Source organism: Glycine soja, chromosome 2 (assembly GCF_004193775.1).
Source record: "Glycine soja cultivar W05 chromosome 2, ASM419377v2, whole genome shotgun sequence".
Taxonomy (NCBI): domain Eukaryota; kingdom Viridiplantae; phylum Streptophyta; class Magnoliopsida; order Fabales; family Fabaceae; genus Glycine; species Glycine soja.
The window spans coordinates 30777217-30849305 of record NC_041003.1 but is presented as its reverse complement, the minus strand read 5'-3'; the positions used below and the strand labels follow the sequence as shown (position 1 = coordinate 30849305).

At 34.7% G+C, this 72089-nt stretch overlaps 1 protein-coding gene across 4 annotated transcripts; it reads left to right on the top strand.

Annotated features, from left to right (window-relative positions):
• The first annotated feature begins 48365 nt into the window (after positions 1-48365).
• LOC114392417 (bZIP transcription factor TGA10-like) lies at positions 48366-57044 on the top strand. Of its 4 annotated transcripts, none has more exons than XM_028353567.1 (11): positions 48366-48970; positions 49161-49261; positions 49936-50009; positions 50189-50314; positions 50645-50713; positions 50826-50885; positions 51045-51122; positions 51475-51553; positions 51883-52154; positions 53272-53511; positions 56744-57031. In XM_028353567.1, exons 1-11 carry the CDS (start codon positions 48783-48785, stop codon positions 56894-56896), a joined length of 1440 nt encoding a protein of 479 aa, XP_028209368.1. In that variant the 5' UTR covers positions 48366-48782; the 3' UTR covers positions 56897-57031. The 4 variants fall into 4 exon arrangements, with proteins under 4 accessions (XP_028209368.1, XP_028209361.1, XP_028209355.1 ...); XM_028353560.1 differs by having other exon boundaries at positions 49921-50009; positions 50189-50308; XM_028353554.1 differs by having other exon boundaries at positions 48783-48970; positions 49921-50009; positions 56744-57044.
• The last annotated feature ends 15045 nt before the right edge of the window (positions 57045-72089 follow it).

Below are 72089 nucleotides of genomic sequence, written 5' to 3'. Positions count from 1 at the left end.
ATCCATGAGCCGCTGAAGCAATTCTTCCACCGCGGGACAGGTTTCCATGTCATGCGACTCCCCGAGGTGAAACAAACATTCATCCCTTTCGTCTCCACCTCGGGAGACCATGCACGCCGCTTGCAGTGATTGATAGATGAAGCGTCTAGAAGTAACCACCTCTCCTAACCTCTTTGCCCGCGATGGCCCGTCCTCTTTGACGGCGTTCACGCTAGCCCCTCCATGACTAGCTAGCGGGTTGGTTTTAACATTTGGGGCTTGCTCCTGAAACGCTAGCCAGCCGGCACTAATCAGGTGCTGCACTTTATACTTGAACGGGATACATGAGTCAATATTGTGTCCGGGAGCTCCACTATGGTACACACACTTGGCACCCGGGTCGTACCACTTGGGGTAGGGTGGCTGGAAGACCTTCCCGGGTATGGCCACCACCAAATGATTCTCCAATAATGAAGGCCATAACTCGGAGTATGCCATTGGAATAGGGGAGAAGTTATCTTTCGGGGACGGGTGCTGTGCATATTTATAGCTTGCGCCAGGGGCTGTATTATTAATTGGACGGGGAGTGGCTGGAGCTGTGCGTTGGGCCGGCGCTCTTTCTGCTGCGGGTGGTCCTTTTACTTGAGTCGGGAGAGAATTCCCGGCTCGGATTAAAAAATTTGGGGGATTGGGATGTTATGAGCTTTGGATATTTTGGGGTGCTTTTATCCACGTCGGGGCGGTGGTGACTGCGTGGGCGTCTCCTTCTTTTTTCCTCGCGCCCACTACTGGGGCTCTTCTATTGTTGTGGGAAGCATATTCGAACTTGCCTTTCCGTAATCCAAATTCAATCCTTTCTCCGGCGAAGACGAGATCCGCAAAGTTAGCTGGCATGTAGCCTATCAGCTTTTCATAGTAGAACGCGGGTAACGTATCTACCATAATTGTGATCATCTCCCTTTCCGTCATGGGCGGTACGACTTGGGCTGCGAGATCTCTCCATCTTTGGGCATATTCCTTATTGGACTCGTGCTCTCGCTTAGTCATACTCTGAAGCTGGTTCCGATCGGGAGCCATGCCCGTATTGTACTGGTACTGCCTAATGAAGGCAGTTGCCAAGTCCTTCCATGATCGGATCTGGGAAGCTTCCAGATTGGTATACCATGCTACAGCTACTCCGGCCAAGCTGTCTTGAAAGAAATGGACCAACAATTTCTCGTCCGCAGAATACGCCCCCATCTTTCGGCAATACATCCGAAGATGCCCCTTCGGACATGTCGTCCCTTTGTACTTATCAAAGTCCGGTACTTTGAACTTGGGAGGAATGACGATATTGGGCACGAGACATAAATCCGCTAAATCCGAGAATGGGTAATTGCCAAGGCCCTCGACTGCTCTTAATCTCTCTTCGAGCGCCTCAATCTTTCCCTTATCTTCCGCGAAGGGAACAGATTCTTTTACGGGTGTGGGTGAGGCCGGGATACGGCGGACTATGTTCGGTTCGGGTAGTTCATGCGGGGACGGATCTTTGAGGTGGAGCAGGGGGCCGAGATGGGTATCTCCTTCCTCATCGTCTTGCCAGGGATAGTCGTCATAAGGCGGGAGTTGCCCCTCAAAAGTAGGGGCTTGGCTTAAATCTTCCGGAGTGGCACGGGGAGTGAAGTCCGGAGGCAAGCCATAAGGATAAGCTTGCGGACTATACCTTCAACCAAACACGGCCGTGTTTCTGTCTCGGCCCGGATTTAAAGCGGGTTGCAGCACCGGCTCCGCTTCCCTAACCGTACTGGAGGCGGTTGCCGTGGCTTTGTCCTCTATGGTTTTCTGGAGTTTTAACATGACCTCCGAGATGGAAGCCATTTGATCTTTTAAGGCCGATAGATCGGCCTTCATCTGTTCCTGCACGCCCTCTTCATTATCCATTTTTCTGGATCGAGTGTTATAGGGGTGCCTTGGTGTTTTCTTAGTTATGATGAAATTCCTAAAGAAATAAACAATGGTGAGTATGCCACCAAAACATGAGTATGCAAATGGATGATCGGAGCACTTGGATCCACCCCAAGGTTTTTAGATAACGTAATGAGTCCATAACTTCTCATTTTATAAAAAGAACAAAGCTTTCATCTAGCCAAGACTATACAAAGGTGTTACAAGAGAACCTAACGATTCCTAATTATATGGGCCATCAAATCTATCATGTGTTGACAGTAATTGATTAGCCCATGAATCTCCTCGGGGGCTGTACACACTTTGGCCATGGCTTTTGCTTTGGCTAATAGACGCGGGAGGTCTTGACTTCCATTCAAGGTCAAGGCGAACCTATCTGTAACGACCTGCCTCGTCGCTACGGTATCCACACTCTAATATTCGATAATTTCAATTTTTATAAAAAGAACTCCCTTAATTTTTTGATTATGAAAATAGAAGTGATTTTGTCACAACATAAATTCATCCAACAACACGCCATTACTTAAGTGAATATGCATAATTACATAGAAACAATAATTCAGTACATGTCATACACATAACGAAAATTAAATATGTTCATATATATATAATTAAAATTCCAGTTTTACATCTTTAACTCAACAAAATAAAACTTAAAAGCCAACTACAGAGGAGTTGATTACAAAACACAACTCTCTCCCAAAATAACGCCAACGTCATCACGTCGGCTCGGCGGCTTCTCACCAGAATCTTACTCCCTACACCCTGCCACTGTCATTCTGCTCCCACGAACAAGGTTCGTGATCATCACAAGTATCAACCACACGATACAAAATTGCAAGGGTGAGTTTATTATAAAAGAACCAATACCAATTCCAAATAACCACAATTAGCAAGGAACATAGGCAAACATGATAAGCATACACAACAATCATTATTCAACACTCATATCCAACAAATATTCATCATTCACATACAACAATTACTCATCAACCATCCATGGACCCAATCAAGACTGCACAGAATGATGCATGCACCTAACTCAACACTCAGATGCAATGTGGTACGTACCAACAACAACCAAATATCAGGAAATAGCCTAAGCGTGTCCACACGACACTCTCACTTAGGGAACTGTGCTGAGTTTGTCGAGACCACCCGGTTGTGCACGTAACAGCCCCCCTCCCATAGGTGATCAGCCTGGGAGCCCAAAGGTGTTCCCTACCAGGTGACAGCCCCCTAGTACAAAGTACACTTGGCCACAATTACTCTATTTCCTGTGTCGTATGAGCTATGATCACGGCCAAAAGTAAATGCCAAAGACCATGGACCAATTAAAGCACCTAAGCATCCCCTCAGGAATGCTTAGATTCTCTAACCACGCTAGTTACCCACGTCTGGGCCATCCGACAAGGTCAGTGCACTCTACCCCCCCATGACATACACTTCATACGACGTATGATCGTGGCCAAAAGCTAGTGCCAAAGACCTTGGAAGGTCAGTGCACAGTGCCCCCCACGATCATACACAACATCCAACGTATGAACGTGGCCAAAAGCTAGTGCCAAAGACCCTGAAAGGTCAGTGCACAGTGCCCCCCACGTACATACACAACATGCACATGCCAATGCATTTCCAACATCAATCAACAAATCGTATTTCCATATCATTCACAACATAAATATCATCTCATCTCAATGACGTTATCAACAACAACAACAACCTCATTTCATATTCACATATTCATCAATAATAACAATCCATGTTGACATGGTCTTTATTAACAATGTCATCTCAAATCAATATCATCATAATTATCATTATCATCACATATCAATTAAAATCCTCAATAGCAACATCAACAACAATTCAAACAAACACAACAATATCATTTCCACACGCACGGTCTTCAAACAACCAAAACAATATCATTCATCACAATACATATACATATATATATATATATATATCGCATCCCATTAGTTAAAACGTAATTTTCTTTGCAGCATGCAACAGGGACAGACAGATATCCTCATAGCTAGGTTCCCTGACCCTAACTATGGTGTTAAAACGGTAAGTTTTATAATAAACTCCCCTTACCTATAGTGAGCTACCCCACGGATTCCTCGTCGCGTCACTTGAAGATTCCTTTTTGTCCTTGCTTGTCGATTCCACACAAGCCTCTCGAAAGAAAACGAAAGATCAGATTAGGGTTTTCGTTCTCTACCGAAACCGCAAGCCAAGTTGGAAATTCTGCTTCGGTTGAAGGGTAAAATCCTCAATAGCAACATCAACAACAATTCAAACAAACACAACAATATCATTTCCACACGCACGGTCTTCAAACAACACATTTCAAACAACCAAAACAATATCATTCATCACAATACATATATATATATATATATATATCGCATCCCATTAGTTAAAACGTAATTTTCTTTGAAGAAAAATCAGCATGCAACAGGGACAGACATATATCCTCATAGCTAGGTTCCTTGACCCTAACTATGGTGTTAAAACGGTAAGTTTTATAATAAACTCCCCTTACCTATAGTGAGCTACCCCACGGATTCCTCGTCGCGTCACTTGAAGATTCCTTTTTTTCCTTGCTTGTCGATTCCACACAAGCCTCTCGAAAGAAAACGAAAGATCAGATTAGGGTTTTCGTTCTCTACCGAAACCGCAAGCCAAGTTGGAAATTCTGCTTCGGTTGAAGGGTTCCTCTCGGTGTGGGTTTTCAATGGAGAAAAATGATGGTTTGTGGTGGCTAATGGTCGATGTGGGTGATGGAGAAAGTACTTGGAACTTTAGAAATGGATTTGGAAGAAAGAAAGAATAAGAAATGGCATTTTTCCTAAGCTACAAGAAAGCAAAGGCTGAAATGCTTAAATAAGAGATGCTCTCGGGAACGGAAGCTTCTAGCACACTCCAGATATTTTATCAAAGATCCCAACGGTTAAATCATGGTAAAGTGTCTTGTGAAGTTGAAAACCAAATTTCGAGAAGATCCAACGGTTAACGAAGGCTGGGCAGCGTTTCTACCGAGGCAGCTTCATTTAGTTTTCTCTAGAAGCTTCATTAAGAGGCTTCCTCCAGAAGCTTCATTAAGAGGCTTCTAGCACACTCCAGACATCTTCTCAAAGATCCCAACGGTCAGATAATGGAAAAGTGTCTTGTGGATTTGCAGACCAAATTTTGAGAAGATCCAACGGTTAACAAACGCTGGGCATCGTTTTTACCGAGGCAGCTCCATGTAGCTTTCTCTAGAAGCTTCATTAAGAGGCTTCCTCGTGGCTTCTTTGAGAAGATTTCTCAACAAGCTTCTTTGAGAAGCTAGATCCTTATCTATCCACACCCCTCTATTAACTAAATTAACTTCCTTAAAAATAATTATGGATGAAAATAACGCAACAAATAATCAAACATCAAACATAATTACTAATAATATATAGATATATATATCAGGGTGTTACACTATCCATCCACATAGTCGCTTCTTGATGCAATGCATCAATCACCCTCCCTCTTGCTTCTTTTTCGGCGTACACTTGTGCAAAATCCTCCACTAGCTTTTGTTCATGGGCCACAGACTGGTTCAACTCTTCTTTGTATTGCCCTATGATAGCTAGCATGCTTTGCTCCGTGGCTTCCAAGTGTTGAGCCAAACCCCTTTTGGACCTCGCGCAAGCAACTAACTCCTCTTTTAAGATCATGCCATGCACCCGTGACCGATCTCTCTCCTCTCTTCGAAGCTTGAGCTCATTGTTGCTACCCCACAATGCTCCTCGGAATTTCTCTCGGCCATATTCCTCCTTGCGGGCCCTTTTGGTTTCTTGTTCAAGGGCTTTTGCAGTGGCCGCGTTTTCCTCTTGTAACTCGGTGCACTCCTTCCAGATGTGTGTAGCAGCTGATTTGAACTTCTCCTTGGCGAGTCTTGCCTTCCCTAACTCTAATTTTAGAGCTCGGACTTCTTCATCTTCCTCCTGAGCTTTGAAGTCCTCCTCATCGATAACTTTCAACTTGGAGAGCCAATCTAACCCCCGTGTGTGAATTCTTAGCCATCCATGATAACCTCCGATGATGCCATTTCGGATGCCCCTAAGCTCCTTGTCTTTCTTCAATGGACTTCTCCACGCCTTGTGGACTCTTTGTATCGCCTTGAGACTTTGTGCGCCTAGATTCCTCACAAGGAAAGGCGAAAGACTTTCTTCGATTGGTGCTCCCCTCATGGGGTACCCTAGTTGTCTTATGGCGAGTGCGGGATTATAATTAATACACCCCCTAGTCCCTATCAATGGAATATTAGGGTAGTCCCCACACGAGAAAAGAACTCCTTCCTTGCCTTCCTTCCAACGAGGAAACCAATTGATCGCGTTGCCCCCTATCCCAGCCAAATGTTGGTCCCAATCGACTCTTCCTTTTTCGGCGCATGAGCGATAGCTTTGAAGCGGACACGGGTGTCTCGTGTCTTGTTGGAATAGGTGTGAAATCAACCACACACAGAGAGTGGGTAAACAACAGACAATCCGTGCACTGTTTTTCTCACACCTCCGATCAAAGGTGTCAAACAAATCTGCCAAGATAGCCACCACTGGACTTTCCTTGCTATGGTGATATGCGAGGAAAGCATCAATGGCGGCTAAGTCTACCAAACCGTCGACGTTCGGGAAGAGGACAACCCCAAAAATCAGCAAAGCTAAAATATCTGCAAACGGGCCCCACTTCTCTTGGCTCGCCATATCCCTTGCCTTACCTTCCAAGTATTTCCGAGGCAAGCCCACTACGCCGTTCCGAGTTTTCTTAGTGCGATCCAACTCCTTTACTGAATCACCAACCACAGCCGCAATCTTGCTCAAGGAAGGAAGAAAGCCGGAGAAAAGATACGGTTTTCTCCCCCCAAGAGGGCATCCTAATATTTCCTCAAGCTCTTCAATAGTTGGTACCATTTGGAAATCCCCAAACATGAAACACCTCAACGGCTGGTCATAATATTGGGCGAGGGATACGACAGCTTCCGTAAATACCTCCGCTGCAGCCAAATCTAGAATCTTCCCGTATACTTTGCGGAAGGCTTGCCTTTGGAGAGGTCCCATCAATCGTCCTAATTCCTTGAGGCTAGTGACATCTAGACTTTTAACCTTGACTTGATAAAACCTTTTTCCGTTTTGATTTGTCCCCATCATTTACCTAAAAAAGGGGTGGATCAAGACTCCGACATGAATGATGCAATGCGTATGCATGAAACGGAAAGAAAACAAGAAAAAGGGGTAATTCATACATACGAGACTGCAGAGACCCAATTTTAATGCTACGTTTTGGGCATGATGGCGCCTCAACGTAGCATTAAAAAGGTTTACGTATTACTCTAAAGAAACCAAGCATTACTAGCAAAAACTATAAACCAAAAATACATGAGAAATAATGGCACAGGAGCGTGTTTGCTCTTTGCCCCTATTTGGGAACCTATAGGACAATATCTAGGGGTCTCTAATAATTACTTCCCAACAATTTGTAACTCACACGACCGTTCTCTAGAGGTATTATCACTCAAGATAATAATATTGTGGCGGTATGGAATACCAGCGACAACACATTATAAAGAGAGAAAGCTCTAGACGAGGTTTCACTATTATCAAGCAAGTCGGAGACCTAGCATGATGATAGATTCACCTCCACTCCTTAAATTCCCATGAACCCGGGTGTAAGGCCCCCTTTTTTTTACTCAAACCCGTGGGTGCTTAGAATGCAGTGTAAAGAATGCGAAATATACAACAATTATTTACATTTTACACAGTTCAACAAATGCACACACGAGGTTTCACAAATCCACAATTCCTTAGAATAGGCCTAACTCACAAAAATAGTCCCCAGTGGAGTCGCCAACTGTCGCAACGTGCCCTTTTGCGGACGAGCGAAGGCGAGGCTCACGGGTGCGCTTTCCAAAGGAGGAAAGATGGCGGAGTCGCCACCAACGTTTATTTGTGGGAAACGTCGGAAAAACCGAAGGAAACCGGTCAAAATGAAAATTCTAAGTTCGGGAGTTGTATTTACGCTTGAGGAAGGTATTAGCACCTCTCACGTTTGTCTCAAAGGACAACAGCCTATTTTTTAGAATTGTGGAAATTGTGTTGCCTTAACTTTTATTTCTTTTTATTTTTTGAGGTCGACAAAAGCGGGGCTTTTGCTCCTACGTACCCTCCATCAAAGAGGAAATCAGACCTACGTAGTTCTTTCTTATGCGTGAATCAAGTGATTCTTTTACTTTGAAAGGTGATCATTTTAAGGCGTTGGACCTTAAAAATGATCCATTTTACTTGGTAAGAAACTGAAATGATAAACTTTCAAAATCCTATTTTTTGTGGACGAGCTTGACTAGGCGAGTTGATTTTAGCCTTAGTTTCACTTTAGTTTATTAATCAATTCAATTAAGAATGAGAAATCCCAAAGAGAAAACGCCCGATTGATTTTTTTCGCTTTATTTTACTAAAAGGTATTTTTTGATTATTATATTATTATTTTAACTCTGTTTTGATTTCCAACTTGGTTACGGCACGACCGAACGGTCGGAATTCATTTTAACCAAAATTAACGGATGATACAATTCAAATGATCGGTGGAAATTTATTTTATTTTTAGATTAAGCGAGAAATGACTTAAATAAATGGCTTAAGCACGTCAAAAGGGGGTATAAAAAGCAAATGAAAATGAGAATAAAAATACATGAAAACAAAATGTGGACCACCACGGGTACATAGAATGAATTGAAAAGCTCGGTTTGAGGTACTTACCCGTTGAAGACTGAAGAAAACGAAGAACGAACGATGAATGTTGAAGAACGGTCGAGAATCTTCGCATAATTACTCACGGAAACGTTACGAAAACGTTACGGAAGCGCCTCAGCTTGGATTTTCTTCACGGAAATAATTTTCCTCAGCAGTTTCGAGAGAGGGAGAAGTGCCAAGAAGGCTGAACCCTTTTCTTCTTCACTCCTCCCCCTATTTATAGCAAAATAGGGGAGGAGCTTGCCACCCAGCTCGCCCAGGCGAGCAAGGTTGCTTCCTCCAGAAGCAATAGCCTTCTGGAGGAAGGATCTGGAAGGCCCAAGTGGGCCAGATTGCTATTTGTACCCCCTTTTTACTAAATGCACCCCTTCTATTTTTTTTGGTAATTCTTTTTCCGTAACGTTACGAAACTTTACAAATTTCGTAACGATACTTATTTCCCTTCTGCAAGGTTACGAATCCTTACGGATTATGTATTTACTCTTTTTTAGCTTTCGAAGAAGTTACGGAAACTCACGGATTGCGCAAAACACCTCTTTTCGATTTCCGTCACATTACGGAATTTTTACGAATTGCGTAAGCCTGCTTCCTTTTGATTCTCGGCACGTCTCGGGACTTCACATATTGTGCAACAAAGGGCGCCAAGTATCTCGAAGCGGCCAATCAAAGGTTGTATATCATCAAATAATAATCCCCGGACGAAATTAGGGTATGACACACTCAAAACCAAGAACTTAGTTTCAAGGGTAGACAATAATACATACTTGCAGGAGAGTGCATCAGCGACCACATTATTCTTACCTTTCTTGTGCCTGATCACATAGGAGAATTGTTCAAGATATTCCACCCACTTGGCATGCCTCTTGTTCAACTTTCCTTGTCCTTTCAAGTATTTCAAAGACTGATGATCACTGTGAATAAGAAATTCCTTGGGCAAGAGATAATGCTGCCAAGTCTACAAAGCTCTAATTAAGGCATACAATTCCTTATCATATGTAGAATAGCTAAGAGCAGCCCATTCAGTTTCTCACTAAAATATGCAATGGGATGCCCCTCTTGCATCAACACAGCCCCTATGCCTACCCCAGATGCATCACATTCAAGCTCAAAGGATTTAGCAAAATTAGGCAAAGCAAGAATAGAAGCATTAGTTAACTTTTCTTTCAAAGCAATAAAAGCCTTCTCTTGTTGGTCCCCCCATTCAAAAACAACATTTTTCTTAACAATTTCATTTAGAGGTGTAGCCAAAGTGCTAAAATCTCTAACAAACCTCCTATAGAAACTTGCTAGGCCATGAAAGCTCCTTACCTCACTTATATTTTTAGGGGTTGGCCAATCTTGAATGGCTTTCACCTTCTCTAAATCAACTTGCACTCCTTGTGAGCTAACAATAAATCCAAGAAAAACAACATGGTCCATACAAAACACATTTTTCCATGTTAGCATACAATTTCTCACACCTAAGTGCTTCCAAAACACACCTCAAATGCACAACATGGTCATCATAAGATTTTCTATAAATAAGAATATCGTCAAAATAGACCACAACAAACTTTCCTATAAATTTCCTCAACACACGATTCATTAATCTCATGAAGGTACTAGGAGTATTAGTTAACCTGAAGGGCATAACCAGCCATTCATAAAACCCATATTTATTTTTAAAGGTTGTTTTCCACTCATCTCCTTCTCTAATTCTAATTTGATGATATCAACTTTTCAAGTCAATTTTGGAGAAGACACAAGCACCATACAATACATCCAACAAGTCATCTAACCTAGGAATGGGATGTCTACACTTTACTGTTATGTTATTGAAGACTCTACAATCTGTGCACATCCTCCAAGTTCCATCTTTCTTAGGGACTAGAATGACTGGAACTGCACATGGACTCAAGGTTTCTTTAACCCACCCCTTTTGCATCAAGTCTTGAACTTGCTTTTGAATCTCCTTGGTTTCTTAGGGATTGCTCCGATAGGGTGGCCTATTAGGCAATGAAGGTCCTAGAATAAGATCAATTTGATGCTCAATGCCTCTTAGAGGGAGTAGACCTTGAGGCACTTCTTTGGACAAGACATCTTCAAAATCTTGCAACAAAGAAGAAACCTCTTTTGGAAGAGAGTTAGTAGGACATGGACCCTTTGAATTACACTTTTTTCTCAAAATTAAGAGTATTGGCTTTCTCAGTTGCATATCTCTTTTCATTTTTTAAAATAGATTTGATTCTTTTCTCTCTTTCTCTTTTCCACCTTCTTTTTCCTTTTTATTTTCACTCTATTTTTCTTTTCTCTTTTCTCTCTCTTTTTCTTTTCTCTCTGCTTTTCTTTTCTTTCTCATTTTTAATTGAACCTCACTAACTTTTCTTAGAGCCAATGGTGCAAGAGTAGTTTTGTGATCTTTATGCACAAAAGTGAACTTATTGGTGAAACCATCATACATGACTCTCCTATCATACTACCAAGCCTCCCAAGAAGCAAATGACAAGCCTCCACAGGCACCACATCACACAAAACAGAATCTTCATATTTCCCTATGGAGAAGCCCACTTCAACTTGCCTATTCATAATCATCTCACCATCTTCACTAAGTCATTGAAGTTTGTACGGTCGCGGGTGTGGCTTAGTCTCCAAATTTTTTTTGAAACCAACCTTGCACTAGCCACATTAGTGCAACTCCCACTATCAATGATCAAAGAGCATAACTTCCCTTGGATGAGGCACCTCACATGAAAATATTTTTTCTTTGACAGTCATCCAATTCAAATTCTTGACTATCCAAGATCCTTCTAATCATGAACAAATCTCTTTCTGACTCTCTTTCCTCTTCATACTCCTCTTCATCACTAGATGGGGCAGATTCTGAAGAAGATTCACTAATTATTTCTCCATCCTCCTTAAGTAACATAGTCTTCTTAGTTGGAGATTGAGAAGCTATGTGACCTCTTCCCAAACACTTGAAGCACTTAATCTCACTACTCCTTGATTTCTTATGTGCCTAATCAGACTTAGTTTGAGTTCTTTGAGCTGAAACATTGGGATTGCTTGTTGATGACCCTCCCTCCTTCTTATTTCAATCCTTCCAACCAAGAGAGTGAAAATTAGATGAACTCCTCCTCATGACACTCTTTCTTTTCAATTGTTGTTCTACCTTAGAAGCTTGATGTACTAAGTCTTCCAACTCCACATAATTTTTCAACTCCACAACATCCCTTATATGACTATGTTGCCCATGTAGGAAATAAGCCATAGTAGCCTCTCAATCCTCCATAACATTAGCTCTAATCATGGAAACCTCCATCTCCTTGTAATACTCATCAACACTTCTACTATCTTGTGTGAGTCTTTGTAGCTTGTTATGAAGGTCTCTTTGATAATGAGAAGGAAAAAATCTTCTTCTCATCAACCTCTTCATTTCTTCCCAACTATCCACCAAGGGTTCTTCATATCTTGCCCTTTTTCTTTGTAATTGGTTCCACCAGATGAGAGCATACTCAATGAATTCCATGGCTGCCATCTTCATCTTTTTATCCTCGGTGTAATTATGGCATGCAAATAGTTGCTTAATTTTCATTTCCCACTCCAAATATGCTTTTTGATCACTCTTTCCTTGAAAAGGGGTATGTTCAACTTTACTCCTTCAATTGTATCCTCTCTAGCATCACCCTCAGTATTTCTCCATCTTCTCCTTCTACCTCCACCATCATCACCATTTCCTTGATTTTCTAGTTGTTCAATTCTCCCATACAGCTTCTCGGTATGTTCTGTCAACATTCTTTGCATTTGGGCTGTAATGACATCAATCAACAATCTATTGTCTCCCCCTAGAGGAGGAGTACCATCACCACTTGTACCTGCCATATTGAGCCAGAAACGTATTTTAACTTTTTTTCATTTTCCTTGCTTCAATTTCGATAAATTCTTGGATGAAGTTTGCACACCAATTAAGCCAGGAATGTATTTTAACTTTTATTCGTTTCTCAGCCTACAAAACTCAAATTGGCATGATTCCAAATTGAGATGAAAAAGGACATTCTGAAATGCAATTTAGGCACAAAAAACATCAAAAAAGGTTAAGTAAAATGAGAGATATGCAAATAAGAAATTTGAATAGAATTACAGAATTAGCATTGTGGAAATTAACAAGGATGCAGAAAATGCAAAAGGAAGAACAAGATAGGCACCACAAACAATGATGTCTGATAAGCCTTGAGGATCACCACAAGAATTGAGCAATTCTTGATAAGATCAAATGGTTCAAGGAAGAACCCTAGCAGAGACAATTCTCACGCTTCAATGATAAACCAGCCAAAAGTCCCTTTCCATTCACTTTACAATTGATTTATACAAATCAGTTCTTGTGTACTTGATAGAAAATAAAAGAAACATAAAATCTCAACATTGTAAGCATAACTAAAATGCTTTAGTGGTTAAGTAAGGCATAAATAAGCCTGAGGTCCAAGTCTCAAAACTAGCTACAAGCACTTTATTATTATTATTATTTTTATTAAATGCATTAGTCAATAATTGTCTTCTATTCTTACTTCAAGCAAGCAATACATGTAACTAGCAACCCACGCATCCAGGTAGTCCAGTGGTCGAGAAAAACCGGTATAACTTCCTATGTCTTATCTTGTTTTTCTTTTCTCTCTTTTGTGCTTTAAGTTGACTTAGAACTTGAATTTTATTTTTGCTTTTGAAAATCTCTATTTCATAAAATTTGAGGCCATCGTCTGAACCATTTTGTGAAAATATGATCTCTGTTCTATTAGTTTTTATTATCAGACCATAACATTGTTGTTTTAGGAAAAAAACTTTTAAAATTTCTAAAAATCACAATTCAATCCCCCTACTTTTGATATTTGCCTTTACAAATATATGAGTTATTTTTCATCATTACTCGGTTAATTAAGTGTGCTTATCATTAAGGGGATCGTTTGAGTCTTTTTTTTTTGCGAACTAAGGTATCCCTTGGGCAAAAGTCAAGGAATAATCCTCGAGGTAATAAGATCCATTTAAGGGGTTGACCTCTCCCAACAAATATTTTTCCTTGCACATGAGCCAGGGATCGAACCCATGACCACATGCTTAAGGGACAAGGTTATCTACCAATCACATTGCACTATGTTGTTTGAGTCTAATAAATAGGTTAGGTAAATTAAGGTTCAAATTCTTATCGACAAAAACACTCATATTTTGTACCACAGTATGCCAAATAAGATTTTCATCAAAAGAGGATACATATGGAAAAAAACCTAGTAGTATTTATTAACTTAATTTAATGAGTTTCTTTAGCATCCTAACAAATATGGTTTTTTTTTTATTCAGATGGTTTTTAACCAATAGTTATTAAGTTACATTGTCATAAAATTATTTTAATGTTTAGTAATAAACTTATTGTATATTTCTCTTTAGTCTATCGTTGTTTAATTAAAATATTACTTCTATTAAATGAACTTTTTAACATAAAAAATAAAGCCTAAACAAACATACTAAATTGTTTTATCCCTCTTTCTTCCAAAATCCTACACTACAAGAAAATAGGTTAATCGGGACTACTAAATCAATCACTATCTGAAACAATGACCAATTTGACGACTAACCTTGCTTAGTCGCTATAACCTTGGTCGTATGTTATTCCTAAGAGAATGATTTGGTGACCAATAATCAGTGACTGATTCGGTGACCGGTAATTAGCGATTGATTTGGTGATTGGTCCAAAATGATTGATTTCGTGGCTGATCCACAACGACTAAGCAACAACGACTGATTCTAACCGATTTTCATTAATTTAATAGCATGATTCAATGACTGACTCAATACCCTAGTTGCAAAATCAGCCACTAATTTTAGTTTCTTATTTTTTTTAAAATTCATTTTAACAAAAGAGTTACTATATAAAATTGCAAATTATATATCAATACATTGTATTTATCAATACAAATCGATTTGCCTGTGAACATCAAGTCTAATTTATAAAATTTATTAAGACTCATCCTAACAATACATTTGTTTTATAGAATTTGTCACAACAAGTATCAAGAGTCATCCAAACTAACTATCAAAACTTTTACAAAAGTACACAAAATGGTAGTCTCAGGCTCCAAAAGCAAAGAAAACTTAACATATAAGCCTCGGGCGATAATCTTTCAAAGAGGAACAATTGAGATGGTTTCTAGTGGACATACAATTGCATAAAAATATGACAAAGGATTAGGAAACCTAAAAATGACAACAAAAGAAAGAGCTACATTTGGACAATGGAGAGAAACCAAAAATTCAAAAGACAACAAACTCACTTCTCAATAGTTTAAATAAAATTGAGATTTTTGTGCTTTTTTCCATATCAACAATAAAATAATCAAATAAATGAAAACCAAACCATGGGAATTCTGTAAAAACCAAAATATACATTTAAATCATAAGGAAGAAAAGGCTTAAATCATCAGACAAATAAGGATAAATAATTTAACTATGATAATATTAGTAAGGATAGTTTCTGATGATAAAATAGTTGTCACCTCTATCTAGGGGTGTGCAAAAACTAGTTTGGTAAAAAACCTGAACCGAACTGGTATTGAACTATTTTAAGTAGTTCGGCTTTATATCCATATAGTCAAATTGATTTAGAAACTGGTTTAAAACCAAACTAGTTTTAAAAAACTAGTTTTGAACTAAACTAGTTTTTAACCAGTTTTAAATTGGTTTTAAGAGCCAAACCAATTTAGAACTGGTTTTTGAACTATTTTTTCAAATAAAAAAAATTTGAATGAAAACCAATTCAGTTAACCAAACTAGTTTTGTAGAAATAATTCGGGTAACCGAATTGGTTTATAAAATAGTGCACTTATTTTTTCTTGAACTAGTTTAGGAAAAAACCAATTCGGTTTAGGTTCGGTTACAATCCGATTCAATCCAAACCGGTGTTTTTGCACACCCCTACCTCTATCATGATACTATCTTGATCCTCAATTTGAATTTAGGTAATAAAAAAAATTTATTATCAAGAGTACTTTTTAAAAAGTAATTGAATGCTAAGCACCAATTACTTTTTTTATTGTGTTTTGGCATATCTGAGTACCATAATGTTGTGAGTATGTCGAAACCCCAAATGTTGTCGTGATTGTGTAAAAACCCAAAATGTTATTGTGATTGTGTTGCACTCCTTAAGATGGGAATTGAAATTCGGGGTTTTGAAACAATCTTTATTTGGGGTTTTGCGAAAAGGAGAAAAAGACAATTTGATATGGTTTGAAAATTTCAATCTTGGCGTTGAAGGCTTTGAATGGAATGGCACAAAAGGAGTGTACAAATGAGAGTTTTGTGAGGTTAAAAAGTTTGAAATATTTTGATTAAATATGGACTAGATTGAAGTATATTATAAATTTATTACTAAATATCAAAATAATGACATGACAATATAACTTAATAAATATTGGTTAAAAAATCAACAACACCAAAACCTTCTGATGGGACATTTTAACGTAAAAATTTTCAAATTCTAAAAAAAAATTAAAAAATTGAATATCTCACTTGAAATGGTATATCCAAATACACTATAATTTAATTTATTGATAGTGAGGAATAAAATTTCTATAAACTATGCGTGTAGAATGAGGAATGCTTTTTTTTTTAGCAAAAACTCAAATGTAACATAAGTTATCCTTGTATTAATCTCTTGAATAATTTTTTGAGTTGTAAAATTATTTATCAAAATTTATTATAAAATAATTCTAACATTTAAATCTCAATAGTTAAGATGATTGGTTCATTTCTTTTTATAACGCAGAGACAAAGTTACAAGGAAATAGCCACGGGATAAGAATCCCCAACAAAGTCTGCCCACAATAGATTCATACAACCCACATGAGGCATTTGGTAGAACCTCAACAAATCAGTTACCTTATAAGCCACATCAATAAACCAATTGGCTACTGTATTACCTTCACGATGAGTGTGAGAAAACTTAACATTCCAGATCCTCTTCATAAGGGATTTCCCATATCACATGAGACCTGCATAAGGATGATTTGCTAAAAAAACCTTTAGTAAAGAAATTATAAGCAACAAGGGAATTTGTTTCAATCCAAATCCTGGAGGGGTGGGGGGAAGAAGAAAAAACTATATTCTTTGAAGCACAAAATCTTATCTTTTGCTTGGAGGGTATGTTTTGTAAAATTGATGCTCAACTTTTTACCTCTCTTTTTTTAATCATTTTTTAAGTTGCCAAAAGGTGTCACTAATAAGTGGATAGCTATTGAGAGGAAATTTCTTTGGGGGAGTGGCGAGGGTAATAATAAGATTGCTTGATTGAGTTGGGATAAAATGTTTTGCCCTAGGTCTCATGGAGGATTGTGCATAAAAAATATCAGTTTCTTTAACGAGTCTCTTATTGCAAAATGGAGGTGGGAGATGTTTTATAAAAAATGAGTGTTGTGGAAAAAAGGTATTACAATCCAAATATGGTGGGGTGAGTGGCTTGGTGAGTGGTTAAAGGAGTGGGGGGTATTCTATTTGGTGGAGATCTTAGAAGGGTGTGTAGGTGTGATAATGTAGATAAATGGTTTGATAAGTCTATGAGGTGGAAAGTGGGGGATGGACATTCTACTTTTTTTGGAAAGATAAATGATGCGGGGATCAAAATTTAGTGGAGTTGTTTCCTAGAATTCATTTAAATTTGGAATAAAAGGAGGAAGTGGTTGGTAACATGGACTTGTGGCAAAATTATATTTAGAAGTGGGATCTCAAGTGGAGAAGGTGTTGGTTTGAGTGGGAAGTGCCGATGGTTGAAGAGTTTCAAAGTGCTATTTCCAGGAATCCATTGTCAAAGGTGGAGGGATTCGTAGGTTTGGTCAGAAGATGGAAGTGAGTTTTTTTCAGTGCAGTCGACCTATAGTGATATTTATTCTTTGAAGTGGGGCTCTCAAGTCATTGACCTTTTTATTTAGTCATAAGATGAATTAAGACCCTCAATAATTTTTATTAGATGCAAATAATTACAGAGTTTACAAGTTGCATCTTATATGCCATCAAATGAATTCATTGTATTTGCATCTGATAGATCAAACGGAAGCAAACAAATACTAAGTTCTGATAAGCATTTAAGATTGAATTGATGTTGTGTATGAGATTTGTTGTGCATAGAATGTTCGAACATCCTCCTAGGATTTGTTGAAGCCAAAGTACAAGAACAATCATAGATCAACATGTCTCTTCTTCTCAAAATACACGCCAACTGATGTACCTGTTGTGGACATACATGCTCAACACTAAAGTCAATTTGACCTCTAAAGCCCGTTGTTGGAGTGTGGCTCAAGGAAGATAAGCAGAGGGCGTATCATCATGGATTGTCCATGCATTTAATTTACAAACGGGAATCTTCTTCAGACGTGAGATTAGACAGAAAGAGAAGACAATGACTACTTGCTGAAGAAGTCTATAAATGCAAGAAGCTTTGAGGAGTTGAAGTTACAAGAACTTGAATTCAAACTTCTTATTCTCTCATCGTCAAGCTCTTTCTGTAATATTCTAAGTTAGCAAAATGCTCTCAAAACATCTTGTATATGCTGAGAGTAAAAGACAATATGCTTAAATTAGATATTTGTCTGTAAGATGATAACCTTGTTTATGTGAAAACAAACACTTCAACAAATCTATTGATTTTTTTAGAGTCAGAATTGACTCGGTAGATAAAGAATACTTGGGTTGTAAAAGCTTAGGAAAAACTTGTTGTAGATCTAGAAGTGGCAGTGAAATATACATGTAACTTTGTGATAAGTTAGTGGAAACATGGTGGATTGACAAGAACTGGACGTAGCCTTAGTGGTAGAGACGATCCAATATAAATCTCTTTGTGTCTTATGTTTATCTCTTATCTATTTAACTAACTAAGGGTTTTAATTTGATTTTATTTTTGAAAAACATTTATGAAATCTGTTAAGTATCATCTGACTTGGTATGTTTGTGAAAACCTTGTTTTTTTTTCTTAAAGCTTTATTAGACAATAACTTTCATTGATAAAAAGGCTTGTGAAAATTTTCAAATCATAATTCAACACTCTTCTTATATTTTCCTTTACAGTTTGATATTAGAGCTTAACCTCCAAGAGTTGAGCACCTAACAATGACTAAAGGAAAGTATCTTAATGCAAACCATGACAGTTAGTTCATTCTAGAGGGAGCTTCCGTTACAAGGCCCCTAGCCTTCATAGGAGATGATTATCCATATTAGAAGGGTCATATGGAGATGTACATCAAGCCATTTAATACTGGTTATGGACAATCATCGTGGATGGAGATATACCTGTTGAGAGACCAGAAACTGAATGGACCCAATATGGCTTCAACATCACAGAACTCATCACAAAAGCAAGATACACTCTAACATGTGCTCTATCAAGGAATGAGTACAACAAAGTTTGTAGGATGAAAACAACCAAGGAAATTTGGGACTTGCTATGCATCAACTATGAAGGAACATAAGACGGTTTCCCCAAGGTGTGGAAACCAAAAACAACAGCCATCCAAGAAGCTAGAAACATGAAAAACTTTATCTTGGTATGAGTTTTTGGGTGTTCTTTGTGTTCACGAGGTTCACCTCCAGAACAGAGACCATCTACCTTGCAAATATTTCGCTACTCTTAAGTCTTTTGAGACAAGCTTTAGGAAAGAAGAAAAAAAGAGCTCCTCTAAAGCTCTTAAAGTTCATATGGTTGAGTCTGAAGCATCAGATGCTAGTTCTGGAAGATCTAGAGATGATGAAATGGCCCTTATGTCCAAAATTTCAAGAAAATGTTGGAAAAGAAAGGAAAGTTTCAACATTATCCCAAAAACAAAGACACTAGATTCAAGAATAAATACAAGAAGGAAAACAATGAGATCATCTATTTTGAATGTAGAAACCTAGGCACATGAAAGCTGAGTGTCCCAAGCTATAAAAAAAAGAGATACTTTAGTGACTAGAAAAAGAAAAGTATGATGGTCTCCAGGGATGACTTAGATAGTGAGAACAACAGTAACTTAGATTAAGAGTAATTAACATCTATCTGATGACAAATGCAGATGAAAAAGTTGATGTAAAATCCTATTATGAATCTGATACCTCATCTAGTTCTTCATTATATGATGAAGAAGAGATTCCATATATTGTCCTTCTTCAAAACTATCATGTGGTATCTTTATAGGTGCAAAAAGTATAAAGAAAAATTCAAACAATCTACATGTGAAAACACTAATCTTAAGAAACCAAATGAAACTTTAGAAGAGAACATCAAGACTCTAGAAGAGAGTATGAGTCGAGATAGTACCTTTGGTACAATAGACAAAACCTATGTAGTTGAAAAACTAAAAGATGAAATAGCCTGTCTTACCAAAGATTTCGGGAAGTTCTTGGAAAGTTCAAACAATTTAACTATATTTTTAAAATACCATCAACTTATCGATGACAAATCTGGCTTAGGCTTAGCAAAAAATGCATCATCTTCTTCTCAATCATAGTTTGATCCTAACAAGTGTGACTTCTGTAGCAAGACTAAACATTCTAAGTTCAAATGCATCCACTAGAAGGAACAAATGTTTGGACAACTTGACACCCTAAACCTATGGACATGCATTTCCTCAAAAAGTCATAATTAACATAAACATTCTCATTTAAAAACTTTTGTAAACTGAAAGGTAACTTACAACTCATAAAACCATAATCATTAAAATCTCAAAATAATTAAAACTTTTCCACATGATTAAACTTCCTCCAGAAAAATGTTTACAAGAATAAATAATTTAAATCTCATATGAAATAAATCATACACCTTTTGCTAAAGAAGTAAAGATAAGGTAAGCTTCCATGACCTCCAAAATATAAGTAAATAAGTATGTGCATTAGTAACTGTGCACGAATATGACGTTTAGGTAGAGAATGAGTAACATAGTTACAACCAACAATAAAAAAAAATAAGTATCAAAAGATATAGTAATAAGACTGAATAAGTACAATAGATCTACCAAAAATAAATACATGAAAAGGGAAAACCTAGTACTCAGAGCAGTCCTAGATACTATCAAAACCTGTATGTATACAATATAATACCCAACCCTCTAGCCTATCTCACATTTGACCTAGACTGAACTTCTTGGAAGATTGTCATGAGAAGTCCTCTCGATGTCCTCCTCTTCCTTTGACTCTAAAGCCCTAAGCTTCGTAATAGATGACGTCGCCTCTTCTACACTAGTCTCCAACACTAGAGGACATCTAGTCCCCGATGGAAAAGTGTAACTAGCCTTCAGCTTAGTCCTAGGTGATTCCACGATAGGTAAGGTCTCCTTGGAATCCTTTGATCCAACATCTAAAACTTGAATGCTAGAATTAGATGAAACTTGACAATCTCAACATGCCTAGCATAACAATAGTATGAACGCGTCATCTAGGTCCACCAAAGAAGAAAATAAAAAGTCTGGGGGCTTTTTCTAGCTCATCTATCATTGTTACAAATGCCCTGAGGAGTCCTACAAAGTTGTTAGAATGGTACTCCTCATCATGCAACTAATGTCCCTCAATCATGCAGACCATGACGTGGACCCTCGGTCATGATTGTGCCACGACAATCTAAAAAGTTTTGGTGTATAGGTGAGCTTCCATTCTTTGTATAAACCACCAAACAAACTTAGGTCACAAGTAAAGAATACCACAAACATACACACACAAACACAGAGCATACCATATGAGAGGAATGTATCTTATGTAAGAGTGAGAGAATTAAATATGGGCTGTATAACCTAACATGGATTATCAATATTTAATGTCATGTGATCACTTAAAAAGTCATGTGACTTTTAAGTAGTCACATGACATTAAATCTTAACCTTCACGTATGGTTAGACAACCCAAATTTAATTTTCTCACTCTCATATATGATGTTTCCTTTCATAAGATATGTCTTATGTGTGTGTGTGTGTGTTCGAGACACACTCATGGTCTCACTCGTTACCCCATAGGTTAACTCTCAATTCTTATTTCGCATGGGTCTACTATCTCTAGAACTCCCAAAACTCAGTAGACTTATGCTTTTATGTTGGATAATAATTGGGAGTACACTTGTACCATGGTATATTGGTGGACTCTCACCAACTGATGATGACTCACATACTATGTCAAGGTTGCCAAGTTTGCTCATGTGATCAAATGTCATGACTTAATGCGACACCCCAAGATGACTATGTCATGTGGTCATCTCCCAAATACCACTCTGTGGTCATCTGTTGCTTTGAGGAATGACTCATCAACGACACTCCCCACCGGGATTGTCCCATGAATCAATGTGGGTTTTGATGCCACAGTACAAGATAATGCTTTGAAACTATACAAATCCTTTCATAGTTGCCTTACACAGTCATGCCTCTCACAAAAAAGTAATGATACAGTCGAACATCCCACATGATCTTCTTCATCTTCGCAACCACACTTTGCATGCACCTCGATCCTTGATCGGCGTGCATCTTGCCTCGACGTCACTTCGTTGTTCTTGGTCATGCTTGACCCCAAAACAAAAGGTTTCCTTTCCTTCAATCCTCACAATCAAATAATACGTAAAATCATACATCACACTACGTCCTTCATGCACACATCCCATCACGAACCCACATTCGCGGCTACATCGTGTTATTATGTTTTATGACCATTCTCACAACTCTCAATGTTTTATGCTCAAATAGCTATCAAATTCTTTGCATAGGTCCTAAAACAATTTTAAGTCCATGAGCCATCCTATAGAAGTTCCATTATTATATCTAATCCATACTTTTTAAGTGTTCACACTCTTTTTACAAGCTTACTCAGTACTTCCTGTAAAAAGTTTCTCAGTCGGTAATTCTTAATTTTTCAAAAATTCCCTCCTCTGAGAGTCCATTTGTACCCACGGGTCTTAATTTCTGGTCCCCAACAATCATTATCTAATAATCAAACAAATCATGCACACAAAACCCAATGCCTAGAGTTCACGCTCTTTAGGTCTCAGTTCGTAGGATAAATATCACACTTGATGATTGCACATGAAAGTAAATCACAATTAATTCACAAATGCACAATATATGTACAAGTGTTCTCCTTTTGAGGTAGGACTCAATATCTAAGATCACTCATGGAAATTTCCCATAAAAAAATCATTTATATCATTTTCAAGATTTGCATTCCATACACTAGCCTATAAGTTCACAAATTACTAAAAATAATATTTTAATTCCATAATTCACCAAAATTGACAGAGATATTCCATAACACATACATAGCAAAAAAAAAATCACACACCAAAATTTTCTCAAAATATATTTTATTTCTCTTAAAAATAGTTTTTGTCCCAACACATGAAACCATTGTTTTGAAAAATCCAAAAATACTAAATCAACCTAGATTTTCAAAATCCTTTTCACATAGCTTCATTATTATGTTTTCTCCCACATATTTTTTTAGACCAAAAACTCATTTAAAACTCATAGAATTTGAATTTGATAAAATCTCAAAAAATTATTATACATTCCAATATGTCTAGGGATCGACATAAAGTTACATAGTTTCAATTCACAACAGAACAATCTTTCCCTAATTTAAATGTCTTCCCTTTCCAGTGGTCCAGATTCAACATATTGGATCACTAAAATTATTTTTACTCATTTTATAATTTTGGAAATTTTTATGGTCATTCCCAATGGTTAGGTAATGAATCTCACCAAATGGTTTCTCCAAACAAGACTCAAAAAAATTATTAAAATTCATAACAAACAAATTTGAAGAAGAAAAAGGAAAATCGATTAAAAATAGAAGAAATGTTCAGAAAAATATAGAAAAATTCCCAGGAGATCTAGCCACCCCAAAAACCTTCAAACTAACTTCAAATCACAAAAACCATGCTCCAAAAATTAAATGAAATTTTATCAATGTCTCATCCCAAATCTAAAATTGAAGTATTTGCATTCTTTTGCAACAAAGAGCCAAACCCAAAGCCATTTCTATGATTTTAAGCCCCAATAACATTCAAAATAGGCCAAAACAATCGTGATTTATGAGGTTGATTGAAAACTCTAGATACCTTTAAGAGTTAGAAAAAGAGCAAAAAATGATGAAAACTCATCAAAACCACCCCCAATACCCTTTCTCTTCACCTAGAACACAAAAAACTCCCTCCCTCTCCTTGTGCTTGGGCCAACGGGTCACTCTAGGGTTTGAGGCCTTAGTTGTGTTTTTATAGGGCTCCCAATCCTAGGGACTAGGTAGCAAATATATTTTTTGAAGTCATTTTCCACCAATTTTCCATAAATTGCAAATTAGTCATTTTCTGGTTTTTGACCTAAAGTGGAATTATTATTTTTTTAAATGTCACATAATTCTAGATTAATTAATCTAATCTTAGTTAAATTATTTAACTAATATCTCACTTTTGAATTTATTCTAGGCAATTATTTCACTTAGACAATTAAATAAAGCAATATGTGTATTAAAGACTTATTTCACCTTCAAACACCATAATCACATATAATTCTTGTCATACAAGTAACGTCATAAGCAATATGAATTAAATACAATGATTTAAAGTTAAATCACATAGATAAAACTAGAAACTGAGTTGTAGAAATTTAGGGTGTTAAGGATAGACTAAGGATACTAATGTTGCTGAACCCAAAAAGATTTGGGTACCGAAATCTTAGATTATTCCTATTGTAGATATCCTTGGTAGGAAAAGTCCAAGATTTGAGCTAGTACCTTGACAATGGCTTCTCATGACACATGATGGGAGAAAGCTCTATGTTCCTAGACCTAAAGTCAGTTGCATGTTGAGCAATTGCCTTTGGAGGCATGGACAAAAGGAAGATCACTAGTATATGTAAAATCGATACGCCCTTTCTAGCCTCCATACACAACATCTTATATGTTAAAGGTTTTATGTATAACCTATTGAACATAAGTCAATTTTGTGACAATGGTTATATCATCTCCTTCAACAAAGACATATGTTTAGTTAAGACAAATATGCTTCATATGTGAATGCTTTTCCATTATGTAAAATGTGAATGCTTTTTTATTATAACAATGACATGCTTCATATTATAATCATAAAACCTTGCCCCTACACACAACATATAGAAAACCACAAAGTTCAGCTTTGTAGTCATTAGACTCGTTACCAATTTAAAATTGATCCTAGCATCTTGATCTAAGCACCAAACAAACTAAATCTACTAATCTTGTCTACTTTTGAAATGATTGAGAAATAGATAAATGAACTTATCAATTTTGATAATAGATTTAAAATTTGATGATGGTTTTTAAGATTGTTGAAGTGTCCAATGAAGTTAATTCATGGGCAAAAAAAGAGACAATTAGTCTTGTGAAAGACCTTCTTCCTTTTGAATTAGTCCATAATTTAACAATTCTCATATTTTCAAATGCACTATGCTAAAAAGGATCATTCACACCATCACACAAATTAAAACTTCTTCATTTCTCCTTCACTCTATTGAAAATTTTCTTATATTTTCCAACTAGCTTAAGACCAGGATTACTCATATTTGCAATTGTTGTATGCATATATATAGAATCACTAATAAATGGTGTCCTAAAATGAAACAAATTAAGTTTGAATCTGCATTAAAGTTGAAGTTACTTTTAGGCACAAAACAAGTTTCCCTTTTCATCTATTGTATTAGGAGCCATTTTTATGGATAACTTTCAAAAACAACCTGCCACATAGTTAAAATAAGCAAAGGATCTCTAGTTAGATAATAGTCTTACAATTTGTTAATGTTAGAGTTTTAGCTGATGGAAGAAATGTTGTTATAAAGAGGTTGTACATGACAAATATACACAAAGGCAAAGAACTATACATGAAAAAAGATATGTGTAAGGGTAGAGAACTAAACAAAAGTCTGCTTGTACACGACAAATATGTTGATTGATAGAGAATTCAACAACAATGTGCTTGTACATGACATATATGAACAAAGGTAGAAAATTAAACAAAAAATACATGCATAAGGATGTAGTCTTAAAAGTTTGTAAAGGTATTTTTCTTTATGTTGCTAGTTTTGGCTTATGTTCCTAGGTTTGAAAACATGTAGTCTTGACTATTTGTAAAATTATTAATCAGAGTTAACACATGTATTCCTATGTTGTAACTCCTTAACATAAAAATTGAGCTTATTTGTTTCATTATTATTTGATTCCAGTTGCCAAAAATATCATTACTTTCAATTACAAATGAAATGCATAAAATAATTTCAATTTCTAATTCTTCAAATAGTAGCATATGCACAAATTATTCAAAAGTTGTTACAACTTCCAATTCTTTGAAATAGAAGAATATGCAACAAATGAACAAAAAAAATGCTTAACTAATCTTCATTCATCATTATGTGATTCTTACAAAATAAAAAGTAAAGATAAAATAATATCATAAGCTACAAATAAAGATAATTTTTTGTTGATAAAAAGTGATCATGATGGAGATCCAACAACCCAACCTAAGGACACTTTGTGTGACATTGGAGGTCCTATGACTAGGTCTAAGACTAAGAGGATGAAGCAAGCTTTGCAATACCTAATAATGGAGATAAAGTCTTCTCAAGGTGGATTAGAGGCTACACCACATTGGGTCATTTTTCTACAAGTGGATGAAGATTTAAGCCCAAATTGAAGACAAGAAAAGCCTAAACTCACAAGACAAGAAGCACTCATGAGTTGGAGTTTAATAAGTTTTGGGCTAAATAGTTATTGATAACCCATTTTCCTATTTTTTAATGTAATTTTTGTTTTTAACTTTGGGGAAATAAGTTCATGTCTTTTCATATTTCCTAGTTAGATTTAGTTTTTTTGGACTTCCTAAACCATTATGATAACTAGTGGAACTTAATGAGCCACTGTAATGAATAGTGGGAAGTAAAGGCTTATTGATAAGTAATTGATAGTGGGAAATTAATGCCTAGTGGAAGTTTACTACTTGTACTTCAAGGGTTGGCTAGCATAGCCTATAAATAGGAACCTCTTGCAAGCTTCCAAGGCATAATTTTTAGATTAATCAAATTGAGTGTTTCTCTATTGTGAGAGCTTCTCTTTGTTCTTGGGTTAAAAACTTTATAGTGTTGGTTCTACTGGCAGGTTGTGGTTAGGGTCATAACTTTGGTTCTATTGGCAGGTCACAGTTAGGATCAAATTCCTTTTTCTATCCTTTACTTGTTTCCAAGACAATCCAATAGTAGGTTCATATCAGATCATACCACAAGAAATCTAGTGAAACTAATTTGGTTTTTATTTGTTTGATTGAATTCATGTGGTGGATGTGTCAAATTGAATGTTGCATAATCCACTTGGTTAGAGATTCAATTCCCTTAAATAATAAACATTAAAATTAACACAATACTTGTAATCAAGGAAAAATAAAAGTTGATTTAAATATAACTTTATATATCCCAAATCTTAGACTTGGTGAAAGTTTCACTATTTGAGCTTTTCGTTTTATTTATACTCAAACTCAACCCAACTCTTTTTCTGTGTCTCTTTAACCCAAGTCAATATTTTTAGACCCATTTTCTTATGTCACATATTCTTTCGTTAATGTTGGGACATCACCTTCATCATTGACCATTATTTTTTTCTTGTAATTGAATCTCCTTCACCAACTTATTCAAGTCATCTACAACCTTATATACAAGCTTGTACTCCCTTGTAGAACTTGATACATTGGCTTCCAATCTAATCATCTTAGAGAAAAGTTTCTTATATCGTTGTGTGCTAGTTAACTTTGGATATTTGATGTGAAACATTTTAGGTCATCTTTGCATAGCATTTTACATAGGATATATTGCATTTTATCTATATATTTTAGCTTGTTTTTGTTTAATTTTTAGTGTTTCATACTTTTAGGACTTGTCATGGCGTTTTCCTTGTTTTCATTTTAGTTTAGTCATTCCAAGATCAATTTTCACATAAAGGATTTATAAAGGAAAGTTTGAGCACAAAAGACTTGAAAACAGATAAAAACAATGAGGTTTTGCTATACCTTGTAGAGAAGATCATGGGATGTGATTAGGATCAAGACCCAATCATCAGACACTAAAGCTAGAGCCCAAATAATATTTTTAGGAAGATCATAGCCCCAAGACCATCATCATAGGGGCGTGAGCACGATCAACTTTTCTGCTTTGTTATTCTTAATTATTTTTTGTATTTGGGCTTTAGAGACTTTTGGCCCATAGATTTAAATAGGTTTTTAGACTCTCTTTAAGGCACATCAAACTATTGAGGCATTAACAACATAGAGTGAGAGCATAGGATTCTTCTTTCTCCTTCTCTCTTTATTTTGGTTTGTAGTTATTTCTTTTTCTTGTTTTTGTTTCTATGAACATGTGTGAGGAGTCAACCAACTTGCTCTAGGATTAGGCATATGATGCAATCCTCCCAAGGAGGGGACCCATCACTAGAGCCATGGCTAGGAGACTCTAGGAAGATTGGGCCAGGGATGCAGGAGAAGGCCCTAGGGTTCTCATTAGCCTTAGGGTAGATTTTGGGTCCATTGGCTAAGTATGAGGCCGCTTATCTTTGTACATATTAGATTAGGGTTTCACTATTTTTTGGGCCTTGTATTTAGGGCTCCATGGTGTAGGGAGGGTACCCTACAAGTTTAGGACACCCTAATAATGTAGGATTTTCCAGCCCTTGTATTTTAGGGGACCTAGACTAGAGTATGTATTAGGGGTAGTTTTGTAAATTCACATGCATTAAAGTGCACTATTTGATGTGTGTGTTTGGAGAGAAATTTAAGTGAATTGGGAGAAGCCCAATCCAATTAAATTTCGGACCAGCCTAAGGGAGAGGTGAGTATTTGCTTGCTACACCTTATTATCACATCATATAGTCACACTTTGTGGTACTTGATAGAACATTATGGCGAAAGTTGATCCATGTAGCCGACCCCACCTAGTGGGATAAGGCGTTGTTGTTGTTGTTGTTGTTGTTGTATAGTCACACTTTGTGTTTGCCTTCATGCTTTACATGCCTCATGACTCCTAATCACACTTAGTAGAGAATATTGGATTTGATCTTGGATTAGTGGGCTGAACCATAACTGAAATTCACTAATCATAATTAGTGAAATTTTGGCTCCACAAATTCAAATTCAAATTCAAGTGAAATTCAAATTTCCTTCCAATTTTGTGTGAGACTTAGGCTATAAATAGAGACCTCGTGTGTGCATTTTGCAACTTTGAACATTTGAGAAATTAGACTTCAAAGTTCAGACCTCATTCTCCCTCTTCCTCCTCTCATTTTCTCCTACCTTCAAGCTCTTATCCATGGTTTCCTATGATGGTGAGCTTGTTCTTGACTCATCTTCTCCATGAAGTGGCATCTCCAATCACCTTTCCTCCTTCTCCATTTTGTTGCCATTGATCTTCAAGAAGCAAATGATCCATTGATCAAGGCCTAAAAGCTCTACATCGAGCTACATTATGTGGTATGAGAGCATCTCCATCTAGGTGATGTTCTTTTGCTTCCTCTTTCTTTTGTTCGGTCAATTCACTTTAATTCCTTGTTCCTGATCGTCTTGTCCATGTATCTCCTCCATTGTCTTGTGGTTTAGTTCTGTTTAGAGTAGATTCAAAAAATAAATCGATTAAATCTTAGATCTACATTTGTTCTTGCATTTCTATGGTTCAAATTTTATAGATCTACTCTTGAATCATGTTTTTGTGTTGATTTTAGGTTCTACCATTTTTCAGTCACAATCTTCTTGTGTTGAACCTTTAGATCTCAATTTTCTTGCAAAATATTGATTAGAAAATAAAACACAAAAATCTAAGTGTAAATCACTTCATTCATGTTGTCTTAGAGTCATGCTTAGTCATAATAATTGTCGCATTATGTTCTAAGTTTGTGTTGAATTTTGATTTTGTTGATCGAATTCTAGATAAATTGGTTCATGTATTCTTGAAATTTTTAGCCTATCATTTTAATTTTGGGTCTAATTTATGCATGTTATTTAGTTTATAACATGTTCTAAATCAATTCCTAGAAGTAGTATTGTTGTTGAACTTTTCTTGTTTTCTAAGTTTACTATATGATGCCTATGAAGAAATTGAGTTGTGGCTGGATTTTTGAATCAAAATAAGTCTTAATCTCTCTTGAATTTGGTTATCTAAGACAATTGAGCATAAGCAATCACAAATTGTAACTATCCAAGCCTTAAGCAACATAAACACTACTCTTGATTTCTTGGTTGAAATTCTGGTTGCTGTCAGTTCTGGCACACTGTCTTCTCTTAACTCCGCTATGGCTTGGATACTTATTTTTGAGCAGATATTTTAACTGGATAAAATAGACACCTGGACACAAAAAATGGAAAAAGAATGAACAAAAACCAAAAAGAAATGAGTGAGAAAAGGTGATAAAGATTAATGTCAAAATACATGTCTAGAATAGCAAAAAAAAAATATGTATGCTTGATTTGCTTGAAAATTATTCATTATTTTGAGTTGTATTACAAGCCTATTTGACTTCTTGGAGTTGTTCATCTTTTAGATGTGTTGCCAAATTGACATAACTATAATTTTTCTTTGAGTGTTGTTTTTAATTTGTCTATCTAATCTAGTGTCATTCTAGGACTTCCTTTGTGATCCACCTTGGCTTGTGGTGCTTGCCCTTTTGCTTTATTTTTCCTTGAAGCTCATTGAATTAATGTCATGTTAAATTTATTTTTGTTTTAGATTTCATTTCATCTTTTGGTTTCTTGCTTGTCTTCTTCTTCTTTTTTTGTGTTTAAGTGCTACCTACAATAAGGATTGGAAGAGGAAATTGGTGCATTGCTTAAAGGAAGATTTTTTAGTCTTAGAGGTTAATCATCCTAGGAGCACCATTGGATTTGAAGCAACCAAAGCCTCACCAAATTTTGAGTGAAACACTTGAGAAAACAAACAAGAATTAAAGACAAATTGATGGAAGCTTGCTTGAGAAGCTTCTATGGAGGCTGGATCTTTGAGCTTCAATGGGTCCTTCAATGGTGATTTTTAGCCATGGAATTACAGCGGAAGATAGAGGAGAAGAGGTGAGAGGAGGCGTCATCCACTAGAGAATAAGCCATGGAAGGAGAAGCTTCACCACCAAGAGAGTGTCTTGGATAAGAAGCTTAGAAAGGAAGTTTCAATGAAGGAAGAGAATGAGAGAGGGAGAGAGAAAGAGTGGCATGGAAATTGAAGGAGAATAGAGAGAGAAGTTGAACTTTGAAGTGAGTTTCACAAGTTTCTCATTCATCAAAGTTACCACAAGTGTTACACATGCTTCTATTTATCGCCTAGGTAGCTTTCTTGAGAAGCTAGTGTTACACCCCTCCAATAACTAAGCTCATCCCATGCCAAAATACATGAAGGAAGAAAGCTTCCTTGAGAAGCTTCCTTGGGAAGCAAGTTTTACACCTCTCCAATAGCTAAGTTCACCCCCAAGGGAACATACAACCCTCCAGTAGCTAAGCTCGCCCCCCCCCCCCCCCCAAAAAAAAAAAAACATGAAAATACAAAAAAAAATGTCCTTGCTACAAAGACTACTCAAAATGCCCTGAAATACAAGACTAAAACCCTATACTACTAGGACACCCTTAACTTGTAGGGTAGGGTGCCCTTAATTTGTAGGGTACCCTACAAACCTAAAATGGCCAAAATACAAGGCCCGAAAGAAGGAAAACCTATTCTAATATTTAAAAAAAAAAGTGGGCTCATACTTGAACCATGGGCCAAAAATCGACCTTAAGACTCATGAGAATCCTATGGCCTTCTCCTGCATCTCTGGCCCAATCTTCTTGGAGTCTTCTATCAAATGCCCTTGGGGGATAGGATTGCATCACAAATTTGAAGACCTTAATTGCTTTGTTAAATTTGTTATATTAGAACAATTTAGTGTTGTTTTTTTGTATTGCAAGTCTTTGTATTTGGACATTCTACAGGGGTGTATGGGGAGTCTTCAAGAGACCACCCAAACCTCTATTTGTGTGTAATAGCTTAGTGTAAACCGTGTAGACTAAGTGAAGAGCCAGTTGGGACTTCCAAAGGGTCATTCAAGCCTTCACATAGAAAAACGTCTAGCTTACTTTAAATTTCATTTACCTTATATTGTCAAACCGCCTAGATAGTTTGCTTTTTCCAATTAGTTTTTACCTTATCTTTCACACCTCTTTTAGTGTTTATTTTGGCTATTTTCAACCATAGTTTCTTTTACCTTTTGTTTTCAAACCCTTAACAAGAAAGAACCACAATTTAGGAACCAACATGAGTCCTCATTCTTCATCTAGTGTTAATGGTAAGGGTTCTACTCCTAAGGACCCTTTGTGTAGGATATTAGATGAGTTGAGATCCCTTAAATTATGGAAAGAAAAACAAGAGATAAAAGTAAAAAGGAAAAAAAGAGTGGAAGAAAGAAGTCAAGATGAAAGAGAGAAAATAATAAAGAAAGAAAGAAGAAAATTAATGAAAGAATTAAGAAGAGGAAGAAATGCTCCCTATAGTAGTCATGAGTCTTGTAAAAGTTTAAATGAAGAGTTAAGTGACTACTATGGAGGGAGGCATAGGTCCCATACTAGACCTCACTCCCAAAGAAAAGAAAAGGATAGAAGGTCTCAAGAGGTTAGCATTAGCCTCCCATATTTTCATGGAAAAGATAATGTTGAGGCCTACCTAGATTGGGAAATGAAGGTTAAACAACTCTTTACTTGTCAACATATCAGTGAAGAGAGAAAAGTTCCATTGGCTACCCTTAGCTTCCAAGGGTATGCCCTCTATTGGTGGACTTCCCTTGTTAGGGAAAGAAAGATTCATGGGGGTCCCACAATAGAGTATTGGAATGATCTTAAGAGTTCCCTTAGGAAGAGGCACATTCCCTCCTACTATGAAATGTAGCTTATCGAAAAGCTCCAAAGGCTTAGACAAGAGAGTATAAGTGTCGAAGAATATAGAGAACAAATGGAACTACTCCTCTTAAGAGCTGGACTTAGGGAGGAGGAAAGAACAAACATAGTTAGGTTCCTTAGTGGGCTTAATATGGAAGTAAGGGATAAGGTTGAACTCCTTCCATATAGGAACCTAGATGAGCTAGTCCAACTTTGTATAAGAGTGGAGCAACAACTTAAAAGAAAGCTTTCTTCAAAATCTTATGGCTTTCACTCTTGTCCAAGGAAGGACCAAGCCCAAGGAATTTTGGGGGCTGCACCTTCAAAACCTAAGGAAGATAAGGGTAAGACAATAGAGAAACCCACCCCTAAGACTAGTTCCCAAGCAAGGGCTAGCAACATTAAATGCTTCAAATGTCTCGGGAGAGGTCACATTGCCTCTCAATGCCCCACAAAGAAAACCATGATTATGAGGGATCAAGACATTTATAGTAGTCAAGAGGAGACTAATTCTTCCCCTAGTGGAAGTGAAGAAGAAGTAAGGGGTGAAGAGTCTAGTGAGGAAGTCTACTGATGCAATCCTACTCCCCAAGGGCATTGGATAGAAGACTCTAAGAAGATTGAGCCAGAGATGCAAGAGAAGGCCCTTGGATTCTAATGAGCCTTAAGGTAGATTTCGGGCCCATAGGCTAAGTATGAGCCACGTATCTTTGTACATATTAGATTAAGGTTTCATTATTTTTGGGCCTTGTATTTAGGGCTCCATAATGTTGGTAGGGCACCCTAGAAATGTAGGATTTTTCAGCCCTAGTATTTTAGGGCACCTAGACTAGTTTTTGTATTAGGGGTAGTTTTGTAATTTCACATGAATTAAGTGAACATTTTATGTGTATGTTGGAAAATAAATTTTATTGAATTGGGAGAAGCCCAATCCAATTAAATTTTGAGGGGGAGGTGAGCATTTGCTTGCTACACCCCATTGCCACATCATATAGTCACACTTTGTACATGTCCTTCATGCTTTACATGCCTCATGACACCTAAGCACACTTGGTAGAGAATCTTGGACTTGATCTTGGATTAGTGGGCTGAACCATAGCTAAAATTCACTAATCATAATTAGTGAAATTTTGGTTCCAAAATTTGGCTCCACAAATTCAATTTCAAATTTGAATAGAAATTCAATTTTTCCTCCAATTTTGTGGGACACTTAGGCTATAAATAGAGGTCATGTGTGTGCATTTTTTCAACTTTGATCATTTGAGAATTACACTTCAAAGTTCATACCTCATTTGAGGCACAAAATTTCGTGCTCCTTCTCTCCTTCTCCCTCCACTTATCTTCTCCTACCTTTAAGCTTTTATCCATGACTTCCTATGGTGGTGAGCTTGTTCTTGACTCATCTTCTCCTTGAAGTGGTGTCTCCAATCATTTTTCTTCCTTCTCCATTCTACTGCCATTAAACTTCAAGAAGCAAAGGACTCCATTGATGAAGAAGATCCAAGGCCTACAAGCTCCACATGGAGCTACATCATGTACCCCCAAGAAGAAGGTGACCTCCTAATGGTTGAAAGGCTCCTTGGAGGCCAATCTTGTGATCTGTCCCAATCCCTAAGATAGAATATCTCTCATACAAGATGAAATTTTTTAGATAAAACTTGTTCTCTCATTGTGGATAGTGGATCTTGTTGCAATTGTTGTAGCACAAGATTAGTTTCCAAGTTGATCCTCGCTATCATTCCCCACCCAAAACCTTATAAACTTCAATGGCTCAATCAGCAAGGGGAAATGATAGTTAACCAACAAGTGAAGGTACATATCTCCATTGGGACATATAAGGATGAAGTTATTTGTTATATAGTTCCCATGGAGGCAGGGTATATTCTCTTAGGACGGCTATGACAATTTGATAGGAAGATCATTTATAATGGCCTAACTAATGAGATTACCCTAACCCATCTTGGCACTAAATTTGTTTTGCATCCTTAAACACCTTCACAGGTAGCTAAGGATCAACTTACAATGAAGGACAAGAGAGATGAGGAAAAGTTAGAAAAACAAAAGAAAAAAAGGATAGTAAGGCCTTAGCTCTAAAGATCAAGAAGAAGGAAAAAGAGGGAGGGTGTTCCTCTAAGAAAGTTGTAAAGAAGCAGAGTCATTTTGCAACAAAAGGAAATATTAAGAGAGCTCTTCTTCTCAAGCAATCTTTCTACCTTCTCCTCTCAAGGGAGACTCCCTTAGCACTGCCACAATTCCCACACTTGAGACCATTCCCCCTAAGGTCCAAGAACTCTTATAGGAATTTGGTGATGTATTTCCCAAAGAGATACCCCTTGGGTTACCTCCTCTTAGGGAAATAGAACACCAAATAGACTCAGTCCCAGAAGCATGCCTTCCTCAAGAGACTAAGGAGATTGAATCCCAAGTTAAGGAATTTTTGGAGAAAGGTTGGGTCCAAGAGAACCTAAGTCCTTGTGTTGTGCTTGTGTTGTTGGTGCCCAAGAAAGATGGTAAGTGGAGAATGTGTACAGATTGTAAAGCCATCAACAACATAATTGTGAAGTATAGGCACCCCATTCCTAGGCTTGATGATATTCTTGATACATTTTATGGTGCAAACATATTTTCCAAAATTGATCTTAAAAGTGGTTATCACCAAATAAGGATGAGAGAAGGAGTGGAAAATTGCTTTCAAGACCAAGTTTGGGTTGTATGAGTGGCTAGTGATGCCTTTTGGGCTCACTAATGCACCAAGCACCTTCATGAGACTAATGAATCATGTCCTAAAGGAGTTCATAGGTAGGTTTGTAGTTGTTTATTTCAATGATATCTTAGTCTATAGTAGGGACCTAGATGATCAGTTAAGACATCTAAGGCAGGTTCTTTGGCTCTTAGCAAACACACTCTCTTTGCTAATATATATAAATGCATCTTTTGTGTCAATAGTGTAGTCTTCTTAGTTTTTATAGTTATCAAAAATGGGGTCCATGTGGACACTGAGAAAATCAAGGCCATCCAAGAGTGGCCCACCCCAAAAAGTGTAGGAGATATTAGAAGCTTCCATGGGTTGGCAAGTTTCTATAGAAGATTTATTCCTAATTTCTCTACACTTTCTTCTCCACTTAATGAGTTGGTGAAGAAGAATATGAAATTCACATGGGGTGAGAGACAAGAGCAAGCCTTTGCTTTGCTCAAAGAAAAGCTCACCAAGGCACCCATTCTAGCTCTCCCTGACTTTTCTAAAACTTTTGATCTAGAGTGTGATGCCTCTGGTGTAGGTGTGGGAGCTGTGTTGTTGCAGGGTGGGCACCCTATAGCTTAATTTAGTGAGAAACTTCATGGTGCCACGCTCAACTAACCCATATATGATAAGGAGCTTTATGCCTTAGTTAGAGCCCTCCAAACTTAGGAACAATACCTTGTTTCGAAGGAGTTTGTTATTCATAGTGATCATGAATCACTAAGTACATTAGAGGGCAATGCAAGTTAAACAAGAGGCATGAAAAATGGGTAGAGTTCCTAAAGAAATTTCCATATGTTATCAAATACAAAAAAGGAAAGACCAATGTTGTTGTAGATGTTCTTTCTAGGAGACACACATTGCTTTCTTCCCTTGGAGCTCAAATTTTAGGATTTGATAACATAAGGGAATTGTATGTTTTTAATGAGTACTTCTCTCCCATTTATGCTAGATATGGGCACAAGGACCAAGATGGACTCTACATTGCTAAGGGGTATTTGTTCAAGGAGGGAAGGCTTTGTATACCCCAAGGATCCATTAGAAAGTTGTTGGTCAAAGAGAGCCACGAGGGTGGGCTAGTGGTGCATTTTGGAATTGATGAGACTCTTGTCTTCCTCAAGGAAAAATTATGTTGTCCCTATATGAATAAAGATGTCCATAGGTATTGCACTAGGTGTGTGGCTTGTTTATAAGCCAAGTCTAGGGTGATGCCTCATGGGCTATACACACCCTTACCCATCTGCACCTTGGATAGATATTAGTATAGACTTTCTCCTTGGGCTTCCTGGGACCTAGAGGGGTGTAGACTCTATCTTTGTGATGGTGGATAGGTTTAGCAAGATGGCACATTTCATACCATGACACAAGGTAGATGATGCTAGTCGCATCTCAAGACTCTTCTTTAGAAAAGTTGTGAGGCTTCATGATTTGCCTAAGACTATTGTGTTTGATAGAGATGCCAAGTTCCGTAGCCATTTTTGGAAAACCTTATGGGCTAAGCTAGGAACTAAGCTCCATTTCTCCACCACTTATCACCCACAGACCGATGGGCAGATAGAGATAGTGAATAGATCTCTATCCACATTGTTAAGGTCTTTCCTAAAAGGTAATCACAAGTTTTGGGATGAGTACCTTCCTCATATGGAGTTTGCCTATAACAGGAGGGTTCATAGAACTACCAGGCAATCAACTTTTGAGGTTGTCTATGGGTTCAATCCTCTCACACCTTTGGACCTAATTCCCCTTCCACTTCACACTTCTTTTATACATAAAGAAGGGGTATCTAGGTCAAAGTTTGAGAAAAAATTACATGAGAGGGTTAGGAACCAAATAAAGGTGTATGCAACTAAAGGCAATAGAGGAAGGAAGGAGTTAGTGATCAATGAAGGGGATTGGATTTGGCTCCATCTTCAGAAGGATAGATTTCCTACTAAGAGAAATTCCAAACTTAGCGCTTGAGGTGATGGCCCTTTTTCAAGTCTTGGAGAGGATCAACAACAATGCTTATAGGCTAGACCCTCCAAAGGAGTATGGAGTTAGCAACACCTTTAACATTACTGACTTGGTTCCTTTTGCAGGTGTTGCTGATTTAGATGATGAGGGGTCTACAGATTTGAGGACAAATCCTCTTCAAGAGGGAGGCGATGATGCAATCCTCCCAAACCCATCACCAGAGCCATGGCTAGGAGACTCCAAGAAGATTGGGCCAGGGATGTAGGAGAAGGCCCTAAGGTTCTCATGAGCCTTAGGGTAGATTTTGGGCCCATGGGCTAAGTTTGAACCCATTTATCTCTGTACATATTAGATTAGGATTTCATTATTTTTTGGGCCTTGTATTTAGGGCTCCATAGTGTAAGGAGGGTACCCCACAAGTTTAGGGTATCCTAGTAATGTAGGATTTTCCAGCCCTTGTATTTTAAGGCACCTAGACAGGTTTTTGTAAATTCACATGCATTAAAGTGCACTATTTGATGTGTGTGTTGGGAGAGAAATTTAATTGAATTGGAAAAAGCCCAATCCAATTAAATTTTGGACCAGCCTAAGGGGGAGGTGAGCATTTGCTTGCTACACCCCATTGCCATATCATATAGTCACACTTTATACATGTCTTTCATGTTTTACATGCCTCATCACACCTAAGCACACTTAGTGGAGAATCTTGAATTTGATCTTGGATTAGTAGGCTGAACCATAGCTGAAGTTCACTAATCATAATTAGTGAAATTTTGGCTCTACAAATTCAAATTTAAATTCAAGTGAAATTTGAATATTTCCCTGCAATTTTCTGTGACATTTAGGCTATAAATAAAGGTCTTGTGAGTGCATTTTGCAAATTTGATCACTTGAGTAATTAGACTTTAAAGTTCAGACCTCATTCTCCCTCTTTCTCCACTCATCTTCTCCTACCTTCAAGCTCTTATCCATAGGTTTCCTATGGTGGTGAGCTTATTCTTGACTCATCTTCTCCTTGAAGTGGCATCTCCAATCACTTTTTCTCCATCTCCATTCCGCTGCCATTGATCTTCAAGAAGCAAAGGACTCCACTAATGAAGAAGATCCAAGGCCTACAAGCTCTACATGGAGCTACATTAGCATACCCCTTGACATTTGTTTATGTTAACCTAGATATTTTGAGGTTTTCTTCAATTTTGTTCTTTTAATTCTTCTTTTATCAATTTTATACATATTTGATTTGATGCTTGATCATCGTTGTTAAGATTTTTGGCAAGCGTACCAATTGTCGTTGTATGTTTCACATTTATAAAAGAGTTCGTCTCCACAAGGACTTGAGTTTACTTAATTCATTCGGATAAAGGTTATCAGTTTAATAATTATGTATAAACTTAATCGAATGTCATTGGTTTTGGTTTGATTAACTAAAGACAATTTAAAGTAAAAGAAAAGTAAAAATAACGGATTTACAGAAATAGCGGAAATACGAAAAATACAAAAATAACGAAATTTAGTGCGTCGGAAATACGTAAATTATGGAAATAATAATAACAACTTGAATTAATTTAAGAAAACATAGGATTGGATTTCATCACTCATACCCTTAGTATCCTAATTAGATTAACATATATAAATCACTTTCTAACATTACTGATGCACACATAGCTATCCTAAGTCTATTCCTCGCACTTGGAACCTAAGAATATTTACTAAATATCGATTCCTCACATTTGCAGCAAATATTCCAGCATTAGAATTATATTATCGTGCTTTTTTGCAATCAAAACATTATGCTCTATTCCTAGCAACATAATGTAAAGAGTAAAATCATTCGGTTCAAATTCTTAGCAACACTAGTGATCAAATAGAATCAAGCATTATGAATAGAATGAAATTACCAATAATGTGTAGAAAAGATGAATACATATGTAATATCAAAAGGGATACATAAGGGTACAAAGATTACATCCAATCCTTAAGAAAAACTAATCGATCATTGCATAGAGCACAAGACTAACAAGAGAAATGACGAAGGAAGTGATCCACAGTCACAACTCTGCAGCGCCTCAGCTCCAATTTTCCTCTTCTCTTTCTTCTTCTTCTACATTTTCTCTGGTATTTGAAGGCTGCTGGATTCTTTTTTTCACTTCAACCATGCATGACTATTTATAGAAAACATGCAAGGAGTGCAGGGAAATTCTCTCAGGCGAGCTGCAACTCGCCTAGGTGAATTGTAGCTTAATGGTGAAGGCATCCACTCGCCCAGGCGAGTTGGATGCTACCCTGGGCGAATTTGGGGTCAAAAATCTTTGTGAAAAGACCATTTCCCCCTTTCTTTTGACTTTGTTTGTGGATCTAACAAACAATCATCAAAACCTATAAAATCATGGATGAATCTTTCATATTTAAAAAAAAAACATTAGTAAATGTACAGTATATAAAAACAACTAGATTTAAGGGTAGTTTATAAGAAAACTATTATAATAAATGGATAAGTGCTAACAATTTAATCCTAGAAATAACTAAAATTTGACACTTATCAATTCCCCCCAACCTAAAATCTTTCTTGTCCTCAAGCAAAGTAAAGAAAAATTACAAATAACAATAGTATAAATATAAAATAAATATGCTTAAAAAATTATGAACATGTTTTGTAAAGAATCAATCCCCAAACTTATCAAAATAACATTTTTCAAAATTCAACAATGAGAAATGAAAGCACAAAGATGGAATTCACAAAACCAAAAATGAGGTTAAGATCAATTCACATTTTATTTCTAAAGAACATTATAGGAAACACTGGATGCATTCAAATAGAGGAAAACCTCTCAAAGGTATATAATTCTCACACAAGCAAGTTTTCCATCTCAATTTCAATCATTGATATGTCATAAATCAATTTTGCAAGTCATTTCCCATCAAATCAAAGATAATTTGCATAATCATCATGGATCAATAGGTCTTTTAAGGTTGGGCCTGGTTTTGAAGGAAATCTTGGTGTTTCTGGATATTCAAACATACCTTGAGAATAGGAGAGCAGACATAAAAATCTAGCTAGTAACTCAATTGAACGATCACTTTCTATCCCTTTTTTCATTTCAACCAAGTTATCATTTCTTTTATTCAGATATTTACAACAACTATGATAAAATGTACATGATTTAGACTTTTATTTTTTCATAAAGAACTTGTTTTTTCTTTTTCTTTTTTTTTTCTATTTTTCTTTTCTTTTCTGTTTTCCCTTAATGCCATATTAAAAACAAAGCATTTGCATCACATTAGCCACCAAATGATACAAATCCCCAACAAAACACCTTTGCTCTCCTAACCTAGGGTAAGGTAGGAAATTTTTATCCTAGGTTAGTGTGCCAACAAAATATCAATTGTTTGGCTCAAAGAGCTTGCAAATGGAAAAAATAATATACATTGGGATAGTTTTTTGGCCAGTGGCTTAACATGTAAAGAAAGAAAGAAAGAAAGCCTAAATCATATCCACGAATCATATGTTATGATATTTAGAAATTTATGCAAATTTGACTGTAGAACATATCAATGAGGACACTCAATGTAAAATTTGTAGTTGCACACAGTCACTAAAGCTTAAGGTCTGTTTCCATATTCAAATCAAATTAGTGTTTCGAAAGTTGTTCTTTTATCAAGTCCATGCAAAAACATATGAATTCATTTGGGTTATGGGAAAGTCCTTTATTGTTTTTCATTCTTAATGTTTTCAAAAAAATCCTTTTGTTGTGTTATGATCCAAAAATAAGTTTCAAAAATACTGGTTGTTGATTCTTTCCAAAGCATGTTATGTTCAAGAAAAATTTTCTATTTAAGTCCAAAAAAGAGTTATAATTTATAACTATACTAACAAAATATCAAAGCACGCGTATATTAGTCAAAATAAACACGCGTAAGTTTTTCAAAAAATTCAAAACAATAAATATGGTAATGAAGTACTGAAACTTAATACAAAGCGATAAATAAACATAAAGACAAGTTCACAAATTTTTGAAGATCATGGCTGAGGAGCTCAGTCACCTTGACGATCATGGTTGAGGAGCTCAGTCTCCTCCAATGAAATAATGAACAGGATCTACCATGTGTTCATCCTCCTCCTAAAATATAGGCATGTCCTCATGCCATGCAATGATAGCCGTAACAAAATAGATTGGAAATTCAAAAACATAATTCGTGAATAAAGATTCAAAAGTAAAGTTCAGAAATATAAGACATAAGATTAAAGTAACACAAATTAAGACAAAATATAAAACATTGGGTTGCCTCCCAGAAGTGCTTCTTTAATGTCTTTTAAGCTGGATGTTATTGTTTTGGCCGAGGCTTCACTATTTCATCATCCATAATTCTTTTCTTCTTCATAAGCAAATCCTTCATGAATTTAGCATATGTTGGCATATGCTCTAACGCCTCAAAAAAAGGAATGTTAATATGCAGTTGTTTAAAAATATTTATAAAATGCTTGTACTACCTTTCCTTATCTTTCTTTGACGGAGCATGCAGATAAGGAAGATGCTCAATTGGTGGATGGTTTACTATAGCTTTACCTTTATCAGCGATTTGTTCATTTGATTTCTTTTTCTCTTCTTCCCTTACCACTTTTTCACTAGTCACCACTTCATCATTTTTCTCGTTTTATTTTTCAACTCCTTCTTTATTCTTTTTTTCATCATTATCCTTCAAACCAACCATCGTCCCCCACCTTGTCATAATTAAATTACAATGTTCCTTTGGGTTGACCTGTGTGGTTGTTGAGAAAGATCCACTTCCAAGTTCATATAGTTGTTTAGCCAGTTGTCCAACTTGAACTTCTAGATTTTTAATAGAAGCATAAGTGTTCTTCTGGTTTGTGATGGATATATGCATAAATTGTGTTAAAGTATCTTCCATCTTTGAAATTCTATCTAGCTAAGCTTGTTGTTGTTGTGGACCCTTATTTGAAAAACCTCCATAAGAGTTGTTAGAAGGACCTACAAAAGAAGTGTTAGTGGGACCAGAATTTTATGGTCTCCAGCCATAAGGCTGATTTGAACCTGAGCCTTGGTAGCTTCCTTGAAAGTTTTGTTGAGGTCTGACTTGGTTCTACAGATAATGGGCCTCTTTTTCTTGTTGTCCATCACCAGGTGCTGAATAGTGTCCATTCTGATGGTTACCTCTACAAAAATCACATCTTAAAATTTGTTGAACTTGGTGAGCTTGATGTGTTTTTTATGGTCCACCTTGGTGATATTGTTGAGGAAGTTGGCCTATCAATTTTGTTAAGGCCTCAATTTTTTGCATCAAGAGTTTGTTTTGAGCTAGAATTGCACTCTGAGTGTCTAGCTCCATTATACCTTTTCTTTGAGTCAAAGCTCTATCATGATGACTTTGATAATCACTAGCTGCTATGGAGTCAATGATTACAATAGCTTCCTTTGAACTCTTGGACATCATAGTGCCTCCAGCTGAGGCATCAAGGATCATCTTGGTTTGAGGTTTCAAACCACTATAGAAGATATACAGTTGTCCAGCATCATCAAAGTTATGGTTTGGACACCTTCGCAACAAAGCTTTGAATCTCTCCCATATCTCTAAGAGAGGTTCGTCAGATCCTTGGGAAAACGACGCTATGACAGATTTTGCCCTGATAAATCTTGAAGAAGGAAAGAACCTCGCTATGAATTTATCCTCCACCTCTTCCCAAGTGTTGAGGCTTTTATTTGGATGTGATTGGAGCCATGTTTTTGCCTTACCTGCTAGTGAAAATGGAAAAGCTCTAAGGTGGACAGCTTCAACATCCTTGTCAGAAGCTCCCATAGTACTACATAGTTCCAGGAAGGTAGAAAAATGTGGGTATGGATCCTCATGATTCATTCTAGCAAAAGGATGTGAGCTAATTAGACTAAGCAATGCTGACTTCAATTTCGCGACCTTATTGCTGAAAGGAGGAATGACTATGCTATTGTAATGTTTAGGGCCTTATTGATAAGCATAGTCACCCAGAGTCCTGCTTGGTGCTCTATTTCCTTCTCCTCTTTCAGCCATCTTATTTTCTACAAGTGGCTTATCAGTTGAAAGATAATCAAAATAAGTCTTACCAGGTGTTATAGTGGTTGTTTGTTTCTTTTTCTTTCTATTTTTCCTTTTAGTCTTGGTAATTTCCGGATCAAATGGTGTTGTATCCGTTGGACTTTTACCTTGCATAAAGGAAAAAAGAACACACTACAACGACCCGTAAGCACCAAGGTTAGTGAAAATAAAAGTAAGCGAAAATTTATACAAAATTAAAATGAAAGAAATAAGTACAAAGGTAAGAAAAAATAAAAGAGGGAATTTATACAAAATCAACAGAAATTTACAAAGGAAAATAGCCTATCAAACTAAAAGTTTAAATCCAAAAGAACTAAGTGGATGACTCAGGTCCCCCGCAACGGCACCAGAAACTTGTTAGGACATTTGGCAAGCATACCAATTTTCGTCATAGATTTCACATTTATAAAAGAGTTCGTCTCCACAGGGACTTGAGTTTGCTTAATTCATTCAGATAAATGTTATCAGTTTAATAGTTATGTACAAATTTAATCGAATGTCATTAGTTTTGGTTTGATTAACTAAAGAAAATTTAAAGTAAAAATAACATATTTACGAAAATAATGAAATTTAGTGTGTCGAAAATACGTAAATTACGGAAATAATAATAACAACTTGAATTAATTTAAGAAAACATAGGATTGGATTTCATCATTCATACCCTTAGTATCCTAATAAGATTAACATATATAAATCATTTTCTAACATCATTGATGCACAAATAGTTATCCCAAGTCGATTCCTTGCACTTGAAACCTAAAAATATTTACTAAATATCGATCCCTCGCATATGCAATAAATACTATTCCAAGATACTTTTTTTTTTGTTGCATTCACCCAAAATAGATTTGTGATTTGTTCATCACAATCCATTTTATAAGCATGGTATAAAGACGGATTGTCTAATTTTTTTTAAAAAAATATTACATGAGACTATCAACTTTTCCACACATCATGTTCATGGTACATTGTCTTCTTGCTTGGGGATAAGTCTTGGCATCCAGTCTTGTATAACCAAGATTAGCTCTACCTCCCATGTGTGCACTTATAGGCTGAAATTAATCCTTTTGCATCATTCTAGAGTCCTTTATCATTTCAATCTCATAATCTTGGAACTTTAGATTTTTTTTTTTTATGTGATGTTAATCTATGTGTTGTTCCTTCTAGTAGTAAAGGGTGGTTATGGACTTATGGGTCTTCGTGAACTCATGGAAAAAACTTTCCATGTTTTTCACTAAATGCAATTATTGTTTTGCATCCAGTTCTTATCTTAGCCCCGAGATTCTTAACCCAAAAGGATATCTTGTTTGCCATTTGATTACTCTCCTTACATCAAACAAACTTGCATGATCTAATGGAGCCATCTTTTCTTTTGTTCAAGTGATGTTTTCTAACTCCAAAACCAATTTTTCTACCATATTCAATCCAAAATTCCTACACTGCATCTGCATTGTCAAATTCCATGCCAGCACTCGTTATTTTACTTATGGTCATTGTTAGATCAAACTTTTAATGTTCAACATAAAAACATAAAACTAATGGAAATCTATGACAAAGTAGCAATTCATTGAAAAAAAAAGCTAAGACGTCAAATATTCATAAATAAACTCAACTAAACTAAGGAGAAAATGTTCCAAAATAAAATATAGCTTGTAAAGTAAAACTAGGTAGAAAAAAAGAGAGGATAAATTATAGCTTGTAACCTCTCTTTGATGCAATAGTAGAGTGCTAAAAGTGTCAAGATCGAGAATGAAGAAGATTGATTAACAAGATGATTGGATGAAAAATATAACTAAAGAATATGAATGAAAGCAAAGATTGATGGTGTCAAAATGCAAGTTTTATGTGTGTTTGGTAGGTCTGTGGGGTCATTACTTCCCTTCAACCAAAAACAAACGATGTCATTTGGCTCTCAAAATTGAAAAGTAAAAATGAATTATTATCGAGCATAAGATTCGTCAACACTTAGGAATTAATTGACTGCGTGTGATTGCATTAAACCCTCCCAGTAGGGAATTTGAATCCATACATTTATTAGGGTATTTATTACGGTATTCGTTCCTTGAGGGTATTATTGAAAAAAGATAATTAGTACTTGATTTCTCAATATTTTAAAATGAGAAATAATTTTAATTAAATATTCTAAAAGTGACAAATAGAGTGAGGTGGGAGAGGAAGTTTCCAATGCATTATGTTTTATTGTTTTTTTTTTAAGTTTTAAAAGTTTTATTTTAATATTTTATATTTTAAAAGTTTTATTTTTGTGTATTAAATTTTAAAAGTTTCATTTTACTTTATTACATTTTCAAAAGTTTCATTACGTTTCCTTCTATTGTTTTCCATTAAAAATGTTAATCTTGTATTAATGTTTTAAATTTTGAAATAATTAATCATTTTATCTGCCATTATTTTAAATTAGTTATTTTACTTAGTACTTCATCAAAATTTAAAACATTGCATAGTACTTAATTTTTTTAACAGAAAACGAAAAAAATAATCAAAATAAAACTTTCAAAAATATAAAAGATAAAAATAAATTTTTTACAACTTTATGTATCAAAATAAAATTTTCAAAAACAAAAAGGAATAAAATAAAATATTTAAAACGTAATATACCAAAATGAAAAATAATCAAACATTATGGATCAAAAGTAACATTTAACTATTTTTTAATTTAAGTAAAATATAAATTCAAAGAAGAGTTTTTGAAATTATAAGAAAAATTTACATAATTTTTTCAGGATTTAGTAGGAAATTTTTTTAAAAAATTCAAAAAATAATTTAAAAATAAATATTCAAAATTTGACAAATCTTAATATACATGAAATTTTTTTAAAAAAATCAAAATAATTTAAAAAATAAATATTCAAAATTTGACAAATCTTAGTATAATTGAAAATTTTGAAATCATTTGATAATTTAAAATATTTTTAAATATATATAAAAAATAGTTTTCGGGTGGGAATGATAATTTCATTTTATGTTCGTAAATTTTAACATCCGTTTGAACCCCATGACTTATGATATCAGTCCAGTACTCCGATGCACGTGTTTCCAGCGCCGCCCCGCCCCTTTTTATTGTTGAGTTTATGTTAACTATATTCATTAATGAAAATATATACAAATCAAATTAATAGAGAGACGTTAGATATCTTAAAGGGTCCTATCTGCAATTGCAACAAATTCAACAAGGGGTTAAATAAGTTTCATTGATTAAGAATTATAAGAGGTATTGACTTTGGCGGGTGTGCGTATAACATTCTGTTTTAAAATAATAGGTTGTATTGAAATTACCTCTAAAAAAAAGCTTATATTGAAATTATAAAGATAATTTAGTATTAAAAAATTAAACCTATTAAATAATTAACCCTGATTTTCCAAGAACAATATGTGAAGGTCTTTAATTAATTGATTAATTAATTAACAATCTTACATTTGCATATGATTTTGGTGGTGAAAGAAAAATAGAAACTTCTTGTAGGAATATTTTATATAATTTCTCATTGACATTCGCTTACTAGTCTTCAAGTATCATTAGGCGACTGCCATCTATAGGTGTGGAACTGAAAACAGAATTCGTATGTATGATCAGTGCCTTGAAATTTTGTTGGGAAATTACGAAGTTTTGATATCCAACATATTATTTATTTTATTTCTTTACAAAGTCAATTTTATCTAAGTTTAGAACAATGATAAAATTAAAATATTCAACCATATCTACCATGTAGAGATAACTTACGTCTGCAAGCTATAGTTTCTTATGACTGTAATGTAATTATTCCATAGATATTCCTCATCAGTCTTAAAAACGACTTATAAGATTCAACTTGCGAGAAATTATTTTTCAAAATCAAGGAATATCGTTCTGGAATTTATTCAATGTCTTAATTAACAAGACATCTGCGAATATGATTTAATATCTCCGTCGAAATCATTAAGGTTTGCGAATGTTAATTACCTCTCCAAGATAACAAAGGACTACGTCGAGTAAAAAAATTCACACAATTAATGTTATTATTTATTAGCTATAAAGAAAATATTCTTAAAAAGAGAGGACACAAGAATAAAATGCCAAAAACATAGAAATCTTTAAGAATAGAGGGACGTACACGTACAGAGAAGTCAAAAACTAGAGAAGGCAGAAAAAATGTATCAAAAACAAATTTGGCTAAGTTATGATCCAATGGACAGAGCTGCCTCAAGGAACTACGTGTAAGTGTGCATGGAAACTTCAACAGTGAAAGTTGAACTCAATGGAAGACTTTTTGGTCATTTAATTTCACCAATAAAATTAGAGGGCCACCCAAGAAAGTCATTTCACCAGTAATCTCCTTCTCAACCCAAACGTGTTTTTTTCTTAGAAAACAAACATTTCTCACGTTCCTTTGAATGTATACACTTTGAAAAGAAAAAGAAAAATCATAAATATGATAGACAAAATAATAAAGAATAATATAAAATGAGTTTATAAATTAAAAAGCCAAAATCAATATTAATCACCTGAATCAATGGATATGAAATTATTTTGATTTAATCACTAATAATTTCAAGTTGAAACTTATATATATATATATATATATATATATATATATATATATATATATATATAATAAAATGCACTAAAGGAAAATTTTGTTAGTATATTATTTCATTTTATTTGAACAGGGTTGTCTCAGGGTGATACATGCATGAACTTTCATTTTAAAAATAAAAAGTCTCACTGCCAATTTTACTTAACTCATTAGTTAAAATATTATAAGGAGAAAACATTTATTATAAAAATTATAAGAAAACATAAAAAAAGTAACGAACAGTAAAATTTGAATATTTTAATTTTTTTTATTTCTTAATCAATACTTTAAGATATTAATTAATATTTACCTAAAAAAAATAGGATGCTAAAAAATAAAGATTCTATTCCTAATAAAACACCCTTTTCTTGTGCTCTTTCTTAGTTATATATTTTTTCTAGAGAGTTGAAGAGGATCCAGGGAGAACCGCTTTGTCTGAATAATAAAATTGCAACAGCAAAAAAGATGAGCGAGAAAAGGGTGGGATAGCTAGAGATGTAAAAGATCAGAGAGAAAAGAAGCTTTGTCTTTTGTTTCCAAGCATTCAATTATATTTTCTCTCTTCAATTACACCAATCTCTCTATAGCTATTTGATCACAGCACAAGTTTTAATTATAACCGACTCTCCCATATCCCTTCTTCTCTTTCTCTCTCTAAATCTCTTTGCGTGGACAAAGGAAATGGTTTTAAGTGGAAAAAAACAGAAGGCGGTTTCACCATTAATATGGGGTTCTCCATAGCTATTGATAAATTAGAAGAATAAACACCATAAGAACAAGAACAAGAGACAAAGTTTTTAGGTTCGTCTCTGAATATCATGGCTTCTTCAAGTGTTAAGGGAAATACCAACTCAACAACAACTCAAATTGAACCACTCCCCCCACCTTTACATCTTCATCATCAACCACCACAACATCATTTTCATCATCATCAAATACCAGACCAACAAATTTCTTTTGGAATGTTGCCATCTTCCTCGTCAGCCTCTATCCCAGGAAATTTCTTGTGAGTAATAATCACTAATAAAAATTAGTGCATGCACTTTCTACAAAGCTAAGGGATATATCATCCAGTTTTAGAAGAATATTTTTTTATATACCAATTATATTTTTTATATTATTTATTTTAATTAATGTTATTTCTTTTTCATTTGCTTTATAATTATATTATACATGTGTTTATGTTATGTGAACAGAAGCAAAGATTCTGGAGCTTATGATTTGGGGGAATTGGATCAAGCCTTTTTTTTGTATCTTGATGGTCAGGCTGACCCTTCTAGTGTTCAAGACCAAAAACGTGAGCTCTCTCTCTCTCTCTCTATAACACTCACACATAATTAAAGGCATACAAAAAGTTACCTTTTGCTTTCAACGATCTTCCAGTTCAAAATCAGAAAGAGGGGCACTTTCTCTCTTGCTTTCTTTCATTTCAGTTTGAAAGATTCTCTAAGGAAACGTTTGTTTTGGTCACAGCAAAAGCATGTTTCAGGAGATCCATATCTTATCTACCGTATAGTACTTTGTTTGACCGGATCCTTGGAGAGAAGAAAAAAAAGGGTGGCAAAAAACAAATGGAGTGGAGAAAGGAAAAAGAAAAATTGATCCTCTCTCACTCACTTAGTTTTCTTGATTTTATTCATGATCTCTACATGTACTGAAAAAGGGTACACATAGGACATGGATTCTTAATTTTCTCCCTTTTACCTTTTCCACTCTCCTCCTTCTTCTGGCTAGAGGTATACATATGCATGACAATTTCCCACGCCTCTCTTGCTTCTTATTTGTGTTGTTTTGCAATCATTTTGTCTCTTGGAAATTAAACACGTCTCTTATTTTTTTATTTCTCACAATTTCTCTATGATCACATGTATATAAGTTACTTGCTTTGTTTGTGTCAAATTTATATTTACATATAATTGATGATGCTGAATTTTGCTCATTTATGTATCCCTGAAGAGAACTCATCATCAGGAATGAGGCCACCACCAACTCTCAACATTTTCCCATCTCAGCCTATGCACGCAGTGCCACCATCCAATTCCAAGGTATCATGATATCATAATAATTAATAATTATTAACAATAACAATAGTAACCTAATCCCACTCTCAAATTGTATATTGTCAATTAATTAATGCTATATATCTAATCTTGATTATTCCATGTGTTAGCTAGCTTCTACTACTTAAGTAACATTTTAATATTTTCTCTAATGTATTTGGTAGGTTAACATGGGATTACCCTCCACACAAACCAGTACTGGCTCAAAGAGACAGCCAGAGACATCCATGGCCAAGCCCAAACCACACACCGAAGCCGCCGCTGCACCTGAGCCACCCAAAGCTGTAAAGGTTCACAACCTTGAGTATCTCAGAAACGTTAATTACAACAAGAAAATAATGCATTAGAGACAAAATTTTCATTACTAATAATAATTTTTGCATTAATACTAACGTCACTAAAATTTCAGTGATCAATTTTTAAAAATTAGATATAAATTACGTTGTTACTATCAATGTTGACGTTACTAAAATTTCATTCATGAATTTCTAAAAATTACATGTAAATTATGTTGTCACTATTATTTAATTTTTTTTTTGTCAATTTTATGTATGTATAAAAATATTGTTTTTCATTTTTTTTTCACTAACTACCTCTTAAATATGGATGTGCTATATCAGCGAGAGGGCAATCTCAAGGGAACAACATCAAGTTCTGAGCAGGAAGCACCCAAAACACCAGATCCTAAGGTTGATTACTCTGATAATTAATTTCATTTCTTTAATAATTTTAGTATATGTTTTTTGTTTTGGATTTGGTAATTAAAGCTGATAATGTGTGGTTTGAAAATGGTGTGCACAGACACTGAGAAGACTTGCTCAGAATAGAGAAGCAGCAAGGAAAAGCAGGCTCAGGAAAAAGGTACATTGAATTCCCCTGAAAGACTATTTTATCTCAAGTATTGTGTGTTGTTAATGCACATTTTAGGCAAGACTTGTCAACGGTTCTCTCTTTCTATTTAAATTTTGAGCTATAAATAAATTGTTGTAACCAATTTATTTGTGTTTCTCTCTCTCTCAGGCGTACGTTCAGCAACTAGAGTCGAGTAGGATTAAGCTTAATCAGATAGAACAAGAGTTACAACGTGCTAGAGCTCAAGTAAGGAAGAACCTCTTCTCTGCGGCAAAGACTTGGTGCATTGCTTGAATACATTATTTTTGGAAAAGTATTTTTTTGTTAAAATATGCTCAAAAAGTTGAAGAAGGAACGATTATCTGTCTTAAATACATCAGACAAGACAGACACGCGTTTAGTATATATATATATATATATATATATACACACACAAAGTTTTGAAAAGAAAACCATTATTTTTTTAAAACTAATTAAATTAGCGTTTCCCATAGAAAATGTTATAAATGCGCATGACATGATGAGTTGCGAACTTGCGATAATGCAATGAACTTCGAACTGCTATAGCACTAACAAGTACTGCATGTTTCTATTTTAGGGCATATTAATGGGTGGTGGAAATGCACTTCTGGGAGGGGAGCAAGGCTTTCCTATGGCAATGAGTGGCATTAGCTCAGGTGATCTTTCTAATACTTATATAGTTTAATTTCTATATATTATAATTATATAAAATTAAAAATTATTAATATTTTTTTTATCGATAAATGTTAGTGGTTAATATTATTAATTTTTATACACTATAATTTCTAAGATATTCGTTATAAAAATAATAAATTTATTATACATAATAATTTATAATTAATTGATAATGTAAATATATCTTGTATATGTTATTTATTTGTAATTATAAATAAAACACTCCTAATATATATTGTCTTGGACTATATGAATATGACATTAGTGCGTATGTTATATGTAGCTTTGTGCATTTAATAATTAATTTCAGAGGCTGCAATATTTGACGTGGAATATGCGAGATGGTTAGAGGAGCACCACCGCATAGTGTGCGAGCTAAGAGCTGTACTCCAAGAACACCTTCACGAAAACGAGCTTCGTTTATATGTGGACAATTGCTTGGCTCACTATGACCAAGTAATGAACCTGAAGAGCATGGTGGCCAAAACCGACGTATTCCACCTTGTTTTTGGCGTGTGGAAGACCCCAGCCGAACGTTGCTTTATGTGGATTGGTGGCTTCAGGCCATCTGAACTCATCAAGGTATATATATGTAAATTCTAACGTGTCCCACTTAATTTTTTATATCAACAAATATTACTAATTAATATGTCATGTTAGTAAAAAATTTAATCTTATAATCTTTTTATCACTCTAATCCTTATCCATCTCCCTAACTAGTAACCAACAAACAGTCTTATGATTCCCTTTAAATTCTAATGTGTCTCACTTATGTTATTTTTTTATCGATAAATATTAATAATTAGTATATTATCTGTTAGTGAGAGAATTTAAGCCTATAACATTTTTATCACTCTAACCCTTATGTTCTTCTTCCTTACCACAAATCATATTGTCTTATGATTCCCTTTAAATTCTAATGTGTCCCACTTAATACTTTCATTTTTTTTAAAAAAAAGTTTTCGTTGATTAAAAATTAATTTTTGGATTTTAAACAGATAGATTTGGAGATCAATTTAAGGAAAGGACAAAAATGAACAATCTTTGATTGAACATACATATTATATTGTAAATTGTAAGATTATTATATATTTTTCTATAAATGAAGTAGTGTCCAGATATTTTTTTTTATAAAATAATAAAAAAAGATGGATTTCCTTGGATTCATTCCTAATTTTAGATAACTTTCGAAGATGATCTTATGAATCCATTGACTTGTCGGTGGGGGCTTCCAAAGAAAATTTAAGGGCGATGAATTTAATGTCATCAATGAATGGATATGGAGTTAAAGGTATCATATCATGAAGGGTTTCCGATATTGGGTAGAGTTAGGCTTCATTCCCGTTATGCCATAGCTTTCACTTCAATTTCTGGTTGGAATCAGAGACCGACTAAGAAAGGAAATTAAAGAGTATAGCAAAGTGGCACGGGTCTTTATCTCTCATTGTCTTCTTCCTCTCTAGTTGATGGGAATGAAGTTTTAAAATTTCCATAACACCCTTTTTCTTTCTAATGTGGCTAATGAGTAAACAACCCTTCATTGACCACAAAATTGTATGTCACACATGTGAACAAAATGAACCTAACTCCTAGACAATGACACAATCATTATATAATTAATATATATCTTTTTATTTTGAGGGGTTGATAACATGATATATGTTTCATTGAATAATTAATTAATGTGTGTTAATTATAGATAATTCTGGGTCAAATTGAGCCTCTTACGGAGCAACAAATACTTGGGATATGTGGGTTGCAACAATCTACACAAGAGGCAGAAGAGGCTCTTTCCCAAGGGCTTGATGCTCTTAATCAATCTCTCTCAGAGACTATAACATCAGACTCTCTGTGGTGTCCTCCAAATATGACTAACTACATGGGACAAATGGCTGTGGCAATCAACAAACTCTCCACCCTTGAAAGCTTTGTGAGACAGGTACGTTACATATATGCTTTGACTAGTACTATATTATATAACCATATTTTCTGCTAACTTTTTAAATGAGTGCATATATACCCACTAGGGTCGCTCTAATGGTGGGGTTAAGATACTATGATGAGGTCATATATTCGGATCTTATTAAGACCACTAAAAAAAAATGAGTACATATATGAAATCTTCTCTACATAAAAAAAAAAAAAACAACTAATGTTAATCAATGCATGTTGAATTTGTGGTGGGTTGGTTTGGGTAAGTTTTGTGAGCGTGAGATCTTGGTTAACTAGTTTTCGTGGTCCCCAGTGACATTTTTACTAAGTTTAACTCCGTAACTGATGTCGTGTGGGTCAGGTAAGGTAAGGAACGAGAATTTGTTCCTCTTTGAATGGGTAGGGAGACCTACCCTTTTGATTAACAACTACAATTACATGCATGTCTCACCATCTGATGAGGTGGTTACATGGAATCTATATATAGACATAGATTATAAAATCCGATTCTCACTTTGATATTAGGTGGGGGCCAGGCGGGGAGGTTGGTGTTCTTGGAATGCAAATTTAGAGAGAGGAGTTAACTTATAGAAAAATGAACTGTATTGATTCTTATATTATCAATATATAATTATATAGTATTACCTAAATTATGTAATAACTCAATAATAATAATAATAGTTTTAAATTTTATATAATTTAAAAACATATATTGCATTAATTTTTTATATGTATTTAAACAAAGTGTAAAGCATAAAATAATTGTTTCAACAACAACAAAAAACATTACACAATTTTGAGTTAATCTAAAATTTTACAAGTTTATACTATGGGTAAGTTGATTTAATTTTTCCACTCTCCATATATGTGTGTCCACTCTCCATATGGGTAAGTTGATTTAATTTTTCCACTCTCCATATGTGTGTGTAGTTTAGATTTGTAGTTTAGCTTGAAAGTAGTAGCGAAATCCATATGCCCTATTTAGTTCTTCTGAATTAGGATTAAACACTAATTTATACACCACGCACAAAAGGATAGGAGAAAGTTTAGTATTTCGTTGTTTTTGCAAAGGTATCATAGTAAGAATATTTAGGCTGCACGGCCTGTAAGATATTAACAACTTGTTTTGATAAGTAAAATGTGAGGATAATAATTGATCAATGCATTTAACATTGAATTCCTAAGGTTAGTACTAATCAGCAAGTGTACCACATTGGTCACATACACGTGAGTCTAAGGAAAACTGTGGTCCCTCTTTAATATGTTCCTCGTGGAAAGATACGTTTTGAATTCCATACCTTTATGATGTCATGGTCGTAACCGTAACTTGAAGACAACCAGTCACCATAGCTTGCTTTTTTGGCTATTTCTAAAAGCTCACACACATATACTTATGGCCTAGCATAAAATTAAGTTAAAATATATTATATTAATTTGAGATTTTCTTATTTATTTTGGTGAGTAAATACTCTTCTATTTGAACTTCATTATCTTTACATTGATTACGGAATGGATTTCTAACTGAATCATTTAAAATTATTATTTGAAAAATGTTCTCATATCATATGGTATAGTTTAGTATACCGTAAGTGTGAACATGTTTGGTCCAAAACTTTCCACTCTAAAACACTCACCCAAGGAAATCGAACAAAAAAAAAGTAGAAATAGATGACTGCAATTGTAAGATGTCTTAAATTTCTTTATGACGTTCATGGTACTAGGTCGGTTCACCAACTATGCTTAATTTCTATGATTAATAATTAATTTTAAGTACAAGTCTCCGAAGAATACGTTTGAAACTATGATAAGTAAGCTATCAAAATAATATCAACAGAAACTAGAGGAATCCTTAGGTAGCCAACTTCATCGCAATGATTATAATATGAATTTTATCACAAGAAACCTTTTCCATTATTAATTAGTCTGAAAGCTAGTTCTGTCTCAATTTGACCAAGTTGTAGTTTCTGTTTAGCAATGACTAAAAAATTTGTTGTCTACTATCCTATTCAATATTGTCTCAACTATAAAACTGTCAATTAATTAAATAAAATTATATCTCTTGTCTCAATTTTAAAACTGTCAATTAATTAAATAAAAAATTATCTCTCTTTTGTCTTCTTATCTTTTTCTTAGTTGACCGTAATTCTTTTTGTTTTTTTCTTGATTAATAACATTTAATAGGGGATGGGAAGATATAATATTTGTTCATCTAATACTGGCCACAAAGTTGATCACTTGAAAATCTTCTGGTTTAACTTGATGGTCCAAGATTTTAGTGGACTGGTTGATTGATTATCATTCTTCTTCTTGTCATTTAGGATTCAGAAATTAATCCAATGTTTTAAAATCCTGTCACAAAGTTGAAAAATAAAATTCAGCTTCTTTATGTTTCCATCAGCTACTGGCTGCTTTTAATGAAAGAGGTCCCAATCCAACGTTGTCCATATGCTAAAATTTCTCTCTGTATATTTTTCGTTGTTTCTAAATTAGACTAGCTATAGCTAAACTTTATCATATTAATCAATAAATCAGTGGGGATAGTTTGCACTTTACAAGTTCGGTTCTAGTTTCAGAACCAGACAACCGACTAGGTTTCTAACAAATTTATCAGTTCATTAGCTCCTAAATTCCATGTAGCTCATATAGTACTTTTATAATTGCCGCATATCGTGCGATGACTATAATCACTTACATATTTTCACCTAAGCCTATAACCTCACCAGGTTTTGTGGTCAGATTTTTTACACATTCACATAGCTAGGGAATTAATCAATATTATTAAATGAAGATTAGATGACTCATTTTATTTTGATATATAAATCAAATTTTTTAAAATTTAAAAAACTATACATCTGAGATTTAAACTATTCAATTTTGAATAGTTTTGATTCATTGACTGTGTAAATGCATGAAAAATTTAAGGAACCCAATTTCAAGGTTGATTATCTATTTATAAAATAAATTTGTAACTTTTAACTTTTTTTCTTGGTGGAATGTAACTTTTAACAAATACAAATTAATAATACAAGCTAGCAAAAAATTATTTTATAAAAAATATGAAAACTATTTAATATTATCTTTTAAAAGTATTTAAATGGTTATTTTTAATACTCCTAAACAATGCATTTGATGTACATGGAATAAAAGAAACAATAAAGTCAAACATATTTATTATTTTTACTATTGAGGATCTAATGAACAAAAACTGAAGAGTGATGAAATTGTTCTGTGACTTACAGGCTGATAATCTGAGGCACCAGACAATTCACCGTCTCCACCAACTTCTAACAACACGCCAAGCCGCGAGGTGTTTGGTGGCAATTTCTGAGTACTTCCATCGTCTCAGAGCCCTGAGTTCTCTGTGGTCAACTCGTCCTCGCCAAGATCAGTAGTGAGTGGTGGCGGCCGGCGGTAATAGTGACATTCCATAACTCTCAAGCTATGGCTAGATAGCTATATATTAGATATATATGACCTTGTAGCTTCTTAATTTCTCTTAACTTATAAATTTAATATTTTCTCAATTTTATTTTGGTACCACCCTCTTGATTTCTCTCCCTCTGGACTTTCCCATCTATATGTATATAGATATACATTAACAAATTAAAAATAGAAGTAATTGTAATGTTAAAGATCTCGTATCGACTAGTTAAATGATTAAAATAAAGATAACTTTCACATGAATTAGTTTTTGAAGTTAAGTTTGTCCAAAAGATGAGAAATATTTGGCAGCCATTCTTTTCCGGGACAGAAGAGCAAGAAATGAAAAATTAATGTAAATGATAAAGAATGTAATCACAATTTTGTTGAAAGACAAGAAGAGAAGGTTTTGGCTAATTGTGTAGAAGTTAATCAGAATATTATTACCTTCGGAGGACAACAAAATGGAAACTTGAGGAGTTGAACTGAACTGTCTACGTGGTCTTCAATGGTTGCAACTTGCATGCATAGGCTTTTTTTCTTCTTTTTTACAGGCATAGGCTGTTGATATGTACCATTTGTGATTTGTGAATATATAGATTTTTGGTCAAGTCATTTTTTTGTTGGTTATACCTTATTGAGAGATCATTCATATCTTTTTCATGTTTTCCTTTCTTCATAAATGAAGAACTGAATTAGGTGGTCGGTTATTGTATGGTTCATGGTTAATCGGCCTGCAAACAGGCAGTTTCTCGTGTCAGAAAGAAAATTTAACTAATGGAAAATAGTTAACTATATAAAGTATTTTATGAATGTGTTTTTTTTTAATTTGAATAGAATTTAAAAATACAGACTAGAAGAAAAATATTTAATTTAATAACAAATATACATAACTAATTCAAATAATATTTCAATACGAACAATTAATGTAGGCTTTTCTTAACCCATAAATGTATATAATTAATTAATATTTAATAATTAATTGAAGAACAGTGATAAATATCATAAAGGCTTTCGCAAAGAAACAGATAGTACTGCTTTATATATATATATATATATATATATATATAAGAGACAGAAAGAAGAATGTACTGCTTCACTGTTATATAAACAGCTGTTTTTGTTTTGATATTGTAAAAGTTAAATGATAAAATAAATTATTTTATTAAATTATATAAAATTTGGAAAAATAGTGACATTTATTTGTGACTAAATTGAGAAGGAAAATAATGAATATACATTTATGTTATATTTTTAAAATTTTAGAAATTTGAATTTTGAATATAATATTTTTTTTTTACTTAAAGTATAGAAGAGTTGGGTTTAGGGACTCACCAGTGTCAAGATAGATCATGATTAAATAAGTACTTACAGAGATACTTAATTCTCATATCGTTAGGGAAAAGAGAACATATATTCCTATGGGATATGAGTTTATTCCTTACAAAGTGAACCAATGTTTGTTAGTAAATTTTGAATATAATAGTTAGCTAGCAAGGATTTTATGTTTTACACTTGTATTTTTTAATTTAAAAATAAATAAATAAACATATTCAAATTATAAAAAATATAAATAATTTAAAAATACATGTGGTTAATATCTTGAAGAGGCATTTGAAATACTACTCTCTTCGTCTCAAAAAATAAGTGCCACATTTAAAAAAAAAACATCTCAAAATAAGTGTTGTATTTGATTTTTTAATATAATATTAATTTTTTTCATTAATATGTCTAATAAGTGTTACTTTAGTTTTTCAATGTAATATTAATACTATGATTAATTTTATAAAATCATTATTCTTTTTTATTTATTTATTAATTTTTCTAAACAACTTAAGACAATATTTATTTTAAGACAAAAGAAATATTTGGGTTAATCTTGAAGAGACTTACATAAAAATACCTGTAACTTTATAAAGTTATAGTGAAATTGGGTTAATCTTGAAGAGGCTTACACAAAAATACCTGTAAATTTATGAAGTTATAAAAGTTGGAGTGAATTTAGCGGGCCTGTCACGAATGAGTCTTTGAAAAAAATTGTGAAAATTACTTGAGAATCAATTCTACTTCCTTGTGTTTGAGGGAGGAGGATATTGTTACTTCACCATTCATTTTGAAATCTAAAATTTAAGATTAGTTACTCATTAAAATCATTAAATTTTAAGAAAATAAATAATAAAAATTAAATTACTCTTAAAATAACTTAATAAGAGTTAAAAGATTGATTTTATGATAAAAAAAAAGAAAAAAAAATTCATAAATTCGATTTCTTTACTAAAACAAATTAAAAAGCAATAATTAATATTTGTAGATTCTCAAAAAGAAAACTCTTAACAGTAACTTGATTTCTTTCTCCACACATATTAACACAAGAAAACGTAGATATATAGAGAGATTTTAGGGAATGCCAACTTTATTTTTTAGTCACGATACTTTTCTCTTTGGCTTCAATATATCGACCCCCACTCTACGTCACTCATAATTAAGCTCTTTCGATGGCAACAACGTTGGAATTTGCAGGATCATCAACAAAGAGGGGCATAACAATAATGAGGAAAATTAGGCGACGAATTTCGACTTCAAGTGGAATTGCCATTGTTGGTGAGCAATTCGTTGCTGCTAGCAACTTTGTTGTTTATATATATACTAGATCTGAAGAAGTATTCAACATTTCGGATTGTGCTTCCATAAAACAGGTTTTCAACTTGTAATACACTATGGTTGTACTTGAAGAAAAAATTTTATGTATGAAAATCGAATAGAGTAAAAAAAAAATATAGTGGAATTATGTTCGAGCAATCAAAAAGTATATGGATTGATTAGCTTCGATGATTAATTGAATAGACAAAACTTAGCAGATAAAGACTATTTTTGAAGATAAGTTATTGAAGTTATATGCTCCTCGAAAGCATGAAGAAAGAATCATCAAAGGTATGCTATTTAGATTAATGCACAAAGGCAATTATTACCTGTTCTCTATCAGAGAACGCAAAGACACATGTGTCAACATCACAGACAGTTATTTGAATAAGTTGCACAATTATATAAATTTTGTAAATCGACTATTGAGTCGAATTAGACTATAAATAAGCATAACAATAGTAATTTTTTTTCTTTGTTACCAAGATCACACAAACACCTCTACACCAACAAGTCACACATGGAAAATAATTACAAGCTATCGGTACATAGTGTATGGTTGAACCCAAATCTTAATGCAATTTACAATTTTTGCAATTGTTTTACTTTGACCAATTTACATATGAAGCAATTTTCTTCTTCTACATTTCTTCTCCAAACATTTAACTACTTCCAATCTTCATTCCTTCTCTAAATTCAAACTTACTTACTTTCTTGCAATTTTTCATATTGTTTTGCGCTTTAATTTCATTTTATATTTCGAGCACTTTATCTTTCTATAATCTTAATTATTGATTAGATTTCAATTCAATTTGCTTTCAAAAGTTTTTTTACATTACAAATATGTTACTATCTTTACTTTTATAACTTTATTTACCAATCAATTTGCACATTTCTATTTGTCTAAGAATATCTTTATTATCAAAAACTATAACCTTACTAGAAAATTATTTTGATTGTTTTCTAACAAGTGTGTTTTTTTATCTATAACATATTTACCTATTAATTACTGAAAACGTCAAAATGAGCATTTTTCGATAGTAATAGAATGATACATGATTTTGTTAAGAATCTATATTTATTCGATTGATCTCATAATTCTTTTAGTTGAAAGTTATACCAACTACTAGTTTGAATAAAAAGAACTTGCAATTGAGATTCTGTCACACTAAATCAGTTGTTTGTGAATGATAAGAAACAAGTATGGAGACAATGATTAATTATGTTTTGATTATATGAACAAACTTCCACCATAAACAAGTTGTCATTTCACAAAATAAACTTGTTTAAAGGAAGATAGTTTATGAGATTAAGAAGTGGTAGAATTGTATCTACCAACAAAAATAGTAATTCGACAAGGTCAACAAGTCTTCGATCAATGAGTAATAATAGTAACGACAATGGAGACATACACACAGTAGGGTTACAGGTTAGTAGTGTAGTGACTACAACCCCTATAACGAGCATGTTGAATGTAACAACAACGATGAATGCATTGAATGCTACAAACTTGATGCCTACATCGAATGCAACAATTTCTGCCCCAATATCAAATGTCATGGGTATTACTTCTATACCAATCTATGTGAACACTAATGTAATATCCTCATCAAGATTGGAAAGTATTCCTCGATTTAGTAACATGATTACAATGGGGGCGGGGACTTCATGTCAAGGAGGCCATATGTGTAATAATAACAATAATGGAACTCCACTCAACTAAAGATACCTATGGGGCATGCCTAATTGGAGACCCCAAGGCATAGGGTTAGATTTCTCCCAACCTTTCAATGGGCTATTTGGGAAAATTTTGATTACTTCTTAAAATAGAAATCATTATCAAAATGACCAAGGTAATGCTTATTATTATAAATCAGATCAGTTACATAGCTTAGGTAGAAATGAGGAAAATGAGATTCTTTCTATAGGGATTTCGAATAATACTTTAGTAGCCTTAAGAGAACAAATGGATCATAGTAATCATGACATGGTAATCATGTTGTCACAACAAATAACTATTTTATTAAATCAATTAGTTCAAACAACTAATGATAGTTTTCGATTGTTATTGAACAAATAACTTGAATAGGGGACATTATTGTCATCCCTCGAGTACAACCCCAAAATGCAAACCCTGCTCAAAATGCTATAACACTTGAGGGCATTGTTAATAACAATGAACAAAATAATATAATGCAACAACCTCAAAGAGGGGCAAATGAAAGAGGACTAATATTGGTAAATCGAAATCAAGATGTAGATTTGCTTCTGCAAAGGCTGCAAGACAATGCAATGATAGGAGGACATGGGGGGCAACTTATTAATAATATGAAATGTCAACCTAACAATAGTATGAATTGGCAGCCTAGCAATCAAAGATATCCTCAATACTTACTTGAATCAGGTAGTCGAACAAGTCCGGAATCAACATGGTTTCAAAATAGGCTATATGAATTAGCATTAATTTTATATTACAAACTAAATTACCTACAGGCTATAAAATCCCTAAAATTTCTAAGTTCTCTACGGAAATTGGGGAATCAACTATTGAACACATAGCTAGGTATCAAATGAAATGTGGACACATGACAACAAATGAATATTTGAGGATGAAATATTTCCCTAGTTCTCTTAAAAAAATGCATTTACTTGGTTCACAACCTTACCCCTTTATTTGATATTTTATTGGACTCAATTAGAAAGAATGTTCCATGAACAATTCTTCAAAGGTGAAATAAAAGTAAGTTTGATCAATTTGATGAATGTGAAGAGGTGTAATGTGGAATCTATTGATGATTACCTCAACGGATTTAGGCAATTATGTTAGGTCTGGATGATCCACTGACCATTGGATGACCCACCCTTTCTTTGATTTTGATGTCTACAAAAGTATAAATTATTGATGATCTAACATGTTGTTGTTAAGTGAACAGGACGATCTACATAAACGAGTTAACATGCTATAACATCACATCTACAACTCTTGTAAGCTTGCATCCAATCACAAGTAAAAACCTATTTTACTAAAGATATAATTAGCATCCAATGCATCATAAACTCAATCGCATCCACTTCTTGTTAAAACTAGTGTCTATACATTGAGTGTTTATTACTTACGTCCACTTGATATAAATCACTTATATACTCATTTTATACTCTTATAAGTGATATCCAACTGAGTACAAAGGCCTATGTTAGCCGCAAAGGGAAGTGCACGATCTATCTTTATGAAATTCAGTTTTGTCTCTCTTTATTTGAATTGCTAACATTTGAAATTTAAGGAAAGGACAAAATAGAAGAGAATAAAAGGTTGTGGAAGCAAAGCTTCATGATGAATCAACAATGATTCAAAGATGTTTTGATGATGATTCAAAGATGTTTTGATGATAACAATGATGACAACAAAAGATGATGAACAAAAAGCTCAAGAGAATCAAGAACAAGTCAAGAGTTCAAGAATCAAGAAGAATTCAAGACTCAAGAAGAAAGTCTACAATCAAGAATCAAGATTCAAGATCTCAAGAATCAAGATCAAGATTCAAGACTCAAGATTCAAGAATGAAGAAAAGACTCAATCAAGATAAGTATTAAAAAGTTTTTTCAAAACTTTGAATAGCACATGAATCTTTGACAAAACCTTTACCAAAGAATTTTTACTCTCTGGTAATCGATTACCATATTGTTGTAATCGATTACCAGTAGCAAAATGAGTTTGAAAATGTTTTCAAACTGAATTTACAACGTTCCAAATATTTTCAAAAGGCTATAATCGATTACAATGTTTTGGTAATCGATTACCAGTGCCCTTGAACGTTGAAATTCAAATTTAAATATGAAGAGTCACATCCTTTCACTCAAAAGCTTTGTGTAATCGATTACATTTATTTGGTAATCGATTACCAGTGTTTGTTTCTGAAAAATCTAAAGATGTAACTCTTCAAAAAGGTTTTGACTCTTTCAAATGGTTTTTAAGTTTTTCTAAAAGTTATAACTCTTTTGAATGACCTTCTTGACCAGACATAAAAAGTCTATAAAAGCAAGGCTTTGTTTTGCATTTTGAATCAATTGTTCCAAGTCTTTCTAAACAATCTTATACAATCCTTTACAAGCCTTGAATCTCTTTGAATTTCTTTGAACTTCTTCTTCTTTGTACCAAAAGCTTTCTGAAGTTTTCTGGTTTTCTAAACCTTGAAAACTTGTGCTATTCATACTTTTCATTCTCTTCTCCCTTTGCCAAAAAGAATTCGCCAAGGACTAATCGCCTGAATTCTTTTTGTGTCTCTCTTCTCCCTTTTCCAAAAGAAGGAAGGACTAACCGCCTGAATTCTTTTGTGTCTCCCTTCTCCCTTGTCAAAGAATTCAAAACGACACAGTATGAGAATTCTTTTGATTCTTCCCATTCCCTAATACAAAAGCGTTCAAAGGTTTAACCGCCTGAGAATTCTTTTGTATCCCCATTCACAAAGTATCAAAGGTGTAACAGCCTGAGATCTTTGTCTTAACACATTGGAGGGTACATCCTTTGTGGCACAAGTAGAGGGTACATCTACTTGGGTTTGACTGAGAACAAGAGAGGGTACATCTCTTGTGGATCAGTTCTAGTGGAGGGTACATCCACTAGGTTCAAAGAGAACAAGGGAGGGTACATCCCTTGTGGATCTTTGCTTGTAAAAGGTTTTTTACAAGGTTGAAAGAAATCCCAAGGACCGCAGGTTGCTTGGGGACTGGAGGTAGGCACGGGTTTATGCTGAACCAGTATAAAAATCCTTGTGTGTTTGTTTCCTTCTTCCCTACTCTTTTACTTTACGCTGTGCATTTAATTTCCGCTTTTACTTTCTGTTAAATTTCTCTTCTACTCCATATTCTCTTAACAACATAAGTAAAAGCCTTAAAAGAGTAATTTTTTAATTGGTAAAGTTTTAGGAATAATTAATTCAACCCCCCTTCTTAATTATTCTGAGGCCACTCGATCCAACAAAGGTATTTACAGAATATTCCTCCAAAGGTCATTTTTGTTGCGAAAGAAGAGCACATGTTGTTGTCTGTACTTTTATTCTTTTCCTCTTCAATCAAAGCATGCCATGTTGTCTCGCCTCCAGATGTGAGATAGTGGTCATATCAAGACTCAGTGCTGATCCCATAATGGATCCTTCACTGAAGTCTATAAAAGGTAGCCTCTACTCAAGAGCAAACTACGGAAAAATCATTAAGAAAAGGAATGAGTAAAAGATCTTCGAAGTGAAACTATGCAAAATTATTTAGCGATACAATTACACTTATATTGTTTATCCTTAGTGTTAAAAAACACTTGGGTGGTCTTAGATTGAGGAAGAATCTAAGGGTGTGCTAAGAATGACAAAGAGAATACTTGTATAGCTAGGAGTGGGAGGATAAAATACTTGTTTGCAATCAAAGTTTTGATTGGTAGAACCCTTTGTAGTTACATAATGGAGAATTGGATTTAGCTCGATTTGAGTGAACTAGTATAAGCTAAGTGTACCTATGTCTCTCTTAACTGTTTTTATTGAGTATTCTTTTAAGCTTATCTTGACACCGTGTCTCGCCAAGTGTTTGCTTGAAAAAACTTTGCGAAAGCATTGCCTTATTATTACTGGACGATTAAACTTGGTTTTGATCAAACTTGTTTTTCTTATTAGTAGTCGACTTCATTGCATCTATCTTTTTGGGTTGGTGATACAAATCTTTATTTGCAAAAAATTATTATTTGATTAACACACGATTCAACCCCTTGTCCAATGTGATTGTTGATATTTCAAATTAAAGGCTAGATGTTTCACACAAATCCTAGAACAAGAACGAGTCCCCACTTTTCTCCGTCAAGAAAAAACATAACCTCTATAAGATTAAGCTAGGAGAACTATCAGATCAAAAGGTATCATGCATACTTCCTGTCAAACAAAATCATTAGTTGTGGCATAAAAAACTTGGTCATGCAAGTTGGAGGTTAATCTCAAAATTGTAGAAAAACAACCTTGTAAGAGGATTACCAAGTATTTCATATAAAGATGATTTACTTTGTGAGACATGTTAAAAAGGAAACAAATTAAAACTCCTTTTCTAGTAAAATAATTGTTTCCACCTTAAGACCATTGAAGCTATTACATCTTGACCTGTTTGGCCCAACCAAAACAACATCTACTAGTGGAAAGAGATATGGAATTGTCATAGTGGAGGACTACTCTAGATGGACATGGGTCATGTTTCTAGCACACAAGGATGAGTTTTTTAGTGTCTTCTTTAAATTCTATAAAAGAGTTCAAAATGAAAAAGTAGTATGTATTACTTCAATTACAAGTGATCTCGGGGGAGAATTTTAGAATGAAAATTTGTAGTTGTTCTTTGAAGAAAATGGTATTCTTCATAATTTTTCAACACCAAGAACACCTCAACATAATGGGATAGCTAAAAGAAAGAACAAATCTCTACAAGATGGCCAGGACCATGCTTAATGATAATTTAATCCCTAAGTATATATGGACTAAAGCATTGAATATTGCACGTTATCTTCAAAACAAAATTTATATAAGATCGATTCTTAAAAAGAATCTTTATGAATTGTGGAAGGGATGGAAACCCAACATATCATACTTCCATCCATTTGCATGTAAATGTTTCATTCTTAACACTAAAGATAACTTGGAAAAGTTTGACTCAAAAAGTGATAATGGAACATTTCTTGGATACTTTGAAACATCAAAGGCATTCAGAGTTTACAGCTCAAGAACCTTAGCAGTTGAGGAAACTATTCACTTGAAATTTAATGAAAATGAGCCTGATAATGATTTATCAAAGCTAGATGAGTCTTTTGCAGATCTCAGACTAGATGATGCTATTAAAAAAAAGGAGTCATCTAATCAAAGTTCAGAAGTTAGAGTGTCCACTCACCATCTAGATGATCCTCAGGAAGAAGTAAGGGAGCCCACTGGATGCTTCATAAGGAGAAATCATCCAGAAAGCCAAATTATTGGTGACCTAAAATATCATGTATAGACAATATCATCACTTAGATCACAAAGGCACACTTCATTAATTTCAGAGGTGGAACTCAAACATATTGATGATGCAATACAAAAGGAACTTGATCAATTCCAAAAGAATGATGTATAGAATTAGTAGACCTACTGAAAGGGAAGAAGGCTGTTGGAGCAAAATGGGTATTTTGTAACAGACTAGATGAAAATGGTAACACTGTCAAAAACAAGGCAAGGTTAGTTGCCAAAGTGTACTCACAATAGAAAGGTATAGATTACAAACAAACCTATGCACCCATCGCTCGTTTAAAGGCAATATGAATTTTACTTTTATTTATTGCTTATAGCAATATGAAGTTGTATCAAATGGATGTAAAAAGTGCATTCCTAAATGGAATAATCCAAGAGGAAGTTTATGTTGAACAACCTCGAGCATTTGAGAGTGACCCTCATCATGTTTTTAAACTTAACAAAGCCCTGTAAGGACTTAAGCAAGCTCCTAGGTCTTGGTATGAAAAACTGAGTTCTTTTCTTTGAAAAAATGGCTTTGAACGAGGAAAAGTGGACACATCTTTGTTCTGTAAAAATTACGACTCACAATTTATATTAGTACAAGTATATGTCGATGACATTATTTTTAGTGCTACTAATGAAATGTCGTGTAAGGGTTTTTCTAAGCTAATGCGAACAGAATTCAAAATGAGCATGATGGGAGAGCTAAAATTCTTCCTTGGACTGCAAATAAAGCAAACAAGCAATGGAATCTACATTCATCAAACCAAGTATGTAAAAGAACTTCTAAAGAAGTTCAACATGAATAATGCAAAAGAAATGAAGACACCTATGCATCCAATAACATGTCATGGACTGGATGAAGAATCAGCAGAAATGGATAGGACTCAATATAGATCAATGATTGGATCATTGCTATATCTCACAACGTTCAGACCTGACATCATGTTCAATGTTTGCTTATGTGTGAGATTTCAACAAGAAAAAAAGGTAAGTCTATCTAACTGTTATTAAACGTATTTTTAGATATTTGTTTAGAACTTCTAATCTTGGTCTGTGGTTTAAAAGAAGGGAAGATTTCAGGCCCACAAATTTCTATGAGGTTGACTATGCTGGAGACAAAGTTAAAAGGAAAAACACAAGTGGAAACTACCATTTAATTGGCGGAAACTTGGTTACATGGATATGCAAGAAGCAAGGTTAACTGCGTTGTCCACTGCTGAAGTAGAATACACGTTGGCTGTTGTGCTTAACTCCTTTAGACAAAGAACTAGTCTGAGGACTACAACATCTATGAGAGTAAAATTCCCATCTACTATGATACCAAAGCTATCATTAGAGTCTAAAAAAATCCAACATTGCATTCAAAGGAAAAACATATAGAAAATAAACATCATTTTATAAGAGACCATGTTCAGAACGGGACAATGGATCTATAATTTGTACTCATTGATGATCATCTTGTTGATATTGTCACAAAACCTGTCACTGAAGAAAGGTTGATTTTGTTAAGAAATCATCTTGGAATGGTTTTTATAAAAGAATGACTTTATATCTATATGTTGTCCATTGTTGCATCAAAGGACCTATCATTCAATATCTTTTAGCACACACATCATCATTCACATATGGACACTCACATAACATTTACATTTATTAAGTTAAATGTCATGTTTCTATAAGAGATCATTGTAATTCTTTTTGTTAAGTCAGCTCTTGAATGACGAGCCTAATGATTGCTTTTCAAAAAGCCAATAATAAACCCTTAAATAGAAACTCTTAGAATCATTTTTTCCCTCTATTAGAAAAACACTTCATCTTGCATCTATGTATCTAAACCTTACCTTGACCTTCTTACATGGCTTCATCAAACTCACCCACAGAAGAAATCATTTGCACTATGGAGATCACTACCATTCACACTGAAAATGAGCCCTCCGTCCATACTGATAATAAGCCTTTCATCCACATAGAGCATTTTTTTGACATTGTTAAACTGGAAAATATAGGTCTCAAACTTAATAAGACACTAATTTTTTGTGAGGCAAGGCTCTTCTTCAACGAGCCTTAAACTATCTACCCAGAACTAGTCAAAATGTTCTGCAAAAAATGTTGAGTTCTTGAACAACAAGGTGATAGTGTCCAAGGTTCTTGAAGTAAGGGTGACTCTATCCAGTGACTCCATAGCCAAGGCCAATAGCTTCTTTCGTGAAAGGAATATATACCATAAGGGTTTGGAGAAAAACTATGACTCTGATGTTACAAGGGCTTTGTACAAGGATAATGCATAAAAAACAGGTGATTAGAAAACCATCATCTACAACTTCATGTGTGAAAGGGCAAAAATATGGGAAAACATCTTAACAAGAGTGTTCTTCACAAGGTTGGGTCAAAGACAACTCTGTCCAATTTTCTTATATTTGTGCTCTTCCATTTAATGGAAAACCTTCCATTTGACCTACCTCACACCATCTACATCAACATCCTCTAAAATTTGAAAGGCATAGGTGGAGTGGACGACATCTATTATGTTGCCCTGATAAACAAAGTGCTCTGGGATCAAGGAGTTTATCATGTCTTTGATAAGATGGATGAAGACTATAAGCATACCATCATAGTCAAAGGTTCGATTGTTTCTAAGTAGCAGAAATTTAGCAAAACCAACCTAAAAGCTAAGAAGGTGGTGATGGAACACTCGTTGAAAGAGGCACCTTAGGTGGATAAAGACGTCATCAAATAGAGGAAACATAAAAGGCTAGCCAAGGATATAGTGAATGAAGACAAGGGTCTAAACAACTTTGTGATTGCCAAAAAGATCCAAAAAATCATGAACAATCAAGAGAAGAAGAAGAAGACAAGGAAGCAAACCCAAAGGGAGGAGGAGGAAGAAGAGCTAATGACCAAAGAGCACAAAACAAAAAGAAGGCATAAGCAGTCTAGAGCGTCCACTCTTACTCATCTAGTTGCCAATGCCCCACAAAAGAAGGTGACAGAGAAGACTATTCCTTAGAGGTTGAAAGACCTCAGTGAAACTAACGATGAAGAAAAGAATGTTGAAGTTGTCCTTCTAAAAAGAAAGGAAAATTACAAAGCTCAAACCTCTCTTTCCCCAAAGAAAGCAAGAATTTCCAAAACAACACTTACAACAAAAAAAGTTGCCATTCCTTCCATTGTTCCACAAAGAGTCAAGAACAAAGCCACCAAAGTTAATCCCAAGATTGATGACAAAGAGTGGTTTATTCCCATAATTGGCGACAAGCAATGGGCTCCTTCATCCTTATTAGATAATAAGTCTACTAAAGATGCTCATATCTCTCCTTTATGCAAGAGTCCACCCACTGCAACAAAACAACGTCCACCTCTATCCCCCACACACTTCAACAAATTTAGAAGTACTACGAAAAAAAGGCTCCTTTAACAAATGCTCAAAGATTTCCTTTGACATTCATTATAGGTAACCCTTAATCCTCATCTCCCTTCTCTGGCGAGGCTCAAGGAGAACCTATCTCTAGAAAGTCTATTTAAGTTCAAGCCCCAAAATGGACAAGGCATGACTATGTGCATACAACATCTAAGGCCTTCAAGGCTCTTTCATCAGATGCCATAGTTCATTTAGAGCACCCTCAGTGGGCACATCTCGTGCAATCAACTGTTATCAAAATGCAACCATATTGGTTGGCTCTTGGAACCTAACAATGCATTTGTCCATCCACTGAATTCCCACTGGAGGTAGCATGGAGAAACCTCCAAAAGTCCAAAGACAAGAAGAACACTCAAAACAATATTCCTCAGGATCTATTTGGGAAACACATGAAGGACACTTCACAGTAGGTAAAACACCCCAAGGTTGAGTTTAAGAAAAAGCTCAATATCCAGACGCCCTTACCAATTAATCTAACTGATCTAGACCCCACCTTGATAGACTACTCCTTGCTTAGATGGCTACATGATTAAATGTATGTTCACAATCAAGCAACTGCTTATCCATCTGGATTACACATCTCAAAGGCCACCGACGTCAAGATAGTTGTAGATAAAGTGTGTCCACACTTACCTATTTGGGATACTTCTAAAAATAAGGGATTTAAACTCCACTCTTATGATGAAATGCCCACAAGACAGATGAAGGTCAATGTGGTGAACTATTCCAAGAATTGGAGTTCCTTCTTTAGTGGAAAAAAGCTAGTTCAAGCTCCAAACATATATAATGCTAAAACATTTTGGAATCAGATTGTATGGGCTGACACATTGAAGGCCTCCTCATCTAATTATGATGGAAGTGACAATGTGGATCACCATGACTTTATTCAAGTATTGCGTTGGTCAAGATGTATCATTTTGATGATGCTCTTTCATAGATTTCTTAAAGAGCCTTCCCACCATATTTCATGAGACCACTTATGATCTCACCAAAATATTGGAAAGAGAGTTCATAGATCATGTGACTTATCTCCATTATGCTCAAAAGGAAAGAATAGCAAAGATGGAAGAAGAGTTGGTTTTTGCTATTCCTGTTAAAGAGAAAACTGCTCAAGTCCAAGCGGAAGCTTTTGCCAAAGTTATGGATGATAACATTGTTCATGATTTCATTATTGGCCTCACTAACATTGGTGTTATGGGTGAAACCCTAAAGGTGTCCAAAGCAGCTAAAACTGATAAGGTTATACACCAAGAGAAAGAACATGCATTTAAACACTCTGCAACCTCAAATAAAGCTACATTAAGGGAGAAAGATGCACTTGATGTTGTCATTGTTTACTCTACCAGTTCAAGTCCCCCTACACTTAACTATGCTCTTCTCACTATTGTGACCAAAGATCAAGTCCAAGAGATGATAGGTCAAGCAATGGATTCCTTCGTCGAACGACAGAGGCAAGAAAATGATCAATTCAAAATATCCTTGTAGAATGATATTACAACATAATTCTCCAATATAGTGTTGTTCTACTCGAAAATCGGCAATAAGCTCAAATGTCTACGTTAGGTGTTGTTGCTGCCCCTACACCTCCAATTCTCGTCCAACCTTTACCACTTGTTTCTGAACCAATCCCCTCAACCAATGTTCCTCCATCTATTGAAACAACACCATTACCACCATCTTCTCCAACACCAATGTAACCCCCTCCACCACCACAAATTCAAGAGTGACAATGATGTTCTATCTTTATTTCTTTCTTTGCACCCCTGGTCTTTGATTAATGACAAAAGGCAGAGAAATTTAAATGCAATTTCAATCTTGTAAAGCACACTCCTCTCTCAAATGAAAGTGGCTTTGGAGCATTTTTCATTGTTATTATATATGTTTATGCATTTAAGATATGAAACTCAGAGGGAATTTGTACAAGCTTTTCACACACACACACATGCTCTGATATGTTAACATAACTCATAATCATGCTTATCTTTTCTATCTTATGACAAAATTTATATTGTTTGTCATCATTAAAAAGAGGGAGATTGTTAGGTCTGGATGGTCCACTGACCACAATACGACCCTCCCTTCCATTGATTTTGATGTTTA

Coding starts and splice junctions, on each gene's coding strand:
- LOC114392417 (XM_028353554.1), top strand. CDS start 48,783: ATGGCTTCTTCAAGTGTTAAGGGAAATACCAACTCAACAACAACTCAA. Junction 48,971..49,160: donor TCTATCCCAGGAAATTTCTT/GTGAGTAATAAT, acceptor TTATGTGAACAG/AAGCAAAGATTCTGGAGCTT. Junction 50,714..50,825: donor CCAAAACACCAGATCCTAAG/GTTGATTACTCT, acceptor TGGTGTGCACAG/ACACTGAGAAGACTTGCTCA.